Below are 72,089 nucleotides of genomic sequence, written 5' to 3' on the forward strand. Positions count from 1 at the left end.
TGAAATTAACAAAGTGAATTTAGTAGCTTGAGGAACTGATAAAAAATTCTTACTTTAACAGGACTTTCTTTCCAGGGTAGTCAAACCTTTTGAAATGACTTGATTTACCTTTCATATTAACAACAGCAACAACGCTTGGTTTAGGAACATTTTACTCACCCCCTCTTCATAATCTTTCTCTCTCTGTGTGTGTGTGTGTGTATGTGTGTGTGTGTGTGTGTGTGTGTCTGCTTCTGAATGGCAATTTGAAGTGACTGCTCTTTTGCTGAGGGCTTTCACTAATATAGTCAAGAGCCATTAGTGATTTTAGCTTAGATCTTTGTTCTGAAAAAAAGCCTGTCTCTTCCCCCACCTCCCTCAATACCCTGAAGTTCTTCCAGAGCTATTTGATATTGATTTTATTTTCCAGCTTTTGTAGTTGTATATTTAGTATCTTCCTTAAGCAAGGCTATTTCTCCTTCTGATATTGCCTTCAAACTTTGAGGCCTGATCTATTTCCCCAACCTCCTTGGCAAATTACTTCTGATCTTTACTCTGCTTGAACACTGACTGATGCAGTCCCAGGGCTTATCAATCCAATCCAGTAGCTCCAGGTCTGCCTATAAGTTTGTATTTTCAATTCATTTCCTAATCACAGATAATATTTATTTTGTATGTGATCCCAGTAGTAAATTTTATAGGTTTTTTTCATTTTATATCCACTTTAGCTCTGTTTTTGTAGCCAAGGGGAATTATAGGTACAGCTGACCCTTGACCTACATAGATTTGAATTGTGTTGGTGCCCTTATACATGGATTTTTTTCAGTAAATATACAGTCCTCTTTTTTTGGCAGGTTTCACATCCATGGATTCAACCAGCCACAAATCAAAATTTCCATCCCAAATTGGTTGAGTCTGGTGGATGTAAAACCTGAAACCCATGGATAAGGAGGGCCAACTGTGCTGTGCCATTTTATATAAGGAATTGAGCATCTGCAGATTTTGATGTACAGTGGGGCTACTGGAACCGATTCCCCATGGACACTGAGAGATGGCTGTATATGAAAACATCCTGTTATCCTGACCCCCCTTTATTCCACAGTTTGCTGAAATATCTCGAGTATAAATCAATGTGTAAAAATGGTTTAAAACCAGACATCAAATTGATTTTATGCTTATATGGCTGCAGGAATGTATTTTTAATAGACTTTATATTTTAGAGCAGTTTTAGGTTCACAGCACAATTGAGAGGAAAGTACAGAGATTTCCTATAACCCGCCCCACACCTGCATAACCTCCCCCATTATCAAGATCCTCCGGCAGAGGGCACATTTGCTATAATCTTTTTAACTTTTTATTTTATACTGGAGTATAGTTGATTAACAGTGTTGTGTTAGTTTCAGTTGTATAACAATGATTCCGTTATACATGTATCTATTCTTTTTTAAATTCTTTTCCCAATTAGGTTGTTACATAATACTGAGTAGAGTTCCCTGTGCTATATAGTAGGTCCTTGTTGGTTATCCATTTTAAATATAGCAGTGTACACATGTCAATCCCAAACTCCCTAACTATCCCTCCCCCTTACCCTTCCCTGCTGGTAACCATAAGTTCATTCCTTAAGTGTGTGAGTCTGTTTCTGTTTCATACATAAGTTCATTTGCATCTTTTTATTTTTTTAGATTCCATATATAAGCAATATCATATGATATTTCTCTTTCTCCATCTGACTTACTTCACTCAGTATGACAATCTCTAGGTCCATCCATGTTGCTGCAAATGGCATTATTTCATTCTTATTAATGGCTGAGCAATATTCCATTGTATATATGTAGCACATCTTCTTTATCCATCCTTCTGTCGATGGACATTTAGGTTGTTTCCATGTCTTGGCTATTGTAAACATCACTGCAATGAACATTGGGGTGCACGCATATATATTAAAATCAATAAACCCACATTGACACATCATAATTACCCAAAGTTCACAGTTCCCATTATGGTTCACTCTCAGTGTTGTACATTCTATAGGTTTGGATGAATTTATAATGACATGTGTCCACCATCATAGTATCATACAGAGCAGTTTCATTGCCCTAAAAATCTTCTGTGCTCTATTCATCCCTCTCACCCCCTTAAACCTGGCAACTGCTGACCTTTTACAGTCTCTATAGTTTTACCTTTTCCAGAATGTCGTGTGTTTGGAAACACATATTATATAGCCTTTTCAGATTGGCTTCTTTCACTTAGCTAAGAGTTATTAGAAACTGTTTACATTTACTTAGCATATAGTCAATGAGTAATATGAGGATATTACTAACATGCATCTAAGTTTTCTCCATATCTTCTGATGGACTGATCACTCATTTCTTTGTAGTACTGATCAATATTTTATGGCCAAGCTGTACCAGAGTTTATTTATCCATTCATCTACTGAAGTACATCTTGGTTGCTTCTAGGTTTGGGGAATTGTAATAAAGCTGCTATAAATATCCATGTGCAACTTTTTGTGTGAACATAAGTTTTCAAGTCCTTTGGGTAAATACTAAGGAGTGCAATTACTGGATAATATAGTAAAATATGTTTAGTTTGGTGAGAAACCACCAAACTGTCTTCCAAAATAGCTGTACCATTTTGCATTCCTACTAACAATAAATGAGAGTTCCCGCTGCTCCACATCATTACCAGCATTTGGTGATGTCACTGTTTCGGATTTTGGCCATCCTATACACAGTGATATCTCATTGTTCTTTTAATTTGCATTTCCCTGATGACATATGACATGGAACATCTTTTCACATGCTTATTTGCCATCTGTATATCTTTTATTGTGAGGGGTCTGTTAATGAATCCAGCCCATTTTTTAGTTGTATTGTTTGTTTTCTTTGTTTTCTAAGAGTTCTTTTTATATTTTGGAAAATAGTCCTTTTTCAGACCTGTCTTTTGCAAGTATTTTCTCACAGTCTTTGGCTTGCTTTTCTTTCTCTTGACACTTTGGTAAAGTAGAAATTTTAAAATTTAATGAAGTTTAGCGTATCAATTCTTTTTTTATGGATCGTGCCTTTGGTATTGCAGCTAAAAAGTCATCTCCAAATTCAAGGTCATCTAGATTTTCCCCTATTTTATCTTTCAGCAGTTTTATAGTTTTGCATTTTACATTTAAGCCTGTGGTGTAGTTTGAGTTAATTTTTGTGAAGGGTGTTAAGACTTGTGTGTAGATTCTTTCATTTCATTCATTTTGTCCAATTGTTCAGGCACCACCTGAGGACTATTGTTGCTCCATTTTATTGTCTTAGCTCCTTTGTCAAAGATCTGTTGACTTTATGGGGTTCTATTTCTGGCCTCTCTGTTCTATTCCATTGATCTATTTGTCTCTTCTTCTGCCAATATCACACCATTTGATTACTGTAGCTTTATAGTAAGTGTTGAAGTAGCAGAATATCAGTCTTCCAACTCAGTTCTTGTCCTTTATTACTGTGTTGGCTCTTATGGATCTTTTGACCCTCCGTCTAACTTTAGGATACTTTGTTGATATCCACAAATAACTTGCTGAGATTTTATTGGTATGGCATTGAAATCAGTTTGGAAGAAGTAATATCTTGACAGTAGTGAATCTTCCAATCCCTGAATAGGGACAGGAATCTTTTTGAATTTTACTTATTGTTATTATTATTTATTGGAAAGAAATTATAAGCTCAGGTTTATAAGGAACCACGTATTAAATCTTAAATATCTGAGTATATTGCCTTCATGTCTAGTTTCCTTATAATAATATTGTCTAGTATATATTTCTTATACTACTGGCAAAATCATCAACATCCCTGTGAACATTAGCATCACTGACATTACCTCCACTGAACTTCATCTTCAACTTCTCTTTACCTGCAACTAAGCACATCTTTCAAACTTTGATATCAAATCCAGTGATAGCTCTTACTCATACCCTTCTAAACTATATTTTACTTATGAAGTTAGAAACCCTGTGAAAGAACAATCGATGGTGACGATTCCATGTGTGATAAACTACTTTCTGATGATAAATGCTTTTATGCAAAATAATAATTAATAGCTTGGAACTACTAAGGTAATATTTGGTAATTTTCCATTTCCAGCAGTCTAAATGTTTCCATCAGAAAGTTAAGGGATTAAAATATTCAAAAGTACATTTCTCAGGGGGAATCACACCAGGACATAATAATAATTAATAGAATAACCTTAGCAATTTGACAGTTTATAGGGACAGAGTGTACAGGTAAGTCACTGACACTGTAATTCTAAGCAGATTTATAATGGCATAAGAGTGGAAAGTTTTCTAGAGCTGGAATTTTCCTAGTTCTAAAAAAAAAAAAAAAAAAAAAGAAGATTGCCTTGTCTGGAAAAGTTTAAAAAATATACCACATATAATTGACTTTTAGTTTATTAATATATCAAGAAACATTCTAAAAATAGTGCTGTGGGGGTATAATAATTAGTAATGCACAAAATTTGCCTCCTTGTGGCTCACAGTCTAAAATGGTAATAAAAACACAGGTTAACTAATGAAGGCACAATTAGATTAAGTCTGTGATCATCTAATTAGCAAATATAAATAATTTTTATTTCTATTTATTTTGAGGTAGAGCCATTGCAGATATACAAACTTGGATAAATTTAAAAATATAGAAAATAACACTGTTAGCAGATTTGGATCCACCACCAAGTTACGGATATAACACTGGGAGTATAACTCAGGTGTCCTTTAAAGATTTTTTAGTCTCAATTAAAAATAAATAAATAAGACAAAAACAAACAAACAAAAAACCCCAAAACATCATGATCCCAATTTCTAAGTTCATCACAAGTCATTGTTTGTTAATACCTATATCTTAAAATTATCTCTCAAATATTTTTATTTTGTCTATTAAAATCTAATGTAGAGCTTCTGCTTTTGCTCAGAATGTGTAAAACTGAAAAGAATGTTGTTACCTCTCTAACAGTGAGAAAAAGCCAAATAAACAATTCGTAACTTCTCTTGAACTCATCAGAGAACTGAATTTGCAAGCAATGCATAACCTGAATTCCAGAGGGATAAACTCCATCAGAGAAAAACCGGACACACTAACTGTCTTAGCTGAAACAGAGAGTGGGAGCAAGAGGCATCACTCTGGCTGCAATAAGGTAGAAAAACAACAAAACCACCAAAAATTAACTTAAAAATCAGCTAAAAATGTTATAATACCTAGATATACTCTTGTATACTTATACTAGTGGACAGGTACAAGAATACTCACGTCAACACTCTTTGCAACAGTGGAATGCTATTTTACTTGAAAACCAATAGTGTCCATCCACAGGAAAGTGGGAGAATAAACTGTGATATAAGTCATTCATTTCTAAACAACAATTGGAAAACTGTGACCTACTGGTACTTGCATCAAGAATCATGAATCTCAGCCACATAATATTAAGTATAAAGCAAACCATAAAAATGCATACAATATGCATTTTTGTTTTTCTTTCTTCCAGTTTTATTGAGATATAATTGACATACAGCACTGTATAAGTTTCAGGTGTACAGCATAATGATTTTATTTACATCATGAAATGATTATCACAATAACTTTAGTGATCATCATCATCTCATATAAATACAAAATAAAAAAGAAGAAAGAAAAAAGATGTTTTCCTTGTGATGAGAGCTCTTAGGATTTCTTCTGTTAACAACTTTCATATATAACATACAGCTTTGTTATATTACATCACTAGTACTTCTTTATCTTATAACTGGAAGTTTGTACCTTTAGGCAACTAAAGATATATTTTGAGCTTTCATATCACATCCAATTCCCCCTCCCCTTACACCCTACCTCTAGTAACCACAAATCTGATCTCTTTTTCTATGAGTTTGTTTGTTTGTTTTCTGAAACATAATTGACCTACAACACTATGTTAGTTCCTGGCACACAGCATAGTGATTCAACATTTCTATGCATTACAAAAGGATCACTATAATTCTAGTTACCATTGACCATGGTACAGAGATATTACATTATTACTCAATATATTCCCCATGTTTCACCTTCATGACTCAGTTATTTTGTAACTGGAAGTTTGTACCTCTTAATTTCCGTCACTTGTTTCACTTGTTTCACTCATCACCCACTCCCCTCCCTTCTGGTAACTATCTGTTAGTTCTCTGTATCCATTGACTCTATTTCTGTCTTGTTATATTTGTTCATTTGTTTTGTTTTTAGATTCCACATATAAGTGAAATCATATGGTATTCGTCTTTCTCTGTCTGACTTATTTCACCCAGCATAATACCCTCTAGGTTCATCCATGTTGTTACAAATGGCAAGATTTTATTTCCTTATGGCTAATATTATGTGTGTGTGTGTGTGTATACATATATATAACATTTTCTTTATCCATTCATCTATCTATGGGCACTTAGGTTGATTCCATATCATGGCTTTTGTGAATAATGCTGCTATGAACATAGGGATGAGCGTATCTTTTTGAATTACTGTTTTTGTTTTTTTTGTTCTGAAAAAATACCAGAAATGGAATTTCTAGATCTTATGGTAATTTTATTTTTAATTTTTTGAGGAACCCTCTTTCCTTTTTTCCACAGTGGCTGCACCAATTTACATTCTCTACAACATTGCAACAGAGTTCCTTTTTCTCCACATTCTTGCCAACACTTGTTATTTATTGTCTTTTTGGTAATAGCCATCTGACAGTTGTGAGGTGATATCTCATTGTGGTTAACATAATGCCATTTGATAAAGTTCAAAAAACATACAAAACTCATCCATATTTTGTTAAAATGAAAATATTTTTAAATGATAATTCTTTGACAAGGAGAGGGAAGTTAGAAATGCTTATGAATGGGAATATTTAGAATATATGGGCTTTAAGATATTTTGTAAAGATGCTTCTTCTTAGTTACTGGAACAGTACTTAGGTGCTATATAGTTATTTTAATTAATGATTATTAGTTCTTAATTATTAGCAATATTTCACTGATACACTATAAGTAATCATCTTTCATAAATACATTTCATAATAATGTTATTAAATATTATTGAAAACACTAGAAAAGTTAAAATATACAAAAACAACTATAATTACGTGCATGTTTTTAAAACTAAAGTTATGTTTATACAAAGGCCAACAATAGCACTGCTAGATAGAAAGTTTCAGAATGAAGGTAAGTGCTGTTTCACATAGGGTTGCCAGAGAAGGTTTCTTGGATAAGGGGACAATATGAGCTGAGACCTCAACAAGATCAGGGATCAAATTAGATAAATGCAGGTAACTGTGGGAAGAACACTAAAAGTAAAAGGAAAGTCTCTATGTAAAGTGGCTAACTGAAATATATTAATATTAAGTTTGAATTAGCATTTATGGATACATAATTTTCTTCCTGGACAGATCAAGGTGGCAGGGAGTATGGAAGGGAAATTAAAATGATGAAGAAGGGAAACAAAGAGAAATTGTAATGGGCTTTTGTCAATTTGGGGCTATTCAATGGTCCAATATCTTATTATAGACATGATTTAATCAATAGAAACCTTATTCTGCCACTGTCCCAAAGGACATCAGTCTGGCATGCTAATAAAAATTGGAGGTAAAAATTACAGGTATCCTAAGAGATTTGGTAAAACACATGCCCAGAAAATGGGGGAAAAAATAAAGGGGCTTGTCAATTTATTGAACTTCCTGGGCCAGTGGAAGTCTGGGGTATATTGGATTATCCCTTCAATACTAAAAGAAAAGTTGATGTCAAAAAGCATCATACATTTATTTGCCTTTGGACTTTGTAGGAAATATCTACCTCATCTGGCTAGGATTTGATATAATTGCTTGGATAACTGAAGGGCGGACAGCTTTGAAACGAGTCAAGAGCAAAAAGTCTCTAGCTGGTCTACACTGCAATGCAAACAATTCTCACTCTTGGCCCATGCGACTTAACAAAACTATTTATTTAACTTGAATACTTGATGGCAGATTGAATGCTGTGTAGAGCCCTTAAGGAGCCTTGACTGAATTACAGCAGAGTATATTGGGGTTTGAGAGTAAAACTGCCTATGTTTGCCAAAGACTGGGAATGTAGTTGTCAACAGGGATTGAATGCAATGTAGCTTTACCAAAAAAAAAAAAAAGATTATGGGATACTGGCTTGTAAGAAGGATCAGAGTGAAATAGGAAGATAAAGAAGCTTCGCTTTCAATGTTGAATGTATTGTGATTGCTGTTTCATCTTGGGGTGTGAGAGTTGCTGAGAGTATGGAAAAAATACACATACAAATGCAAAAGAGAAAAGTACATTAATATATTGAACAATATACTAATCACTTTTCATTACAGGTTGGCTAAATCAGTGCTATCTGATTTGTGAATAATAACACTGGTTAACTATTTTTACTTTTGGAATTTTTGTGTTTCCAAAATGGCTATTTAAGTAATAGAGTGGAAATTATACATGGGTTAGGAAATCGAGGTCCTAAAGCAAATATGACTGAAAAACTGAACCAAGGTTATGCAAGAGCAGGCAGAAATAAAAATAATAGTACTACTACTAATGATGATGTGATAATGATGTAAATAAGATATCCTTTGTCTCAGTGATGATTCTGGCACCCTGGTGGACTCTACCCTAAGGGGAAGAAAATCATACTTCATTAGAGTTGTCAATCTATTTTGAGCTATGAGTCAATAGATGTTTTCCTACAGGTACACTTTTGGCATTACTTCACCAGTCTAAGTTTAACTTTCAAGATATTCTAACTAAATTTCCACATCATTTGATTTATAACAATTTTTTGCAGGACATTCATTCAAACATGCAGCAACTTTTGTGTTCATACTAGTATGACAGTTAATGTGCTCAGTGCTATTTTTACATTGGTGAACAGAAATGAAACTTGTTCTCATGAAGTACAAGCATGCATAAGGAACATGATATTTGATATTGGCATTACTTTTAAAATTAAGAAGATATAATAAACTTAAATTTTAGACTCACACAAAATAGTAAGCCTATAGTATATTGTCTTTGCATCTGCCTTGTAACTTCCCTATTTTAGATAGACTGCCTGTATAGATGTAAAAGGCAGAAAATATATTTAAAGTAGCCTTAAAAAGTGAAAGAAAGTTGAAATAATTGTCAGTTCATACTCATACCAGATTGACATGTAGTCCCAAATCAAACAAATACGTATATACTTGATTATATATCTGCCAGATATTTATATTGTATGCAAATACATAAAATACTGTCTAGAAGTATAAAAAAACTGATAACATAGGTTAGCCTTGATACTAATCCTTTGAGGATTAGTGGAGTTCAAGAAGTACTTCACTATTATTTCCTTTTTTTTTTTTTTTTTGTGGTACGCGGGCCTCTCGCTGTTGTGTCCTCTCCCGTTGTGGAGCACAGGCTCCAGACGCGCAGGCTCAGCGGCCATGGCTCACGGGCCCAGCCGCTCCGCGGCATGTGGGATCTTCCCAGACTGGGGCACGAACCTGTGTCCCCTGCATCGGCAGGCGGACTCTCAACCACTGTGCCACCAGGGAAGCCCTTATTTCTTTTTTTTTAGTTTTATGATGAGAATGCATTAATGTATTATCTATATATTTGAAACGTTGCTTATTATTCCTGTTATTGAGAGCATGCCTCATATTGCTTGCCAGATATCAAAAGGTTAACCAAAGCTTGCCTACTGAAATGTGGATTCATGACCTTATATCTTATTTCATAAATGACCTAATGTCAGGCAGAGGAATGAGGAACAACATTTGTCTTACAGAATTCTCATCAAGGTGGTATTCAGCCTAAGAACATTAAACTTTTTCATCGTCTTCAAAGGGACTAAATTGCAGATCAATGTAAAACAAGTCCAAATAAAACCTGCTTATCTCAGCTACCACACGGACTGATGTAGTAAAAACCATTAGTGACAGAGTCTTAGACGATTCAACAAAAATCCTATTTAAAAATTGCTCATTTCAATATGCAGTGTTCTGTTTAATAGAATACAATTCTGAGCCAGAAGTTTGGACTTATTTATGTAAATCTGACTTATTCCACATAAATAAGATATGTGGCTTAAGCCAGTTATTGACTCATAAACTTTTGTTGGCTTTCTCTAGATTTATTTAAAATGAAATGAATATTGAATAAAAGTACTAGGAAATGTATCATTTTACTTAAAGGATTACCAGAGTTTAACATAAATTAATGCATTTGAAATTGGCTAAGGTGTTAAAATTGAGGGGTTAAGCATTAAAAAAATACATTTGTGTTAGTGCATGTTCTGTAATCTTTTTTCTTGAAATAAAAATGTGTTAGAAATAGAAAATTGAGGGTTTGAAGATTCAGTATTCCAAGGATTTGATATAAATTGGAATAGCAATAAACATGAACAGTTTAGACCACAGGAAAAATGAAACATTAGAATATTAATGCTGAACAAAGGAAAAATAATTTTTAGAAGACAAACTGTGTGTGTGTGTGTGTGCGCGCACGCGTGTGCGCGTCTGCTATCTACATGCTAACTCATTGCATTTCTCTGATAACCATGAGTTTGAGCAGCTCTTCTATACCCTTGTGCCCTCTGTCCTCTCACTCCAGGCTCATGAGCCTCCTTCCTGTTCCTAATGTGTGATAAACACAACTCAACTACATGGCTATTATACTTTACTCTCTGTCTTGCTTAATTCCTCACTTCCTTTATCTCTCTGCTCAGAGGAAACCTATCAGGTGGTCTTCCCTAACAACTGGTAAAAGAGTAAACCACACACCCAATCTAATCAACACCTGGTACACCCTCCCTCCACCAAAACCACAGTCATCATTATTACTACTACCTTCCCTGCCTTCCCCACCATCCCAGCCTCACCTCCACCATTAATATCATCATAATTGCCTCGCCTCTTTACAGACTGTTTTTCTCATGGTGCTTGTCACCATCTGACATAACATATATTTGTTTCTTTAATTTCTGTTTTCATCCACTAGATTTTAAGTTCTTTAACAGCTGAGGCTTTGATTCATGGCTATATCTCCAGTCTCTTGGATAGATGGTGAAGCTTGGCATTTATAAGGTATCAAATATATATTTGCAGATTGGATAAAAAATGATACAAAATTTATTTTTCCCAGTATAGAAAATCAGGTTTTTAAATAGCAACTTTTATTCAGTTTATATATTTCTCTTTGATAATGTATGATGATATTATAGCATGAATCTATCTAAACTCTCCCTTAATCCCATTTGTATTTTGTCTTTTCCAGAAGTATTAGCATTTTTTATTTTTACATCCTTATTGGAGTATAATTGTTTTACAATGGTGTGTTAGTCTCTGCTTTATAACAAAGTGAATCAGTTATACATATGTTCCCATATCTCTTCCCTCTTGCATCTCCCTCCCTCCCACCCTCCCTATCCCACCCCTCCAGGCGGTCACAAAGCACCAAGCTGATCTCCCTGTGCTATGTGGCTGCTTCCCACTAGCTATCTACCTTACGTTTGGTAGTGTATATATGTCCATGCCACTCTCTCACTTTGTCACAGCTTACCCTTCCCGCTCCCCATATCCTCAAGTCCATTCTCTAGTAGATCTGTATCTTTATTTCTGTCTTACCCCTCGGTTCTTCATGACATTTTTTTTTCTTAAATTCCATATATATGTGTTAGCATACGGTATTTGTCTTTCTCTTTCTGACTTACTTCACTCTGTATGACAGACTCTAGGTCTATCCACCTCACTACAAATAGCTCAATTTCGTTTCTTTTTATGGCTGAGTAGTATTCCACTGTATATATGTGCCACACCTTCTTTATCCATTCATCCAATGATGGACACTTAGGTTGTTTCCATCATCTGGCTATTGTAAATAGAGCTGCAATGAACATTTTGGAACATGACTCTTTTTGAATTATGGTTTTCTCAGGATATATGCCCAGTAGTGGGATTGCTGAGTCATATGGTAGTTCTATTTTTAGTTTTTAAAGGAACCTCCATACTGTTCTCCATAGTGGTTGTACCAATTCACATTCCCACCAGCAGTGCAAGAGTGTTCCGTTTTCTCCACACCCTCTCCAGCATTTATTGTTTGTAAATTTTTTGATGATGGCCATTCTGACTGGTGTGAGATGATATCTCATTGTAGTTTTGATTTGCATTTCTCTAATGATTAACGATGTTGAGCATTCTTTCATGTGTTTGTTGGCAGTCTGTATATCTTCTTTGGAGAAATGTCTATTTAGGTCTTCTGCCCATTTTTGGATTGGGTTGTTTGTTTTTTTGTTATTGAGCTGCATTAGCTATTTATAAATTTTGGAGATTAACCCTTTGTCAGTTGCTTCATTTGCAAATATTTTCTCCCATTCTGAGGGTTGTCTTTTGGTCTTGTTTATGGTTACCTTTGCTGTGCAAAAGCTTTGAAGTTTCATTAGGTCCCATTTGTTTATTTTTGTTTTTATTTTCATTTCTCTAGGAAGTGGGTCAAAAAGGATCTTACTGTGATATATGTTATAGAGTTTTCTGCCTATGTTTTCCTCTAAGAGTTTGATAGTTTCTGGCCTTACATTTAGGTCTTTAATCCATTTTGAGCTTATTTTTGTGTATGGTGTTAGGGAGTGATGTAATCTTATACTTTTACATGTACCTGTCCAGTTTTTCCAGCACCACTTATTGAAGAGGCTGTCCTTTCTCCACTGTGCATTCCTGCCTCCTTTATCAAAGATAAGGTGACCATATGTGCGTGGGTTTATCTCTGGGCTTTCTATCCTGTTCCATTGATCTAACTTTCTGTTTTTGTGCCATTACCATACTGTCTTGATTACTGTAGCTTTGTAGTATAGTCTGAAGTCAGGGAGCCTGATTCCTCCAGCTTCATTTTTCGTTCTCAAGATTGCTTTGGCTATTCGGGGTATTTTGTGTTTCCAAACAAATTGTGAAATTTTTTGTTCTAGTTCTGTGAAAAATGCCAGTGGTAGTTTGATAGGGATTGCATTGAATCTGTAGATTGCTTTGGGTAGTAGAGCCATTTTCACAATGTTGATTCTTCCAATCCCAGAACATGGTATATCTCTCCATCTATTTGTATCATGTTTAATTTCTTTCATCAGTGTCTTATAATTTTCTGCATACAGGTCTTTTGTCTCCTTAGGTAGATTTATTCCTAAATATTTTATTCTTTTGTTGCAATGGTAAATGGGAGTGTTTTCTTGATTTCACTTTCAGATTTTTCATCGTTAGTGTATAGGAATGCCAGAGATTTCTGTGCATTAATTTTGTATCCTGCTACTTTACCAAATTCATTGAGTAGCTCTAGTAGTTTTCTGGTAGCATATTTAGGATTCTCTGTGTATAGTATTATGTCATCTGCAAACAGTGACAGCTTTACTTCTTCTTTTCTGAGCATATTTTTTTTTAATTCTTGAAATTTTATAGTATATCTCAATGAATTGCAGAGCAAATCTCACTTCTTTGGTATTCATTTTCAAAGTTACCTGAGCAATTTTTATGTCTTTATTTTGTCTCCTTAAAAATAAGATTTATTTAGTCAATTTCCTAAAACAGGTGTAATTGCATAGAATTCAGAAGTTTATTAAGGAAACCAGACATCTGAAACACTTTATAATTTTGGTGTTTTATTTTCTATTATGTTTTCTAATTGACAGGACACAGGGAAACTAATCTTAAGTTCAGAAACTTTATCAAAAATATTTAAAATATCTTTAATTTGTTAGATATACCCATCTTTTCTATGTGTTCTAGGTTTGGGGGGGCTGTCACACTTTAAAAAGTTCATACACACTCATAGATTTAAATCACAACAACTACATCTTTTATTTTCTCCTCCTACTATTTTTTTTTTTTTTTTTTTTTGTGGTACACGGGCCTCTCACTGTTGTGGCCTCTCCCATTGAGGAGCACAGGCTTCCGACGTGCAGGCTCAGTGGCCATGGCTCACGGCCCAGCTGCTCCACGGCATGTAGGATCTTCCTGGACCGGGGCATGAACCCGTGTCCCCTGCATTGGCAGGCAGACTCTCAACCACTGTGCCACCAGGGAAGCCCTCCTTCTCCTATTTTTTATGTTTATTTCTTTCTCTCTCTCTCACTAGCCTTCTAATTTACATTTAAATCTGCATCTGTATTTATTCTAGTGCAAGATGTGAGATACAAATCTAAATTTACCTTTTCCCAAATATCCAATCCATTTTAATAATACTCTTTATGGATTCTCATTATTTTTCCACACTATGTAGCTATTAATTTCCTGATCTTTCTGTACGTATGATAGTCACATATAATGAATGGTAGTATTATCACTCAATTCCTAATTTACACTTCTTATGTGTTACTCTTCTTTTATTAATACCTCATATCTAACAACATTGTCTGAATACTAGTTTACATAGTAATGTCTTCATCCCAGTATTAAAGGAAAAGCTCTAATATTTCTTCATTAAACATATTTATTGTACTTTTTTTTCACTGTGTGGCTTCCCTCTTTACTCTCTTAAGGATATCTTTTGTTGAGCAGAAGATTTAAACAACTTAATTTAACAAACTTTATATAACAGCCTTTAAGTAACTGTATAATACCATTGTTTTCAAGAAGTACAAATAATAATTACAAATACTGACTATAAGAAAATAGAGAAAGTCTGAACACATTTCAAGTAACTGGAATGATAGAGAGCATTTTATTTGACCTCAGTGGAATTGGGTGAAAACTCAATATAAAAAAAGATAATTTAAAAATCCCCAAGTATTAGCAAATGAAACAATACACTTCTAAATAACCCATTATTTTTAAATGATATCACAATAGACATTAGGAAATGTTTTAAACTAAGTGGTAATGAATTTGTGGCATATATGAACTTGTGAGCATCAGCTAAATAGTTCTTAGAGGCAAATATATAGAGAGATCTTTTTTTATTCTCACCAGTTGGTTCTAGATGCATGAATGTCATCAAGCTAATTAAATTTCCCATGCTTCAGTTTTTGTCACTTTAAAACAGAAGTAACTCTTTACCTCGTGAACTGGTTATAAACATTATAGAAAAGTCACCTATACAAAAATGTTTTGTAAAGGAAAAGATAAATATAGCAACAACTTAGTCTGATGTAAATAAAACTTGAGATATCCAAACTTTTCATTTATTGTTTTGAAGTGAAAAAATAGGAATAGTAATTGTGTAAATTTAAATTCCTTACTATACTAAGTAAGTCCTATTGAAGCCATTAGATAGTTAAAATGCTTTGTTTATCCCATGAATATTATGAAAAGTGTAGTTCATTAACAAAATGATCTATTAGTTTGAAATCATTATGAGCCCTAAAACAGATTTAGAGTTTTATCTGAATTTTATTTTTACATTCTCACTACTGTACTAACTACATTCTGCCCAAGTAAATATACTGGTGCTTTAAAAGTAGATTGGATGAATCAGTGATGAAAAAATAGTGACCATGGGCCAACATCAAGCTGAAAAAACAAGAACCCATAATCTCCATACGAGATGAAACTATGTGAAAAGAAGAATTCAGTGCGTCCGAGCTAAAGAAGTAAAAACATGATGGGTATAGTTAAACAAACTACAACTTTTTAAACTAACACAGGAAAAATAGGGCAGGGGCATTCGATTTCATTAACAGGAATTTCAGTTTTAAATCAAAGTGAAAAATATAATCATTATAATATAGACATGGTCAGTAGAGTTGACTGTGTGAGAATTTGGCTAGTAATTTCAAAGGTCTTTGACATTTTAACAATATAATAGTATCTATCTTGGACCAGGTTAAAATCATAAAGATATCAAAATTCAAAGAAGGAAGTCAAATGCATTTTTGGGGTAAGGAAGTTCGGGAGTCAATAATTCACATATTTTCTTTTATTCATAAGAAATGAAATTCAGTCTTTTATTTTTCTTCCCATCTAATATTGCAATACGGCAACTTTTGCCAGGCCGGAAAGATAAACATTTGGGTTGCTTTGGGTAAGTCCTTCTCTTTATTTTTCATCTTAAGGGCAGCCATGCTTTCCATTTTTCTGTAGTTCTCAAAATATTTCACTGTGCTTTTCTACATTTCATCTCTAAATTCTGCTTCATTAATTTTTTTTAATTGTCTCTAAAATTCATTTACTTTGTTTATATTCCAAGCAACTTAATGCTTGAATTTATTTGACTTTACATTTTAAATTATAGCTTTAACATTCTCTGACTCTAATCCTGGTTCTTATTTAAAAATGAAAATATTTTTCCCATTTAACTTTTTTCATTTTGATTATGTGATTGATTTTTATTTATATGTAAGTTTTTCTTTTCTATTATTTTTATATTTTATTGCAATTTGCTCCCAATATCTATATATCATCAATGTTTATACCTATATCTATCTATCTATGTGCATATATTAAATGGGTCTTTAGTTTCATTCACATAACTCTTGGAGAAAAGTATTTTGTTTCATCATGAGAACATGGAAATATTTTTAAAATCATATTTTCTATTCTTTATGGGAGAGCTACTCTATGCCAATCCCTATATTTAGATTATGGCCAGTCCTCAAAATTTTAGTTACTATTAAGCCAATCAAACATGTGAAAACTGAAGACCACAGAGAATAAGTAACTTGCCAAAACCAGCTTGTTACTGAGCAAGTGAATCAGAATTGGTACCCACTTATTATGTCAGGTTTTTTGTTTGTTTCACTATATGTAACAGGTTGCCTGTGAATCAGAAAGTTAAAGATCTGACTGTAGCACTTTTGCAGTTTTTCTCTATTGCATCATTTAGAGTTTTGCTCTAGTGATGCTTTTCATTTTTTATTTTCCCTATTATTTAAAATTTCAGTAATCTGATGAATGAATAGTGTTTTATAAGTTGAAGGGGTTTTATACATGTTATGAATTTGTCAAATTAACACTTATTAAGTGGAACACAGGGTGCTAGATAGCAAGCCTCAGTTTAAATATGAGATTTGTTGCCTAGTACCCAACTTCTAGAGTTATTATGAAGTTTAAATAGCTGATAAATATAAAGCACAGTGCTCAGCGCACAGGCAGCAATCAATTAAACAACAGCAATCTTGCAAAGTGCCATTTTACTAAGGCAGTGGGTATACTCTATGTTATTACTTGGATATCAAGACATGCTAGAGTGGAGTTTTTCGTGGGATGGAAAGGTGAAGGGAACGTGTGAAGTATAGAGCAGTAGCTGTGCTAATTTTACTTTTATTTTGCTAGAGATGTGTAATGTGTCTAAACGATGTCCTGCCAACTCAGAAGCCAGGAGTAAAGGCACACAATTTTCTGAATCTTCTTGGTATTTAAAGAATATGATAGAAGAAGTGTCAACTTAGTGAAGTTTCCTTCAGCATATCCAATTAGGGTCATTCACTCCATCCTCAGGGTGAATCTGGCAGACTGATCCGCCTTCCTCCTGCCCCAGGAACTTCTAACTACATACTTTCTGTAAGATTTTTAAAAAACTGATCAGATTACAGTTTCTCAAGAAATTCTTTCCTATTAAATTTCTTCCAACTATATTTCTGTATACTATGTTTCATATATCTAAATTAATTTCCATTTGTTCTCCTGATACAAATCATAAATTCTTTAGAAAGTGGCTTGCGGTTTGATTCAATAAGTCACATAAACTTATTTTATAAAATTATTGAACATTTATTGACTGCCTGGAGAATGTCTTGTAGCCAACTTTAAATAAGTATATTGGCATTTTATTTATGCCATGGAACTGGAATAATCAGAGATTTGGCAAGGGGTGATATACATGTTTGAATAATTGAAACTTTTCTCAGTAATTCAAAGGAGCTAGAAAACAATTTTCTTAGAAAGCAACTTGAAATACTTCTTGACCATCTGTGTAAATAATAAGCCAGTTGAAATAACTTTTTAGCTTTCAGAGACAATAAAGAATTAGGCTCTTCCTTAAATTAATAAAATGTAATAGAAACATCATCTGTCTGTAGCACATAATTAAATTATAATCCAAAGGCATACATAATAAAAGTCTGTTCAAGCAAATGCAATATATATATTTTTTTAAGTGATCACTAAAATGTGACTTTGGAACAAGCAGCAGATCCAATGTCAGATTCTCTAGTATTAGTCTCTCCTAAAGTTTAGTTCTCCTTCATTGGTATGTTCAAAACAATCACTATACTTCCCCAAAAGTAATCTCTGCACATATGAAAGGACAGTTCTGGTGGAAGCTATGAGGCTAGGTTAGTAAGTTAAGATTCTTGATAATTCTGAATATACTTTTAAAGAAATAACTGGTGAAAGTGTTTAGAGAACAGAAAGAGGGAGAAACAAGATGAAGGTCTCAACTGTTTTGTTAATTGAAATAAACAAGAGATAGGGAAAACTTTGTCTCAGAAGCTCTCTATAAACGTGCTAGAGATAGATGGTTTATGCAATTTTTACAATGATTTTCTAAACAATTAGATCATCATAAGCACCATTTGTTCTGCAGAGGGCTCTCTGCTAGAGTAGGTCTAAGCCTTCCCATTTGTTTTTATGGTTGGAGAGTTGAATGAAGGGGTATATTTATAATTGTTCTTCTGTAACATATATAGGGTAACTGAAAAGTTTAGAGGAACATTCTCCAGTAGTGCCTGTTAAAGATATTTGTGAATGCCAGCCTTGGTGATGGTGTGTTGGGCGTGAGAGGGGTGAATGCTTTGTGTAAGCTTGTATGGAAGAAGGCTAGAATTACAAAGATGTCCAGTGTCAAACAACTTTACTTTGCTTTCCTCATTCTCTCATTTGATACAGAATTTAATATCTTAATTTAATTAAACTTTATACTAAGTTTTTAAAGTTTTTGTTCTAAACTTCTACTGGATATATCCACCCCAGAAAGCCACATTGCATATTTCATATGTTTGATGTGAACTAATTGTAAATAAAGTAAAATATTATCAAAACCTTACCTGTAGACAGTAACAAGAGAAATAGTTGTGTTTAAAAATGTCAGTAACAGATCCTTCTACATTACAAAACATAATCATTGCCATCCTTGCCAGCGAGGCACAAGTCACATTAATCTAACCAAGAGGAAGTTATCCAGCTAAATATGTGGATCTCTGTAAAAACCATTTGAAACAATAAAGAGCAATAGAACCTTGCAATTATTTCCATTCAGTTGAATGATATAATATTACACAGTTTCATTTTCAAAGATAGAAATAATCTTAATAAAACAGAAATAAATTCTGTTAGTGTGTGATTCTTCAAAATAAGAATTAGTAGCATCAACATATAGTAAACATATATAGTAAATATGCATGTTGCAGTAGCTTCTAAATACTATCACTCTTCATCACAGGGCTAATTGTATATGATTAAAGGTACAATAATTGTTAATATTGTAATTAGCATTGATTTCAAACACATTGAATTGTATATCAAAGTAATTATAATGTGTTTTGCCTTTTTGACTTCACGTTTGTTACAAGTACTAAAATTGTATTATTAACTAAAATTTCTTTTTATTTAATGCTGTAATCTTATGTTTTATTACATTTGCAGAATGCAGCTGTGAAAGTATATTATTAAAAATATTCTTGAAATTGCTTCACCCTCTCCAAACATACCTCAAACCTTGCCAAAATTACATTTAGGAAAGAGAAAATAAGACACTCTGAAGTAATGAGAGTTTTAAGATGAGAGGTTTAAATGCACAGCCTGAATTTTTTGACAAATAATATTCACACTCAATGCATGAAATTCAAGCACTTTTTGTATATTAACTGTAATCACGAATGTATGCATATGTTGTGTTTGTCTGCTTTTTTTAAAATCAAGAATGTCTTTTTTCCCCTTACATCTCTCCAAATTAGTTTCATTTCTAAAAAAGTATACTAACAGAAGTTGAGCTCTACTGTGATACTTGGTTTGGTTTTTTGTGTGTGGGCACCCCGAGAAGCTGGAGGTCCAGCACAAGAGCTTCTGTAGATGATGCCAAACTATGTCTCAGAGCTTTAAGCCCATGTATATTTTTGTACCCTCTTTCATTCATGATAACATGATCTAATGACATAAATGAAAATCACAAGTTTTAAAAAATTATTACAAAGAGTCCAGAATGAGGTTTAAACAGAATCAGAATTCTGATTCCATTAAGCTATTAAACTGATACCATTGCCCAAAGCTTTGGGATTATTCTATACATAGATATTGTTTCACAAATAAGAGAACTACTTGGATAGTGTAATCATCTGAAACTGTGCTAATTGTAAGAAAAGGGAAACCCATAAATCCATCTGTCATGGAAGGGTTTGTAAGGCCCTGTTGAATATATATTACAGGGAAGGAACTCTGAAATTTAAAGTGACATTCCTCAATCTGTACTCTGTGGGCAAAAAATGTCTTTAATAAAGGGATGGGGTGTAAATTTGTAAATTATATAAGGAAAAAGAATTAGCAGATTATCCATGACCTTGAACTAGATGAAGAATTCTTGAATGAACACAAAAAGCTTTATGTAATAAATATTTATAAGTTTGGACTTTATTAAAAGTAAAAAACTGTTCATCTAAGAACTCCACTTACAGAATAAGAAACAAGATACCTATGGACAGAAGATATTTGCAATACATACATTTGACAAAAAGCGTATCTAATATAAATGTATATGTTTATGAGTCAGGCTTCTGTATCTGCTCCACATTTGCAGGCATGGAGGGCTGACTGTAGTATGCCATTTTATATAAGGATTGTGAGCATCCATGGACTTCGCTATTGACAGGGGTGTTGGTACCCATCCCCTGTAGATACTGAGGGCAACTGTATATGTATGTATATATATATGTATACACATACATGCATACTTGTGTGTATGTGTGTGTGTTCATTACTTGCAATCAGTAACATATTTAGATAATGCTATAGAAAAGTAGGCAAAAAAAATTGTGTAGACACTTTGTAAAAGAAAATAAATATAAGAAAATAATCTAAACATCATTCAACAAGGAATGTTTAAAATCGCACAAGAATGGCTAACATTAAAAAGACAAACAGTAAATATCAAGTGTTGAGGATGGTGGAAAAAAAACAGAACTCATGGTATTGATAAATTGTTACCACTACTTTAGAAAACTGTTTGGCAGTATCTATTAAAGCTAAACATACGTATTATCCATTACCTAGTAGTCTCATTCTGGTGATTATTCTAACAAAAATGCCTTCACATATTCACCAACAGACAAAGTAACATTACTTTGTAATAACTAAAACTGTCAAATGTCCATCATTCTTAAAATGGATAAATGTAGTGTGTGTATAGCAGGTGAAGCCAACAGTTCTCTGATACCAAAACTAAACAAATCAGTACAAAAAAGGGAAATGATAGACCATTATCTCTCATGAAATTAAGTGTAAAAATCCCCAATAAAATATTAGCAAATTGCATCCAGCAATGCATACAAATAATTGCAAACATGGTTAAGTTGGGTTTATTCCAGGTATGTAATATTGGTTCAATATCTAAAAATGAATCGATTATCAGTTTTATGAGGAGCCTCCATACAGTTTTCTATAGTGGCTGTACCAATTTAGAGTCCCACCAACAATTTACAAGGGTTCCCTTTTCTCCACATCCTCAACAACATTTGTTATTTGTAAACTTTTTGATGACAGCCATCTTGACAGGTGTGAGGTGATATCCTGGTTTTGATTTGTATTTCTCTGACAATAATGTTGAGTATTTTTTCAAATGTGTGTTAGCCATCTGTATTCTTCTTTGAAAAACTGTCTATTCAGATCTTCTGCCCAGTTTTTAATTGGATTGTTTGGGTTTTATTGATATTGAGTTGTATGAGATGTTTATATATTTTGAATATTAACTCCTTATTTGTCATATCATTTGAAAATATTTTCTCCCATTCAGCAGGTTGTCTTTTCATTTTGGCTTTTTTTTTTTTTTTTTTTTTTTTTTTTTTGCTGTGCGAGAGCTTTTAAGTTAAATTAGGTCCCATTTATCTACTTTGCTTTTCTTTCTTTTGCCTTAGGAGACATGTCAAAAAAATACTGCTATGATTTGTGTGAAAGAGTGTTCTGCCTATGTTCTCTTCTAGAAGTTTTATGGTTTCAGGTCTTACATTTAGGTCTTTAATCCATTTTGAGCTTATTTTTGTATATGGTGTGAGGTAATACTGTAATCTCATTATTTTACATGTACCTCTCTAGTTTTCCCAGCACCACTTATTGAAGAGATTGTCTTTTCCCCATTGTATATTCTTGCCTCCTTTGTCATAGATTAATTAACCATGAACACATGGGTTTATTTCTGGGCTATCTGTTCTGTTCCATTGATTTATAGATCTTTTTTGTGCCAGTATCATACTGTTTTGATTACTGTAACTTTGTAATATAGTCTGAAGTCAGGGAACATGATGCCTCTAATCATTTTTCTCAAGATTGCTTTGGCAATTGCTTTTGTGGTATCATATCAATATTAGGATTATTTTTTCTAGTTCTGTGAAAATGTCATGGATATTTTGATAGGGGTTGCATTAAATCTGTATATTGCTTTGGGTACTATAGACATTTTAACAATATTAATTTTTGTTACAATATTCATTAATTCTTACAATCCAAGAACACATGATATCTCTCCATTTCTTTGGACCATTTTCAAATTCCTTCATCAATGTTTTACAGTTTTCAAGGTATAGGTCTTTCATTTCCCTGGTTAAGTTATTCCTAGGTATTTTATTCCTTGTTGAAATTGTTTCCTTGATTTCAATTTCTGATACTTCATTATTAGTATATAGAAAAGCAACAGATTTCTGTACACTAATCTTGTATCCTGCAACTTTACTGAATTCATTCATTAGTTCTAATTGATTTTTTGATGCAGACTTTCGAATTTTCTATATATAGTATCAAGTCATCTGCAGAGTGATAGGTTTATTTTTTCCCTTCCAATTTGGATGCCTTTTGTTTCTTTTTGTTGTCTGATTTCTGTGGCTAGAACTTCCAATACTATGTTAAATAGATGTAGCAAGAGTGGGCTTCCTTGTCTTGTTCCTGATTTTAGAGGAAAGGCTTTCAGGTTTTCATCATTGAGTATGTTGTTAGCTGTGGGTTTGTCATAAAAGGCCTTTATCATGTTGAGATATGTTCCCTCTGTACCAACTTTGGTAAGAATTTTTGTCATGAATGAATATTGAATTTGTCAAAAGCCTTTTCTGTGTTTATTGAGATGATCATGTGATTTTTTAAAAATTTCTCCTCTTGTTAATGTGGTGTATCTCATTGATTTGCAAATATTGAACCATGCTTGCATCCCTGGAATAAATCAAACTGGATCATGGTGTATTATTCTTTTTATACATTGTTGAATTTAGTTTGTTAATATTGTGTTGATGATATTTGCAACTATATTCATTAGAGATATCAGTACTTAATTTTTTTGTAGTGTCTTTGTCTGGTTATGGTGTCAGAGTAATGGTGGCCTCATAAAATGAACTTGGGAATGTTCCCTCCTCCTCAATTATTTGGAATAGTTTGAGAAGAATATGTATTAGCTCTTTATATGTTTGCTAGAATTCTCCTGTGAAGCCACCCAGTCCTGGACTTCTGTTTGACAGGAGAATTTTTATTACAAATTCAATCTTAGTACTAGCAATGGTCTGTTCAGATTGTCTATTTCTGCCTGATTCAGTTTTGGAAGGTTGTAAGTTTACAGAAATTTATCCATTTCTTCTATGTTGTTCAATTTATTGGCATGTAACTGTTCAGAGTGTTCTTATGATTTTTTCTGTCTCTGTAGTATCAGTTGTATATATACAATGGATTATTATTCACTAATAGAAAGGAATGAAACTCTGTAATTTGCAATAATGTGGATGGACCTAGAGAGTATTATGCTTAGTGAAATATGTCAGGCAAAGCAAATACTCTATGTTATCACTTATATGTGGAATCTAAAAAAATAAAACAAGTGAATGCATATAGCAAAACAGAAACATACTCACAGATATAGAGAACAAAGTGGTGGTTGGCAGGGGATTAAGAGGCACAAACTACCATGTACAAACTAAATAAGCAACAAGCATATGTTGTACAGCACAGGGAAATATATCCATTATTTTGTAATAAATTTAAATGAGGTACTATGAAGTATACCTGAAACTAATATAGTAAATTAACTATACTTCAATCTAAAATATATGAATCAGTGTAATCTACTATATCAGTTGACTAAGGCAGAAACATCATGTGACCATATTCATTGATATGGAAAATCCAGCACTCATTCTTGATAAAACTATTGCTAAGTTAGTAATAGAGGAGAACTAACCCCAACTTGTTCAGAAGACCTGGGGGGAAAATCCCTAAAAATACTATCATACTTAATGTTGAGAGACTAGGCAATTTTTCTTTAGGATTAATAATAAATGCCTGCTTTCCTCATTTTTATTTTATATATTTTTTATTTTTTTAAACATCTTTATTAGAGTATAATTGCTCTACAATGGTGTGTTAGTTTCTGCTCTATAAAAAAGTGAATCAGTTATACGTATACATATGTTCCCATATCTCTTCCCTCTTGCATCTCCCCCCTTCCCACCCTCCCTATCCCACCACTCTAGGTGGTCAAAAAGCACCGAGCTGATCTGCCTGTGCTATGTGGCTGCTTCCCACTAGCTATCTATTTTACGTTTGGTAGTGTATATATGTCCATACCATTCACATTGTCACAGCTTACCCTTCCCCCTCCCAACATCCTCACGTCCATTCTCTAGTAGGTCTGTGTCTTTATTCCCATCTTGCCCCTAGTTTCTTCAGGACTTTTTATTTTTCTTCTTCTTAGATTCCATATATATGTGTTAGCATACGGTATTTGTTTTTCTCTTTCTGACTTACTTCACTCTGTATGACAGACTCTAGGTTCATCCACCTCACTACAAATAACTCAATTTCGTTTCATTTTATGCCTGAGTAATATTCCATTGTATATATGTGCCACATCTTCTTTATCCATTCATCTGTTGATGGACACCTAGGCTGCTTCCATTGCCTGACTATTGTAAATAGAGCTGCACTGAACATTTTGCTACATGATTCTTTTTGAATTATGGTTTTCTCAGGGTATAGGCCCAGTAGTGGGATTGCTGGGTCATATGGTAGTTCTATTTTTAGTTTTTAAAGGAATCTCCATACTGTTCTCCATAGTGGCTCTATCAATTTACATTCCCACCAACAGTGCAAGAGGGTTCCCTTTTCTCCACACCCACTCCAGCATTTATTGTTTCTAGATTTTTTGATCATGGCCATTCTGACTGCTGTGAGGTGATATCTCACTGTAGTTTTGATTTGCATTTCTCTAATGATTAATGATATTGAGCATTCTTTCATGTGTTTGTTGGCAATCTGTATATCTTCTTTGGAGAAATGTCTATTTAGGTCTTCTGCCCATTTTTGGATTGGGTTGTTTGTTTTTTGATATTGAGCCACATGAGCTGCTTGTAAACTTTGGAGATTAATCCTTTGTCAGTTGCTTCATTTGCAAATATTTTCTCCCATTCTGAGGGTTGTCTTTTGGTCTTGTTTATGGTTACCTTTGCTGTGCAAAAGCTTTGAAGTTTCATTAGGTCCCATTTGTTTATTTTTGTTTTCATTTCCGTTTCTCTAGGAGGTGGGTCAAAAAGGATCTTGCTGTGACTTATGTCATAGAGTGATCTGCCTATGTTTTCCTCTACGAGTTTGATAGTGTCTGGCCTTACATTTCGGTGTTTAATCCAATTTGAGGTGTTTTTTTTTGTATATGGTATTAGGGAGTGTTCTAATTTCGTACTTTTACCTGTAGCTGTCAAGTTTTCCCAGCACCACTTATTGAAGAGGCTGTCTTTTCTCCACTGTATATTCTTGCCTCCTTTATCAAAGATAAGGTGACCATATATGTGTGAATTTATCTCTGTGTTTCTATCCTGTTCCATTGATCTATATTTCTGTTTTTGTGCCAGTACCATACTGTCTTGATTACTGTAGCTTTGTAGTATAGTCTGAAGTCAGGGTGCCTTATTCCTCCAGCTCCGTTTTTCTTTCTCAAGATTGCTTTGGCTATTCGGGGTATTTTCTGTTTCCATAGAAATTGTGATTTTTTTTTTTGTTCTAGTTCTGTGAAAAATGCCAGTGGTAGTTTGATAGGGATGGCTTTGAATCTGTAGATTGCTTTGGGTAGTAGAGTCATTTTTGCAGTGTTGATTCTTCCAATCTGAAAACATCATATATCTCTCCATCTATTTGTATCATCTTTAATTTCTTTCATCAGTGTCTTATAATTTTCTGCATACAGGTCTTTTGTCTCCTTAGGTAGGTTTATTCCTAGGTATTTTATTCTTTTTGGTGCAGTGGTAAATGGGAGTGTTTTCTTAATTTCACTTTCAGATTTTTCATCTTTAGTTTACAGAAATGCTAGAGATTTCTGTGCATTAATTTTGTATCCTGCTACTTTACCAAATTCATTGATTAGCTCTAGTAGTTTTCTGGTTGCATCTTTAGAATTCTCTATTTATAGTATCATGTCCTCTGCAAACAGTGACAGCTTTATTTCTTCTTTTCTAATATGGATTCCTTTTATTTCTCTTTCTTCTCTGATTGCGGTGGCTAAAACTTCCAAAACTATGTTGAATACTAATAGTGAGAGTGGGCAACCTTGTCTTGTTCCTGACCTTAGCGGAAATGGTTTCAGTTTACACCATTGAGGACGATGTTGGCTGTGGGTTTGTCATATATGGCCTTTATTATGTTGAGGAAAGTTCCCTCTATGCCTAACTTCTGCAGGGTTTTTATCATAAATGGGTGTTGAATTTTGTTGAAAGCTCTCTCTGCATCAATTGAGATGATAATATGGTTTTTCTCCCTCAATTTGTTAATATGGTGTATCTCATTGATTGATATGCAGATATTGAAGAATCCTTGAATTCCTGGGATAAACCCCATTTGATCATGCTGTATGGTCCTTTTAATGTGCTGTTGGATTCTGTTTGCTAGTATTTTTTTGAGGATTTTTGCATCTATGTTCGTCAGTGATATTGGCCTGTAGTTTTCTTTCTTTGTGACATCTTTGTCTGGTTTTCATATCAGAGTGATGGTGGCCTCGTAGAATGAGTTTGGGAGTGTTCCTCCCTCTGCTATATTTTGGAAGATTTTCAGAAGTTATAGGTGTTAGCTCTTCTCTAAATGTTTGATAGAATTTGCCTGTGAAGCCATCTGGGCTTGGGCTTTTTTTTGTTGGAAGATTTTAAATCACAGTTTCAGTTTCAGTTCTTGTGACTGGTCTGTTCATATTTTCTATTTCTTCCTGGTTCAGTCTCTGAAGGTTGTGCATTTCTAAGAATTTGTCCATTTCTTCCAGGTTGTCCATTTTATTGGCATATAGTTGCTTGTAGGAATCTCTCATGATCCTTTGTATTTCTGCAGTGTCAGTTGTTACTTCTTTTTCATTTCTAATTCTATTGATTTGAGTCATCTCCCTGTTTTACTTGATGAGTCTGGCTAATGGTTTATCAATTTTTATCTTCACAAAGAACCAGCTTTTAGTTTTATTGATCTTTGCTCTCGTTTCCTTCATTTCTTTTTCATTTATTTCTGATCTGATCTTTATGATTTCTTTCCTTCTGCTTACATTGGGGGTTTTTGTTCTTCTTTCTCTAATTGCTTTACTGTATGGTTAGGTTTGTTTATTTGAGATGTTTCTTGTTTCTTAAGGTAGGATTGTATTGCTATAAACTTCCCTCTTAAAATTGCTTTTGCTGCATCCCATAGGTTTTGGGTCATCATGTTTTCATTGTCATTTGTTTCTAGGTATTTTTTGATTTCCTCTTTGATTCCCTCAGTGATCGCTTGGTTATTAAGTAGTGTATTGTTTAGCTTTCATGTGTTTGTATTTTTTACAGATTTTTTCCTGTAATTGATGTCTAGTCTCATAGCATTGTGGTCAGAAATGATACTTGATATGATTTCAAATTTCTTAAATTTACCAAGGCTTGATTTGTGACCCAAGATATGATCTATCCTTGAGAATGTTCCATGAGAACTTGAGAAGAATGTGTATTCTGATATTTTTGGATTGAATGTCCTACAAATATCAATTAAGTCCATCTTGTTTAATGTATCATTTAAAGCTCATGTTTCCTTTTTTATTTTCATTTTTGATGATCTGTCCATTGGTGATGGTGGGGTGTTAAAGTCCCATACTATGATTGTGTTACTGTCAATTTCTCCTTTTATGGATGTTACTATTTGCCTTATGTATTGAGGTGCTCCTATGTTGGGTGCATAAATATTTACAATTGTTATATGTTCTTCTTGGATCAATCCCTTCATAATTATGTAGTGTCCTTCTTTGTCTCTTGTAATAGTCTTTATTTTAAAGTCTATTTTGTCTGATATGAGAATTGCTACTCCAGCTTTCTTTTGATTTCCATTTGCATGGGATATCGTTTTCCATCCCCTCACTTTCAGTCTGTATGTGTCCCCAGGTCTGAAGTGGGTCTCTTGTAGACAGCATATATATAGGTCCTGTTTTTGTATCCATTCAGCCAGTCTATGTCTTTGGTTGGAGCATTTAATCCATTTACATTTAAGGTAATTATCGATATGTATGTTCCTATTACCATTTTCTTAATTGTTTTGGATTTATTATTGTAGGTCTGTTCCTTCTCTTGTGTTTTCTGCCTAGAAACTTCCTTTAGAATCTGTTGTAAACCTGGTTTGGTGGTGCTGAATTCTCTTAGCTTTTGCTTGTCTGTAAAGGTTTTAATTTCTCCATTAAATCTGAATGAAACCCTTGCTGGGTAGAGTAAACTTGGTTGTAGGTTTTTCTCCTTCATCACTTTAAATATCTCCTGCCAGTCCCTTCTGGCTTGCAGAGTTTCTGCTGAAAGATCAGCTGTTAACCTTATGGGGATTCCCTTGTGTGTTATTTGTTGTTGTTCCCTTGCTGCGTTTAATATGTTTTCTTGGTATTTAATTTTTGATAGTTTGATTAATATATGTCTTGGCGTATTTCTCCTTGGATTTATCCTGTATGGGACTCTCTGTGCTTCCTGGACTTGATTAACTATTTCCTTTCCCATATTAGGGAAGTTTTCAACTATAATCTCTTCAAACATTTTCTCTGTCCCTTTTTTTTTCTCTTCTTCATCTGGGACCCCTATAATTCGAATGTTGATGCATTTAATGTTTTCCAGAGATCTCTGAGACAGTCCTCAGTTCTTTTCATTCTTTTTTGTTTATTCAGCTCTGCAGTATTTATTTCCACTCTTTTATCTTCCAGGTCACTTATCCGTTCTTCTGCCTCAGTTATTCTGCTATTGATCCCCTCTAGAGAATTTTTAATTTCATTTATTGTGTTGTTCATCATTGTTTGTTTGCTCTTTAGTTCTTCTAGGTCCTTGTTAAACGTTTCTTGTATTTTCTCCATTCTATTTCCAAGATTTTGAATCATCTTTACTATCATTACTCTGAATTCTTTTTCAGGTAGACTGCCTATTTCCTCTTCATTTGTTAGGTCTGGTGGGGCTTTGCCTTGCTCCTTCATCTGCTGTGTGATTCTCTGTCTTCTCATTTTGCTTAGCTTACTGTGTTTGGGGTCTCCTTTTTGCAGGCTGCAGGTTCGTAATTCCCATTGTTTTTGGTGTTTGTTCCCAGTGGCCAAGGTTAGTTCAGTGGTTTGTGTAGGCTTCCTGGTTGAGGGGACAAGTGCATGTGTTCTGGTGGATGAGGCTGGGTCTTGTCTTTCTGGTGGGCAAGTCCACATCTGGTGGTGTGTTTTGGGGTGTCTGTTGCCTTATTAAGATTTTAGGCAGCTTTTCTGCTAATGGGTGGGATTGTGTTCCTGTCTTGCGTATTGTTTGTCATAGGGTGTCCAGCACTGTAGCTTGCTGGTCGTTGAGTGATGCTGGGTCTTGGCATTGAGATGGAGTTCTCTGGGAGATTTTCACCATTTCATATTATGTGGAGCTGGAGGTGTCTTGTGGACCAGTGTCCTGAACTTGGCTCTTCCACCTCAGAGGCACAGCCCTGACATCTGGCTGGAGCACCAAGAGCCTGTCACCCATACGATTGAGATTAACATTGAGAAAAAAAAAAAGAGAGAAAGAAGATAAAATAAAGTAAAATAAAATAAAGTTACAAAAACAAAAAATAATTATTAAATTTTTTAAAAAAATAATTAAAAATAAAGAACAAAAGAAAAAAGAAGAGAGCAACCAAACCAAAAACACAAATCCACCAATGATAACAAGTGCTAACAACTATACTAAAAAGAAAAAAACAAAAGCGGATAGACAGAATCCTAGGGCAAATGGTAAAAGCAAAGCTATATAAACAAAATCACACAGAAGCATACACATACACACTCACGAAAACAGAAAAAGGGAAAACTATATATTTATCGTTGCTCCGAAAGTCCACCTCCTCAATTTGTAATGATTCATTTTGTATTCAGTTATTTCACAGATGCAGGGTACATCAAGTTGACTGTGGAGATTTAATCCACTGCTCCTGAGGCTGCTGGGAGAGATTTCTCTTTCTCTTCTTTGTTCACACAGCTCCCAGGGGCTCAGCTTTGGATTTGGACCTGCCTCTGCCTGTAGGTCGCCTGAGGGTGTCTGTTCCTTGCTCAGACAAGACAGCGTTAAAGGAGCAGCTGATTTGGAGGCTCTGGCTCGCTCAGGCCAGGGAGAGGGAGGGGTATGGATACGGGACGAGTCTACGGCAGCAAAGGCGGCATGACGTTGCACCAGCCTGAGGCATGCCATGCGTTCTCCCGGGGAAGTTGATCCTAGATCCCAGGACCCTGGCAGTGGCGGGCTGCACAGGCTCCCCGGAAGCAGGGTGTGGATAGTGACCTGTGCTCATACACAGGCTTCTTGGTTGTGGTAGCAGCAGCCTTAGCGTGTCATGCCTGTCTCGGGGGTCCGTGCTTTTAACCGCGGCTCGCGCCCGTCTCTGGAGCTCCTTTAAGCAGTGTTCTTAATCCCCTCTCCTCGCGCACCAGGAAACAAAGAGGGAAGAAAAAGTCTCTTGCCCCTTCGGCAGGTCCAGACTTTTTCCTGGACTCCCTCTGGGCTAGCTGTGGTGCAATAGCCCCCTTCAGGCTGTGTTCGCACAGCCAACCCCAGTCCTCTCCCTGGGATCTGACCTCTGAAGCCAGAGCCTCAGCTCCCAGTCCCCGCCCACCCTGGCGGATGAGCAGATAAGCCTCTTGGGCTGGTAAGTGCTGCTCGGCACCGATCCTCTGTGCAGGAATCTCTCTGCTTTGCCCCCCGCACCCCTGTTGCTGTGCTCTCCTCCGCAGCTCCGAAGCTTCCCCCCTCCGCCACCCGCAGTCTCCGCCCGTGAAGGGGCTTCCTAGTGTGTGGAAGCCTTTCCTCCTTCACAGCTCCCTCCCACTGGTGCAGGTCCCGTCGCTCTTCTTTTGTCTCTGTTTTATTTTTCTTTTGCCCTACCCCGGTACGTGGAGAGTTTCTTGCCTTTTGGGAAGTCTGAGGTCTTTTGCCAGCATTTAGTAGGTATTCTGTAGGAGTTGTTCCATATGTAGATATATTTCTGATGTATTTGTGGGGAGGAAGGTGATCTCCACGTCTTACTCTTCTGCCATCTTGAAGCTCCTCTCCATTCCTTTGACATTTTAAGGGATTATTTATAGGTATGTATTGGATTGGCCAAACACTGCCTTCGGTTTTTAAGTAAAAATAAAAGACACAGTTTTCATTTTCACCAAGAACTTTATTGAACAAAGTATTCAACTTTTTGTTCCACTTTCTTCTACCGTTTTTCAGGAAACTTCATAATTCCATGTTCCTACAACTTTTTATCTTTTTGAGTAAAGAACTGTTCCAGGTACCTTTTGCAGTCTTCCAGGGAGTTGAAATTTTTTCCATTAAGAGAATTTTGTAAAGATCTAAATAAATGGAAATCTGAAGGTGTAATGTCTGGTGAATATGGCAGATGAATCAGAACTTCCTAGCTAAGCTGTAATGGTTTTTGCCTGGTCATCAAAGAAACATGTTGTCTTGCATTATCCTGATGGAAGATTATGCATTTTCTCTTGACTAAGTCTGGACACTTTTCATAGAGTGCTGCTTTTGGTTGCTCTAATTCAGAACAATACTTGTTGGAATTAATTGTTTGGTTTTCCAGAAGGAGCTCATAATAGAGGACTCTCTTCCAATCCCATCATATACACAACATCACCTTCTCTGGATGAAGAGTGGCCTTTGGTGTGGTTGGTGGTGGTTCATTTCACTGGCCCTACTATCTCTTCCATTCCACATTATTGTATCCACTTTTCATTGCCTATCACAATTTGTCTTAAAAAACAGAACGTTTTCCTTATTTTTAAGTAGAGAATCGCATGTGGAAATATGGTCAAGAAGGTTTTTTTTTTTGCTTAACTTATTTGGAACCCAAACGTCAAGGTGATTAACATAACCAAGCTGGTGCAAATCATTTTCAACACTTGATTTGGATATTTTCAGTATGTTGGCTATCCCCTGCGTGATGTAACATTGATTGTTTTAAATTAATGTCTCAGTTTGGTCACTATCAACTTCAACTGGTCTACCTGGCCATGGAGCATTGTCCAGCAAGAAATCTCCAGCACGAAGCTTCGCAACCCATTTTGGACACATTTGATCAGTCACAGCACCTTCTCCATACACTGCATAAATGTGTTTTGTTTTTTTGTTTTTTTTCAGTTGCGTTTTTACCTTTCTTGAAATAATAAAGCATAATATGCTGAAAATGTTGCTTTTTTTCTTCCATCTTCACTATTAAAATGGCTACACAAAAATTCACCAATTTTGATGTCTTTTTTTAAATGCACACTGATATGACAGCTGTCACATACAATGTAACAAAATTGTTTCAAATAAAGTTAAAGACAACTAAGTGCTACAACAGCCATCTTATGGAAAAAAACGAATGAATCTTTTGGCCAACCCAATACTTATTGCCATTTTCTTACCTTTTTTACTGGTTGCTTTTGTAGTTCCTTTCTGGCGTTTTCTTCTTTCAGTTTCTTCCCTTGTGGTTTGATAATTTTCTTTAGTGGTGTGCTTGTATTCCTTTCTCTTTAGTTTTTGTGTATCTGTAGGTTTTTGATTTGTGCTTACCATGGGGTTCATGCATGTTGACCTATAACTGTGTCAGCTGTTTTAAACAGGTAGTCATTTTGGTTCAACACATTTTTAAAATCTTCATTTTTTACTCCTCTCTTTAACATTTTGTGTTTTTGATGTCATATTTTACATTTTTATGGTGTCCCTTTAATGATTATTGTTATAGTTGATTTTACAATTTTTTTCTTTTAATCTTTTTGCTAGCTAATTTAAGTGGTTGATCCTCAGCCTTTACTATATTTTTGCTTTTACTGGTGGGATTTTTCCTTTCCTATAGCTACTTACTTAGGAAAGCTCTGCTAAAAATATCAATAGCATAGATTTGTTTCAAAATTTCTCTAGGAAAAACTAACATTGAAAAAATTTTAAACTAATAACTAAAATCTGGTGAATCTCACACATATGTTAATAATGTTTATGTAAAAATAAAATAGACCAAGAGTCATAAATAATATTTGTATTTTCATAAATAGTACTTCCCATGCGACTTTCTCTGGATTGAATTGTCTTCCTCCTAAATTCATATGTTGAACCCCAACCCAATATATGACTGTGTTTGGAGACAGGGCTTTTAAAAATAATTAAGGTAAACTGAAACCATAAAGTAGTAGTCTTAATCCTATAGAATTGGTGGACTTAGAAGAACAGGAAGAGAGCAGTGTCTGTCTCCACTCTCACACCAAGGAAAGGCCGTGTGAGCACACAGTGAGAAGGCAGCCATCTACAAGCCAGGAAAAGGGTACCCACCAGAATCTGAACCTATTGGCACCCTGCCCTCCTCAGACTTCCAGCCTCCAAGAGTGTAAGGGAATAACTTACACTGAGCTTACTTAAACTTTCTGTAGTTTGTCACACAGTATATGGTATGTTTTTTATGACAGCCCAAGCTGACATAGTGCTTTTAGTTTTTGTTCTGTCTGGATTTTAATTAAATGAGTCCAAATTTTGAAGCTATATTACCCAATCTGACTCTTCAAAAATTATTTCACAAAATTCTCCTGGAGAAATGGTTTTGTGATTAAATAAATTGGGGCAGGCTGCATAATATAGTCCCCTCTTGGAGACTCACAGTATATGTTCATTTATTACAGACTGCTATAATCTACTGTTTAATGTCATGTAACTCAAATAAATATAGAATTTCTTGAGATTAAGGTTTTAATTTAAATTTCATTTCAGCATGAAGCAAGAAGAAAAAAATCCTCACTCAAAACCTTGAAAAGTAGTATGTGCTTCCAGTGAAAATTTATTGAAGACATGAGGGAAAGGGTTACAGACTCATTACACTGTAACACTTTCTAAAATCTCCTTTAGCAATATAAATCTCCAAGTTCTATACCACATGGAGTTGTCATCTTTCTCTCATTTCCCCCCTCTAAAATTCCTTGAAAAGTCATTATTTCCAAACCCGTTCTGATTTTATTCTCTTCTTCCTTATTTATATCTCATGGTGGTGCGATTACTTATTTATTATTTAGAGCATTCTAAACCTTTTCTGACTTCCACATACATCTTATTCCTTTATCTGCCTACATTAATAAATACAAGAAAAATAATTGCTTATAGGATGATGTTTTGTTGCTTCACATTTGTTTACTCAATATTTCACAAACTTTATGTTATAATTCATCTATCAATAACATAAGGAATGAGTAGTTTATAGGATACAAACTTGGAATATGTGTTATAAACATAGTTTTGTGTTTAAAGGGTTTGAAACTTCAGTTACCCCTCTCACAGATGAGGTGAAGCCAAAAGGGAGAACCACCAGAAATCAGTAGGCTGAAAAATCCCATGGTTCATGCAGAGCTAGAAGTAGCTTATTCTCCCCAGCCATAGATAAGAGTTCCCATATCTTCTAGGTTGTTTTATTGGTGTCTAATTTTTCATAGTAATTTCTTGTGATCCTTTGTATTTCTGTAGTGTCAGTTGTAACTTCTCTTCATTTCTGATTTTATTGATTTGGGTCCTCTTTTTTTCTTTTGTTTCCTGATGACTCTGGCTAAAGGTTTATCAATTGTACTTATCTTTTCAAAGAACCAGATTTTAGTTTTATTGATCTTTTAAACCATTTTTTAGTCGTATTTCATTTCTTTTTTTCTATGGTACAGTTGGCTATGAGTCCAGGGGTCCCAGAATTGTTGTTGAACCACACTGGTGAGCAGGTAAGCACCTGGGTCCTGGTGCTAATAGGCTAGAAGGAGTACTGCAAAATGATGCTCGCTAACACTAATGTCTTCATGGTAGAATGAGCTTCCACAAATGAGTGCTGCCATCATCTATGTCCCCAAGGGGAGTCCCAGTTGCCTCCTACTCTGGCAAGATTAGCAAGTGGGTCTGACCCAGGCTCCATTCAAATTCCTCCCTGTGTGTTGGATCTTGGAGCATGGACCCTTGAATAGTGGAGTCTCTTTTTCCTACAGCCTTCTGGCTCTCCCATATGCAAGCTCCACTCGCCTTTAAAGCCAGACTTTCTGGGGACTTATCCTCCTAGTGCAGGACATCCAGGCTGGGGTGCCCAATGTGGAGAGAACCTCTTCAGTTGTGATTATCCATCTATTTGTATGTTGTCTACCCAGGCGTGTGGTTCTTGACTATACTGCGTCTCTGCCCCTCCTACCCATTTCATTGTGGTTGCTCCTTTAAATCTTTAGTTAAGAAATATCTTTTCTGCTAGTCTTCAGATCATTCTCACTGATAGTTGCTCTGTAAATAGTTGTAATATTGGTGTGCTTATGGAAGGAGAAGAGCTCAGGGTCCTCCTATTCTGACATCTTGTTCACCCTAAGTCTTTTAAATGATATTCACACTTTTTCTTTTCCCCTAGAATATAAGCTCCATGAAAGAAGGAACTGTTTTTTGGTTCAATGATGTGTCTCAGTCATGTAGTCTGGCACGTATTAGATGCTCAATATTGTTTTTGTTTCTTTTTCAATCTGTATTTCTTAAAATTAGTATATACACATTTTTATTCTAAGTAAAATATCAATTTCAGTAATGTGATATCTTATAAATTTAATGTCATAAAATAGAGGCTTGAGATTCAAGATAACTTCTGTGTATATATTTTTAATATGTTTTTAGGTTATACTGTGTATTTTTAAAATTTAAGACTTTATACCTGTTTTAGTAAACATTTTTGATAGGAAAAGATAATATAATATCTTAGAAAAGAATATCATGAAAAGGAAGTTTTAGTTCTCTTAGAAATTTTGACATGAAAAGCAACCTACCCTTGCCCAGAAAGGGAGAAAATCTATTTTAATAATATTTTGTTTGTAATATTAGGTGGCAAAATGGTATTTATTATCAATACATGCTTAATAATTGTCAATTAGTTCAAATATAGAGAAATTGAAATTAAGAAATCAACTATCTGGAACAGTTATTTAAATTGGATTTCTAAAAAGGACATAACAGAAGAATGAATGAATATCTAAACTTTTTGCAAAGCAGGGTAGTTTTAATTTAGAAGACATGATTTTTTTTTTTTTTTTTTTTTTTTTTTTTTAAACATCTTTATTGGGGTATAATTGCTTTACAATCGTGTGTTAGTTTCTGCTTTACAACAAAGTGAATCAGCTATACATATACATATGTTCCCATATGTCTTCCCTCTTGCGTCTCCCTCCCTCCCACTCTCCCCATCCCACCCTTCCAGGCTGTCACAAAGCACCGAGCTAATATCCCTGTGCCTTGCGGCTGCTTCCCCCCAGCTATCTACCTTACTACGTTTGTTAGTGTGTATATGTCCATGACTCTCTCTCGCCCTGTCAAAACTCACCATTCCCCCTCCCCATACCCTCAAGTCCGTTCTCCAGTAGGTCTGCGTCTTTATTCCTATCTTACCCCTAGGTTCTTCATGACATTTTTTTCCCTTAAATTCCATTTATATGTGTTAGCATACGGTATTTGTCTTTTTCTTTCTGACTTACTTCACTCTGTATGACACACTCTAGGTCTATCCATCTCATTACAAATAGCTCAATTTCATTTCTTTTTAAGGCTGAGTAATATTCCATTGTGTATATGTGCCACATCTTCTTTATCCATTCATCCGATGATGGGCGCTTAGGTTGTTTCCATGTCCTGGCTATTGTAAATAGAGCTGCAATGAACATTTTGGTACATGACTCTTTTTGAATTTTGGTTTTCTCAGGGTATATGCCAAGTAGTGGGATTGCTGGGTCATATGGTAATTCTATTTGTAGTTTTATAAGGAACCTCCATACTGTTCTCCACAGTGGCTGAACCAATTCACATTCCCACCAGCAGTGCAAGTGTGTCCCCTTTTCTCCACACCCTCTCCAGCATTTATTGTTTCTAGATTTTTTGATGATGGCCATTCTGACTGGTGTGAGATGATATCTCATTGTAGTTTTGATTTGCATTTCTCTAATGATTAATGATGTTGAGCATTCTTTCATGTGTTTGTTGGCATTCTGTATATCTTCTTTGGAGAAATGTCTATTTAGGTCTTCTGCCCATTTTTGGATGGGGTTGTTTGTTTTTTTGTTATTGAGCTGCATGAGCTGCTTGTAAATTTTGGAGATTAATCCTTTGTCAGTTGCTTCATTTGCAAATGTTTTCTCCCATTCTGAGGGTTGTCTTTTGGTCTTGGTTATGATTTCCTTTGCTGTGCAAAAGCTTTGAAGTTTCATTAGGTCCCATTTGTTTATTTTTGTTTTTATTTCCATTACTCTAGGAGGTGGGTCAGAAAGGATCTTCCTGTGATTTATGTCATAGAGTGTTCTTCCTATGTTTTCTTCTAAGAGTTTGATAGTTTCTGGCCTTACATTTAGGTCTTTAATCCATTTTGAGCTTATTTTTGTGTATGGTGTTAGGGAGTGATCTAATCTCATACTTTTACATGTACCTGTCCAGTTTTCCCAGCACCATTTATTGAAGAGGCTGTCCTTTCTCCACTGTACATTCCTGCCTCCTTTATCAAAGATAAGGTGTCCATATGTGCGTGGGTTTATCTCTGGGCTTTCTATCCTGTTCCACTGATCTATCTTTCTGTTTTTGTGCCAGTACCATACTGTCTTGATTACTGTTGCTTTGTAATATAGTCTGAAGTCAGGGAGCCTTATTCCTCCAGCTCCTTTTTTCGTTCTCAAGATTGCTTTGGCTATTCGGGGTCTTTAGTGTTTCCATACAAATTGCGAAAGTTTTTGTTCTAGTTCTGTGAAAAATGCCAGTGGTAGTTTGATAGGTATTGCATTGAATCTGTAGATTGCTTTGGGTAGTAGAGTCATTTTCACAATGTTGATTCTTCCCATCCAAGAACATGGTATATCTCTCCATCTATTTGTATCATCTTTAATTTCTTTCATCAGTGTCTTATAATTTTCTGCATACAGGTCTTTCGTCTCCTTAGGTAGGTTTATTCCTAGATATTTTATTCTTTTTGTTGCAATGGTAAATGGGAGTGTTTTCTTGATTTCACTTTCAGATTTTTCATCATTAGTATATAGGAATGCCAGAGATTTCTGTGCATTAATTTTGTATCCTGCTACTTTACCAAATTCATTGATTAGCTCTAGTAGTTTTCTGGTAGCATCTTTAGGATTCTCTATGTATAGTATCATGTCATCTGCAAACAGTGACAGCTTTACTTCTTCTTTTCCGATTTGGATTCCTTTTATTTCCTTTTCTTCTCTGATTGCTGTGGCTAAAACTTCCAATACTATGTTGAATAAGAGTGGTGAGAGTGGGCAACCTTGTCTTGTTCCTGATCTTAGTGGAAATGCTTTCAGTTTTTCACCATTGAGGATGATGTTTGATGTGGGCTTGTCATATATGGCTTTTATTATGTTTAGGAAAGTTCCCTCTATGCCTACTTTCTGGAGGGTTTTTATCATAAATGGGTGTTGAATTTTGTCGAAAGCTTTCTCTGCATCTATTGAGATGATCATATGGTTTTTCTCCTTCAATTTGTTAATATGGTTTATCACATTGATAGATTTGCGTATATTGAAGAATCCTTGCATTCCTGGAATAAACCCTACTTGATCATGGTGTATGATCCTTTTAATGTACTGTTGGATTCTGTTTGCTAGTATTTTGTTGAGGATTTTTGCATCTATGTTCATCAGTGATATTGGCCTGTAGTTTTCTTTCTTTGTGACATCCTTGTCTGGTTTTGGTATCAAGGTTATGGTGGCTTCGTAGAAGGAATTAGGGAGTGTTCCTCCCTCTGCTATATTTTGGAAGAGTTTGAGAAGGATAGGTGTTAGCTCTTCTCTAAACGTTTGATAGAATTCACCTGTGAAGCCATCTGGTCCTGGGCTTTTGTTTGTTGGAAGGTTTTTAATCACAGTTTCAATTTCAGTGCTTGTGATTGGTCTGTTCATATTTTCTATTTCTTCCTGATTCAGTCTTGGCAGGTTGTGCATTTCTAAGAATTTGTCCATTTCTTCCAGATTGTCCATTTTATTGGCATAGAGTTGCTTGTAGTAATCTCTCATGATTTTTTTTATTTCTGCAGTGTCAGTTGTTACTTCTCCTTTTTCATTTCTAATTCTATTGATTTGAGTCTTCTCCCTGTTTTTCTTGATGAGTCTGGCTAGTGGTTTATCTATTTTGTTTATCTTCTCAAAGAACCAGCTTTTAGTTTTATTGATCTTTGCTATTGTTTCCTTCATTTCTTTTTCATTTATTTCTGATCTGATTTTTATGATTTCTTTCCTTCTGCTAGCTTTGGGGTTTTTTTGTTCTTCTTTCTCTAATTGCTTGAGGTGCAAGGTTAGGTTGTTTATTCGAGATGTTTCCTGCTTCTTAAGGTGGGCTTGTATTGCTATAAACTTCCCCCTTAGAACTGCTTTTGCTGCATCCCATAGGTTTTGGGTCGTTGTGTCTCCATTGTCATTTGTTTCTAGGTATTTTTTGATTTCCCCTTTGATTTCTTCAGTGATCACTTCATTATTAAGTAGTGTATTGTTTAGCCTCCATGTGTTTGTATTTTTTACAGATCTTTTCCTATAATTGATATCTAGTCTCATGGCGTTGTGGTCGGAAAAGATACTTGATACAATTTCAGTTTTCTTAAATTTACCAAGGCTTGATTTGTGACCCAAGATATGATCTATCCTGGAGAATGTTCCATGAGCACTTGAGAAAAATGTGTATTCTGTTGTTTTTGGATGGAGTGTCCTATAAATATCAATTAAGTCCATCTTGTTTAATGTATCATTTAAAGCTTGTGTTTCCTTATTTATTTTCATTTTGGATGATCTGTCCATGAGTGAAAGTGGGGTGTTAAAGTCCCCTACTATGAATATGTTACTGTTGATCTCCCCTTTTATGGTTGTTAGTATTTGCCTTATGTATTGAGGTGCTCCTATGTTGGGTGCATAAATATTTACAATTGTTATATCTTCTTCTTGGATCGATCCCTTGATCATTATGTAGTGTCCTTCTTTGTCCCTTTTAATAGTCCTTATTTTAAAGTCTATTTTGTCTGATATGAGAATTGCTACTCCAGCTTTCTTTTGGTTTCCATTTGCATGGAATATCTTTTTCCATCCCCTTACTTTCAGTCTGTATGTGTCTCTAGTTCTGAAGTGGGTCTCTTGTAGACAGCATATATAAGGGTCTTGTTTTTGTATCCATTCAGCCAATCTGTGTCTTTTGGTGGGAGCATTTAGTCCATTTACATTTAAGGTAATTATCGATATGTATGTTCCTATTTCCATTTTATATATTGTTTTGGGTTCGCTACTATAGGTCATTTCCTTCTCTTGTGTTTCGTGTCTAGAGAAGTTCCTTTAGCATTTGTTGTAAAGCTAGTTTGGTGGTGCTGAACTCTCTCAGCTTTTGCTTGTCTGTAAAGGTTTTAATTTCTCCATCAAATGTGAATGAGATCCTTGCTGGGTAGAGTAGTCTTGGTTGCAGGCTATTCTCCTTCATCACTTTCAGTATGTCCTACCACTCCCTTCTGGCTTGTAGGGTTTCTGCTGAGAGATCAGCTGTTAACCTTATGGGGATTCCCTTGTGTGTTATTTGTTGTTTTTCCCTTGCTGCTTTTAATATGCTTTCTTTGTATTTAATTTTTGACAGTTTGATTAATATGTGTCTTGGCGTGTTTCTCCTTGTATTTATCCTGTATGGGACCCTCTGTGCTTCCTGGACTTGATTAACTATTTCCTTTCCCATATTAGGGAAGTTTTCAACTATAATCTCTTCAAATATTTTCTCAGTCCCTTTCTTTCTTTCTTCTTCTTCTGGAACCCCTATAATTCGAATGTTGGTGCGTTTCATGTTGTCCCAGAGGTCTCTGAGACTGTCCTCAGTTCTTTTCATTCTTTTTTCTTTATTCTGCTCTGCAGTAGTTATTTCCACTACTTTATCTTCCAGGTCACTTATCCGTTCTTCTGCCTCAGTTATTCTGCTATTGATCCTATCTAGAGTGATTTTAATTTCATTTATTGCATTGTTCATCGTTGCTTGTTTCATCTTTAGTTCTTGTAGGTCCTTGTTAACTGTTTCTTGCATTTTGTCCATTCTACTTCCAAGATTTCGGATCATCCTTACTATCATTATTCTGAATTCTTTTTCAGGTGGATTGCCTATTTCCTCTTCATTTGTTAGGTCTGGTGGGTTTTTATCTTGCTCCTTCATCTATCTGCTGTGTGTTTTTCTGTCTTCTCATTTTGCTTATCTTACTGTGTTTGGGGTCTCCTTTTTGCAGGCTGCACTTTCGTAGTTCCCGTTGTTTTTGATGTCTGTCTCCAGTGGCTAAGGTTGTTTCAGTGGGTTGTGTAGGCTTCCTGGTGGAGGGGACTAGTGCCTGTGTTGTGCTGGATGAGGCTGGATCTTGTCTCTCTAGTGGGCAGGTTCACGTCTGGTGGTGTGTTTTGGGGTGTCTGTGGCCTTATTATGATTTTAGGCAGCCTCTCTGCTAATGGGTGGGGTTGTGTTCCTGTTTTGCTAGTTGTTTGGCATAGGTTGTCCAACACTGTGGCTTGCTGGTCGTTGAGTGAAGCTGGGTGCTGGTGTTAAGATGGAGGTCTCTGGGATATTTCCACCGTTTAATATTATGTGGAGCTGGGAGGTCTCTTGTTGACCAGTGTCCTGAAGTTGGCTCTCCTACCTCAGAGGCAGAGCCCTGACTCCTGGCTGGAGCACCAAGAGCCTTTCACCCACACAGCTCAGAATAAAAGGGAGAAAAAGTAGGGAGAATTAGTAGAAGTATGAGTAAAGAAAGAAGGAAAGGAGGAAAGGAAGGAAGGAAGAAAGAAGCAAAGAAGGAAAGAAAGGAGGGAGGGAGGAAGGAAGGAAGGAGGGAAAGAAGGAAAAAAGACAGAAAGAAAGATGATACAGTAAAAATAAAATAAAGTATAATATAGTTATTGAATTAAAAAATATTTAGAAAAAAAAAAGGGATGGATAGAACCTTAGGACAAATGTTGGAAGCAAAGCTATACAGAGAAAATCTTACACAGAAGCATACACATACACCTTCACAAAAAGAGGTAAAGGGGGAAAAATCATAAATCCTGCTCCCTGAGACCACCTCCTCAATTTGGGGTGATTCGTTGTCTAAAGGAGGGAGGGAAGGAAGGAAAGAAAGAAAGAACGAAGGTAAAGTATAATAAAGTTATCACAATTAAACTTAATTATTAAGACAAAGAATTTTTAAAAAAAAGTCATGGACGGATAGAGCCCTAGGACAAATGGTGGAAGCAAGAGTATACAGACAGGATCTCACACAGAAGCATACACGTACACATTCACAAAAAGAGGAAAAGGGAAAAAAATCATAGATCTCGCTCCTAAATTCCACCTCTTCAATTTGGGATCATTCCTTGTCTATTCAGGTATTCCACAGATGCAGGGTATATCAAGTTGATTGTGGAGCTTTAATCCGCTGCTTCTGTGGCTGCTGGGAGAGATTTCCCTTTCTCTTCTTTGTTCTCACAGCTCACAGGAGCTCAGCTTTGGATTTGGCCCTGCCTCTGCGTGTAGGTCGCTGGAGGGCGTCTGTTTTTTCGCTCAGACAGGACGGGGTTAAAGGAGCCGCTGATTCGGGGCCTCCGGCTCACTCAGGCCGGGGGTTGGGGGATGGGGGTAGGAGGGGCACTACGTGCGGGGCGGGCCTGCAGCTGCAGAGGCAGCGTGACGTTGCGGCAGAGGCCGGCGTGATGTTGCACCAGCCTGAGACCCGCCGTGCGTACTCCCGGGGAAGTTGTCCCTGGATCCCGGGAACCTGGCAGTGGCGGGCTGCACAGGCTCCGCGGAAGAGGGGTGTGGAGAGTGACCTGTGCTCGCACACAGGCCCTTGGTGGCGGCAGCAGCAGCCTTAGCGTCTCCCGCCCGTCTCTGGGGTCCGCGGTTTTAGCCGCGGCTCGCGCCCGTCTCTGGGGTTCGCGCTTTTAGCCGCGGCTCGCGCCCTTCTCTGGAGATCCTTTAAGCAGCGCTCTTAAAGCCCTCTCCTCGCGCACCAGGAAACAAAGAGGGAAGAAAAAGTCTCTTGCCTCTTCGGCCGGTGCAGGCTTTTCCCCGAACTCCCTCCCGGCTAGTCGTGGCGCACCAACCCCTTCAGGCTATGCTCAAGCCGCCAACCCCAGTCCTCTCCCTGCGCTCCGTCCAAAACCGAAACCCGAGCCTCAGCTCGCAGCCCCGCCCGCCCCGGCGGGTGAGCAGACAAGCCTCTCGGGTTGGTGAGTGCCGGTCGGCACCGATCGTCTGTGCAGGAATCTCCCCGCTTTGCCCTCCGCACCCGTCGCTGTGCACTACTCCGCGGTCCCGAAGCTACCCCCTCCGCCTCCCGCAGTCTCCGCTCGCGGAGGGGCTTCCTAGAGTGTGGAAACTTTTCCTCCTTCACAGCTCCCTCCCACTGGTGCAGGTGCCGTCCTTATTCTTTTGTCTCTGTTTTTTCTTTTTTCTTTTGCCCTACCCAGTTACGTGGGGAGTTTCTTGCCTTTTGGGAGGTCTGAGGTCTTCTGCCAGCCTTCAGTAGGAGTTCTGTAGGAGTTGTTCCACGTGTGGATGTATTTCTGGTGTATCCGTGGGGAGGAAGGCGATCTCCGCGTCTTACTCTTCCGCCATCTTCAAGGTCCCCCCTCTCTTTTATGTTTTTGATGTCACATTTTATATCTTTTTATCTTGTATGTCCCTTCACCAATTATTGTGTAGTTATTCTTACTACATTTGTCTTTTAACCTTCATACTTGATTTATAAGTGATTCCCCACCTTTACAACATTAGATAATTCTAAAATTTACTATATATTTAGCTTTGCCAATGAGATGTGTCTCCATATGTTTTCTTGTTACTAATTACCCTTTCTTTTCAGCTTGAAGAAGTCCATTTAACATTTCTTTGAAGGCAAGTCTAGTGGTGATGAACTCCTTTAGTTTTTGCTTCTCTGGAAGAGTCCTTACCTCTCCTTCAATTCTGTATGTCAACTTTGTTAGGTAGAATATTCTTAGCTGGAATCTGCTGATAGTTCTATGGAGGTTCCTTGTATGTAACGAGTTGTTTTTCTCTTCTTGCTTCTAAGATTCTCTCCTTATCTTTGTCTTTTGACACTTAAATTATAGTATGACTTGTCATTGCTCTTTTTGGGTTCATCTTATTTGGAGCTTTTTGAGCTTTGGATGTAGATGTCTTTTCCTTCTCCAGGTTAGGAATGTTTTCAGCCATTATTTCTTCAAATAATTTTTTTGTCCCTTTCTCTCTCTTCTTCTGAGACCCTGATAATGCAAAACTTGATCCATTTGATGTTGCCCCAAAAGTCCCTTAAGCTACCTTCACTTTTTTCATTCTCTCTCTTTTTTTTTTTCTCTTTTTGCTGCTCTGATTAGGTGAGTTTCACTGCTATTTCTTGAAGTTCACTGATCCTTTCTTCTGTTATATCTAGTGTGCAGTTGAACCCATTTGGTGTATTTTTCAGTTCAGTTAATGTATTCTTCAGCTCTACAACTTCAGAAAACCAGAGCATCTGTCAATAGTATAAGTACCTTTTAGAAATGACCAGTGAACTAGAGAGTGGCAGAAGGAGAACACTAACTATCCTCCATTCCTTGAGAGTATCTACTTAGGTCCCTAGATGTGTGCCAGATCAGAAGTTTGGACCTCAGGCTGAAGCTCTTGGACAAGCTAATAGGTCTGTTTCCAAGAAAGATTAGGGTTTTATTCCAGTCTGCTGTCTGTGCAGTGCCCAAGGGTGGTAGCCTGCCACAAGCTGTCTCTCCAATTGTTACAGTCCAATGGGACCCAGAAACATAAACCTCCCTGGTCACCAGTGCTAGGCAATCAAGGGGCATCATTTGGGCCATAGTTACCAAAGCAGGGCACCAGATGTGAATACTAGGGCACCAGATATGCATAAGAGCTCTCTTCCAGAAGATAGTGGGCTCTGGAGCACAGCAGAGAGAGCATGAAGATAGTGCCATACATCCAAGTTCTCTCAAAAGGTTTACTGTAGGCCCTTAGATATGTGTTTAATTACAAGCCTGCCCTTCAGACTGGAGCTGTGAAGATAAACTAATAGAACTCTCACTGAAAAATTGGGGTCCTTAGGCTATTGCCTCTTGCTGTGCCCTAAGGGTGGTAGCTGGTTAAGAATTATTTTGCCATTGGTTCCAGTCCTGTTGAACACTTGAGCATAAACCCTATCAGCCACCAGAACTAGGCTATATAGAGTTGTCTCCTGGGCAGCAACTACAAAAATCAGAGTGCCAGTGAAGGGTACAAACTTTTCTCTGGGACATACTGGTGAGCTAGGTGAGGTAGATGAAGAGCACAAAGATGGTTCCTGCCAGCCTCTGACACTGGAGTATATCCCAGCAGGCTCCTAGATGTGTGTTAAATTAGATGCCTTTAGGTCAATGCTTTAAAATAAGCAAATAAACCTCTTTCACTTAAAGTCTGGGTGCTTTTCAATTACATGCCTCTTCATTGGGCCCTGAGGAAGGTGACTCTGAACACACAAGGCCTTTAAGAGCTGTTTTTTCAGTTCATCATAGCCTTGTGGGTCTCATGGATGCAAGCTTCACTGGTTTTCAAAGCTAGATGTTTTGGGGGCTCATAACTCAGGTGCAGGCTTTAGAAGTTGTGGCACCCAATATGGGAGTCAAACCCTTTGCTCCTCAAGGAGAAGATTCAGGTTTTGAGTTCCCTTCTGATTGTGGATCGCTGTGCTGTGGTGGGTTTTGTGGTGATATTCTGTTTCTACTACCCAGTTTGAGGTGGGTTTTTTCTCATTTGCCCAGTGTGTAGGAGTGGCTCAGCTAGTTTTTAGGTTAAATTGTTCCATATGTAGCTGTAGATTTTGTGTGTCTATGGGAGGAGGTAAGTTCAGGATCTTCATATGTCACCCACTTGGACCAGAACCTAAATTGTACTATTAATGATTATGATATATTATACTTTTGAATATACATTTCTTTTTCTAAATTAATCTCTGTTTAAAGTGATTGGAAGTATGTTAAATTTGTGTTAATATTTGAAGAATTTATATTTTATAGTATTGTCTTTCCATCCAAAACTGTGATATCTTTACTATTTCATTATTTTTTATGTTCATCAATAAAATTTAACAGAATTATGGTAACTGATAATATTGACCCTGAAGGGAGAGTGCTATTTCTGCTCCTCTCGGAAGTAAATTGTGTAACTTAGCAGGCAGATCTGTGTCTCAGTTACCTCATCTGCTGAAACACGGAATATAAGAATGACTAATTCCATATAGATTGTTCTGAGAATTAAAGAGATAGTACATATAATATACTTAAAATGCTATCTGTAATATAAGACCTCAATGGGGTAGTAATCATTGCTTGCATTGTTATTCTGTCTTGATATAAGGGCAATATATTTCTGTTAAGCTTTCCTAAATTTATTTGAGTTTTGGTACTATTACATATAGAATATTTTTTCCCATTTGGATTTATTTTTGCTTATCCCCAGGCTAAAGAAGAATTACTGAATTTGAATGTTTGTGTTGATTCTAACTACTAATTTGTTACATGTTCTGTTAAAGCTAGAACTTATTACTAGAAGTTATGTAGCTAAAAAAAATGCAAATAGCAAAATACGCAGTTGAATATTTTTATTAATGAAAATACAGGAATATTTTATATTTTATTTTCTAAAATCTCTAAAACAATATTGAACAATAATGTCAATGAAGATATCTAATTATTTCCTTTTTATTTAACTAAAATTATTTTAGTGGTTTGGGTTAAAGGATGTTTTATTTTTTATTTTTCTTTTTAATTAAATTTCAGTACTTTGATTCTATTACATTTTAAGTAGAACTCATTTTTATTTGAAATAGTTTTGTATATTTCTACCATCTATAGATATGATTAAAATGTTTCCTTTAATATGTCAATAAAATATATAATTTCTGGTAATTTGACACTGAATTACCATGGCTTTTATGGAAAAACTGTTCATTTAAAATTATATTCAAAAGTAAAGTTTTTTTTCCTATTCTCTTTTAGATATAAATTTAGGCTATCTTACTAAATCAAATCTAGGAGATGTACTTATATTTCTGTGGTACAAAAAAATTTAAATATCATTGAAATTATTAATGACAGTAGATAATATTCACCTGTGAACTTATTTGTTCTTGGGCTCCTCAATGTTAGATTTTGCTTTTTCTCTTTTGTAATCTTTCTTCTGTTGATTGTCTATATAAGTGCTTTCATTTCTCTTGGGTTATTTTTTTTTTCGCGGTACGTGAGCCTCTCACTGTTGTGGCCTCTCCCATTGCGGAGCACAGGCTCTGGACACGCAGGCTCAGCGGCCATGGCTCACGGGCCCAGCCGCTCCGCGGCATGTGGGATCTTCCCAGACTGGGGCACGAACCTGTGTCCCCTGCAAAGGCAGGCGGACTCTCAACCACTGTGCCACCAGGGAAGCCCTCTCTTGGGTTATTTTTATATAATTCGTATTTCTCTAGGAAATAATGTCTTAAATTTTGATTCCCCAGATATAATAGTTTTTCTATAATTACTTTATCATAACTATTTTTGTTTTCTCATTCCTAACTTTGAAAATTACTAACTTATTTTTGTTATTTGATTTGCAAAGTATTTATTATATTACCATTCCTTTCAAATTATCGACTTAAGAAGCCTTCCTTTTTAAGGTTGAATTATATTTCATTTTATGTATGTCATATTTTCTTGATTCATTCATCTATTTTAGACATTTAGGTTGTTTCTACAACTTGGTTGTTGTGAATAATTTTAATAAGTGTAAGAGTGCTAATGATTCCAGAAGTGGAATTTCCAGATCGTATTGTAGTTCTATTTTTAATTTTTTGAGGAAAGTCTATACCTTCCTGTGCAAGGAATCTAATTTTCCTCATTCTAACTAATACTTGGTTCATTTAAAAAAAATTTTATTTTTAAATTTTTATATAATGGCCACCTGCCAGGTATAAGGGTGGTTTTGATTTGCATTTTCCTGATGATTAGTGATGTTAGCTAACAGTTTTCACATACATTTTGGGCACTTGTATGTCTTATTTGGAGAAATATCTATTCAAATCCTTAGCTCACTTATTAATTGTTTGGTTTCTTTTTTTAGGTTTTTTGCTATTGTACAAGTTCCTTATACATTTTGAAGATTAACTGCTAAGCAGATTTATGGTTTAAAAATATTTCAACCATTCTGTAGGATAGCTTTTTACTTTGTTGATTGTTTCATTTGCTTTTTAGTTGTACAGAAGCTTTTTAGTTTGATGCTGTCCCACTTGTCTGTTTTTGCTTTTGTTGCCTATGTTTTGGGTGTCATATAAACAAAATCATTTTCACGACTAAAGTCGTGAGCTTTTCTACTGCGCTTTCTTCTAGTAGTTTTACAGTTTAAGGTTCTTAGTTTAAGTTTTTAATCCATTTTGATTTTATTTGATGATATGGTATAAGATAAGGGCTCAGTTTCATTCTTCTGTATGTGAATATTCAGTTTTCTCAGCACTGTTTGCTGAGGAGGCTATCCTTTATCTACTGTGGATTGCTGGCACCCATACTGAAGATCTGTTGACTGTCTATGTGAGGAATTATATCTGGGATCTTTTTTTTTTCTGTAACATCAATCTGTGTGTCTGTTTTTATGCCACTACCATACTGTTTTGACTACTGTAGTGTTGTAGCATATTTTTTTAACTGCTGAACATTAACTTTATTTTTTTATTTTATATTGGAGTGTAGTTGGTTTACAATGTTGTGTTAGTTTCAGATGTACAGCAAAATCATTCAGTTATACATATACATATATCTATTCTTTGACAAATTCTTTCCCCATTTAGGTTACTACAGAATATTGAGTAGAGTTCTCTGTGTTATACAGTAGGTCGTTGTTGGTTATCTATTTTAAATATAGTAGTGTTGTGGGGGGAGGATGAATTGGGAGATTGGGATTGACATATATACAGTATTAATACTATATATAAAATAGATAACTAATGAGAAACTTCTGTATAGCACAGGGAACTGTACTCAATGCTCTGTGGTGACCTAAATGAGAAAGATATTCAAAAAAGTGGGGGCATATGTATACGTATAGCTGATTCACTTTGCTGTACAGTATAAAATAACACAATACTGTAAAGCAACTATACTCCAATAAAAATTTTTAAAAAATAAATAGTAGTGTTGTAAAATATTTTGAAATCAGGAAGTGTGATGCCTCCAGCTCTGTTCTTTTTTCCAAAGATGAATTTGGTTATTTGTACCTTTTGTGGTTTCATATAAATCTTAGAATTCTTTTTCTATTTCTTTAAAAATATGCCTTGGGAATTTTATAGGAATTGCACTGAATCTGTTGATTGGTTTGGATAATATGGAAATTTAATATATTAATTCTTCCAGTCCATGAATACAAGAGGTTTCTCCATTTGTTTGGGTCTTACATAGTTTCTTTTATCATTGTTTTATTGTTTACTGTATATAAGTATTTTACCTCACTAGTTTACTCCTAAGAATTTTATTCTTTTTAGAGTTATTGTAAATGGCATGTTTTTCTCAATTTCCTTTTAAGATAGTTTATTGCTAGTGTATAGAAAGGTAAATTATTTTTGTGTGTTTATTTAATATCCTGAAGCCTTACTGAATTTGCTTACTAGTTCCAACAATTTTTTTTTCATATAGTCTTTCTATGTATAAAACCATGATATCTGCAAACAGGGGCAATTTCACTTCTTTCACTGTGATTTGGATGCCTCTTATTGCCTTTTCTTGTCTAATTGGTCTGGCTAGGACTTCCAGTACCATGTTGAATAGATATGACAAGAGCAGATACCTTTGCCCTGCTCCTGATTTTAGAGGAAAAGCTTTCAGTTTTGTACCTTTGAGTATGATGTTAGTTCTTGGCTTTTAATATATGTCTTTTATTATATTGAGGTTTTCCTTCTATACCTAGTTCATAGAGAGTTTTTGTCATGAAAGGGTGTTGAATTTTGTCAAATGTTTCTACTGTAGTTATTGAGATGGATCATGTAGTTTTTATCCTTTATTCTGTTAATGTGGTATATCACATTCATTAATTTTTTTTTAATGTTGAATCATTCTTAAATCCAGGGATAAATTCCATTTGGTCACCATGTGTGACACTTTCAAGTTGGACTTGGTTTTCTAGTAACTTTTTGTTGAATTTTCCATCTATATTCATCAGGGATATTGGCCTATAGTATTCCTGTGGTGTCTTTGGCTTTGGTATCAAGATAATGCTGGCATCATATAATGAGTTTGGAAGTTTCTCTCCACTTAAATTTTTTAGAAGAGTTTGAGGATTGGCATTAAAGTTTCTTTAAGTGTTTGGTAGGATTTGTCCACAAAGCCCTCTGATACTGGGCTTCCTTTGGGAGGTTTTTGATTATTGATTTAATCTCTATACTATTTATATGTCTGTTCAGATTTTGATTTAACCCTGAATCAATCTTGGTAGGTTATGTGTTTCTAAGAAGTTAACTGTTTCTTCTGTTATCCCATTTATTGGCATATAATTATTCATAATAGTGTCTTATCATTTTTATTTCTATAGCTTCAGTTGTAATGTTTCCTCTCTGACTTATGATTTTATTTGTTTGCATTACCTCTTTTTCCTTAATCTGGCTAAGATTTGTCAATTTTGTTTAGCTTTCAAGAAAATAACTCTCAGTTTCTTTTATTATTTTTTCTATTTTTCTTTTTTATTTTGTTTTCTCTCTAATTTAAAAATATTTCTTTTTTCTTCTAACTTTGGGCTTAGTTTGTTTTTATTGAGGTGTAAAGTTAGGTTGTTTATTTGAGATCTTCTTTTATAATGAAAGCGTTTATTGCATGAAATGTCCCTCTTAATACCACTTTTGTTTCATACTATAAGTTTTGGTATGTTGTGTTTTTGTTTTCATTTGTGTCAAGTTATTTTATAATTTTTAAAATTTCTTCTTTGACCATTGGTTATTCAAATCGTCTGATTGTGGTCAGAAAAGATCTTTGGTATAATTTCAGTCTTCTCATATTTACCAAGACTTGTTTTATGATGTAAAATGTGATTTATTCTGAAGAAAGTTCCATGTGTGCTTGAGAATAATGTATATTGTGCTGATCTTCAATGGAATGTTCAGTATATGTCTGTTAAATATATTTTGTCTATAGTGATACTCAAGTCATTATTTATTGATTTTCTTTCTGCATGTTCTATCTATTATAAAAATTGACATATTGAAATCTCCTCTGATTGTTATATTGCTATCTATTTCTCCCTTCAGTTCTGTCAATGTTTGTTTTATATACTTAGGTGATCAGATTTGAGCGCATATATATTTATGATATATCTTTCTGGTGGATTGACCTTTTTATTTTTGTAAAAGGCCCTTCATTGTCTCTTGTGACAGTTTTTGAGTTGTTCTATTTTGTCTAATATAAATAGAGCCACTCCTGCTCTCTTTTGGTTTCCATTTGCATGGAATGTCTTTTTCTTCCCTTAATTTTTAGCCTTTTTGTGTTCTTAAATCTAAACCATGTCTTAATCCATTCAGTCATTTTGTCCTTTGATAGAGGAGTTTAATAAAATTACATTTGAAGTATTATCGATAGGAAATAATTCAATATTGTACTGTTATTTTTCTGTTAGTCTTATAGTTCTTTGTTTCTTTTTTCCTGCTTACTGTTTTTCTTACTCTTCTGTAGATTTTCTTTTTATTGATAGGCTTTGAATTTTTTCTCTTATTTTATTCTGTAACTTCTATAGGTATTTGCATGTGTAGGTGTGCTTACCTTGGGCCTTAGATAAAATATTTTATAACAGTCTATTTCAGGCTGATAACAAGAAGTTCAGTCATACACGAAACCTCTACATTTTAACTTCTCCTTCCTAATCCTTATATTATTGTTGTCACAATGTGCACTTACTCACATTTTCCTACAGCTTCGTTGAGATATAACTGGCATATAACATTGTGCAGGTTTAAGGTACACAACCTGTTGCTTTGATATACTTATGTGTTGCAACATGACTACCATGATCATAACAGTAGCTAAGACAATTATGTCACATGATTACCATTTCTTTTTTCTGGTGAGGACATTTAAGGTCTATTCTCTTAGCAACTTTAAGGTATATATACTACACTATTGTTGACTATAATAACTATGCTGTATATTAGATCTCCAGAATTTATTTATCATGTAATTGAAAGTTTGTACCCTTAGACAAATATCTCCCTATCCCCCCACCCTATCTCCTGGTAAATACCATTCTACTGTTTCTATAAGATAAGCTTTATGAGATTCTAGTGATATCATAGAGTATTTGTCTTTCACTCTCTGACTTATTTCACTTAGCATAATGTCCTCAAGTTCCGTTCATGATGTTGCAAATGTTATGTTTTCCTTCTTTCTCATGGCTGAATGAAATTCTATTAGATATATACATCATATCTTCATCCATTCTTCCATTGACGGACAGTTCAGTTGTTTCCATATCTTGGCTATTGTGAATAATGCTGCAATAAACATGAAGGTGCAAATATCATTTTGAGTTAGTGTTCTTATTTTCTTCAGCTAAATACCAACAAGTGAAATTGCATCAAATGGCAGTTCTGTTTTTATTTTTTGAGGAACCTGCATACTAGTTTCCATAGCAGTTGCATCAACTTACATTCCTACCACCAGGGCACAAGGGTTCCCTTTTCTCAACATCTTTACCAACACTTGTTATCCTTTGTCTTATTTATGGTAGCCCTTCTAACAGATTTAAGGTAATATCTCACTGTGGTTTTGATTTGCATTTCCCTGATGATTAGAAATGTCAAGTACATTTTCATGTACCAATTGGACATTTGTATGTCTTCTTTGGAATAATGTTTATTGGGGTACTCTTCCCATTTTAATTAGATTATTATTATTTTTATTATTCTTAATTTTTTCTATTGTGTTTTCAGAGTTCCTTATATATTTTGGCTATAAACCCCTTTCTGATATATGCTTTGCAAATATTTCTCCTATTCCATAGCTTACCTTTTTGTTTTGTTCATTGTTTCTTTTGCTGTGCAGAAGCTTTTCAGTGTTATAGTCCCCGTTATCTATTTTCACTTCTGTTGCTTATGCTTTTAATGTCATACCCCCCAAATCATCACCCAAACCAAATTCAAATAGCTCTCCCCCCATGTGTTCTACTAAGAGTTTTATGGTTTCATGTCTTATATTTAATTCTTTAATCCATTTTGACTTCATTTTTCTGAGGAGAGATGTAAGATAGGGGTCCAGTTTCATTATTTTGCTTCTGATTATTCACTTTGTCCATTTATTGAATAGACTATGCTATTCCCACTGAGTATTCTTGGCTTGCTTGTGAAATAGTCGTTGACTGTATATGTGAGGGTGAACATATGTGAATCTTGTGAACTCTAAATTCTGGTCCATTGGTCTATATATCTATAGACCAGTATCATACTGTTTTGATTATGGTACAATAACTTGTAGTATAGTTTGAAATCAAGAAGTGTGATGCATCCAGGTTGTTTCTTCTTTTTCAGAACTGTTTTGGCTAGAGTTTTTGGTAGTTCTGTACAAATTTTAGCATTGTGTTTTCTATCTGTGAAACATACCACTGGAATTTTGGTAGGAAAAGCACTGAATCTTTTAGATGGCTTTGGGATGTATGGACATTTAAACAAATTAATACTTCCAATCCATGAATGAACACAAGATATCTTTCCATTTGTTTGTGTGTCCTTCAATTCCTTTGATCAAATTCTTGTAATTTTTACTGTACAGAACTTTCACCTCTTTTGTTTAATTTATTCCTAAGTATTTTATTGTTTTTGATTATTGTAGATAGGCTTTTTTTTTTTCTTCTGTACACAGGCCTCTCACTGTTGTGGCCTCTCCCGTTGTGGAGCACAGGCTCCAGGTGCGCAGGCCAGTGGCCATGGCTCATGGGCCCAGCCGCTCTGCGGCATGTGGGATCTTCCCAGACCAGGGCATGAACCCATGTCCCCTGCATCGGCAGGCAGACTCTCAACCACTGCACCACCAGGGAAGCCCTAGATAGGCATTTTTTAATTGCTATTTCAAATATTTTGTTGTTAGTGTACAGAAACACGACTGATTTTTATTTATTGATTTTTTTAGCTTGCAGCTTTACTGAATTTGTTGATTGGTTCTAACAGTTGTCTAGTACAGTCCTTGGGATTTTCTAAACATAAGATCATATCACTTGCAAACAAAGACAGTTTTACTTCTTCCTTTCTGATTTGGCTATTTCTTTTTCTTGCCTTATTAATCTGTCTAGAACTTCTAGAACTATGTTGATTATGAGTAATGAAAATAAGCACCCTTTTCTTCTTCCTGATCGTAGAAGAAAAGTTTTTAACCATTCACAGTAGAGCATGATGTTAGCTGTGGCCTTGACATATATGGCCTTTATTATGGTAAGGTATGCTTCTTTTATCCCCAGTTTCTTAAGCATTTTTGTAATAAGTAATGTTTAATATTGTCAAATATGAGGCAAGATAAGATAAAGGATAGGGAAACATGTGATATGAAATGAAAGTAGTTCAAAATTAACATTTTTTTAGTTAAAAATACGTTTGAAGTGCAGAGAGCTTTGGCTGGTAATAGAAAACATTCCAGAAAAACTTGGACAAAAATGTTTCAGACACAGCTAAAAATATAAATGCTGTAAATGTCATATTAAGTTTTGCTTCAGTTTGATTTTTTTAACTTCTTTCTCAGAAAGAGTCAGATTTCAGAAAAGCTTCCCAATAATTGGTATAGGAAACAATGTGTTTTAGAGCACATTCTACTGAGTTGGAAGGATTTGAATCACAATCCTTATCTCTAGTGTTCAGTAAGATGTGTATTTCTTAGAAATGGTTCTATTTGTCTGTGTACAAAACATGAGATTGCAAGCAAAATTGTGAAATGTCAGTGTTTGCCATAACGTATCTAATCACTTATCTAATAATTTTTTCTTATGTTTGGATATGTCTCATGCCCCTTAGACAGAGCTGGCCAAGTTTCAGATCTACATTTCCCGCCAGTGTCATGATAAGAGTGGCATTTGGTGAAGGAGTTCTAGGGACACCTAAAATGGGTTTCCTGAATTTGAGGGATATGTGAATAGAGAGACTGGATCCTGCTACCTTCTCAATAAATTTGAAACGTTTGCCGTAATCACAAAAATAATATAAAAGGGCTACATTTTCTGCTATCATGAAAATATTTTACAGAAGAAATGGAGAAATGCATGGAATGAGCTAGTTGTACCTCATTGTGTTCAGTCTCTAAACTTCCCCATGGGAATTTCTTTCAATAAGTCCCTGTTGCTTAAATTGTCCTTTATGAAAAAGTTCACATGCTTTTGTACTATATATGTTTTCCCACGGGCAGTCAGGTGCCTGTCCATGTGCTGTAAATAAAGTGGGGAGTGTGTCTCAGGTCACTCAATTTCTCTTCAAGCCTTGGGAAGAAATTCAACTCTACCAGTATTGAAGGTAGACATGTTACTTCCAGAACTTTAATTTGTGTGCAAGTAAATCATGTGATACTTAAAGATGTTATTAAAAGTGAATGATTTCATATTATGATTACTATTCCTATCAGGGAAGCCTTCTAAAAGATACCAGATGTGAATTAAACTCTCCAAGGGAAATCAGTGTTGTTTCTTGGTCTGTCACATAATAAAATGTCAAAGGAAAGATAAGGAAGCAAATTGATTAAGATGATGTATTTGGCATTATGGAACTTTGAGGTTTTATCTGCACAAACAGATTAGATAAAATTGGAGCTTAAAATTCTGTTTTAATTTGGCATGTCTTCCGTATATAGAGGCAGACTGATGTGGATTCTAATATTCAATGGCCTATAAAAAAGATGACACCAAACTTCTGTTTTCTACTTTATCTCCAAAGTCTGATCAATAATTTTCCTTTAGGTGCTTTCTGCCTTTCAAAACAAAATCCCTCAGCCTGGCTTTATGCTATGTTTATGGCTGGTTTTTTTTTAAGTAAAAAAACTTTAGATAAAATGCTACTACCAATTATTTCACCTGATACTCAGTATATCATGAGTAACAGTAAATATTTGTCCTCTGAATATGCTATCATCCCACCTGGGAACAACAAAAATATCTTCAATATTTAAAGTTAAATCAGAATGAATATAATATATGAATTGTACAGATCATCTTAGGTTATCTAACTAAATTTATATTGACATTTTTAAAGGAAAATAATTATTAAAAATATAAGGGGTTTGATTGATTTTTTATGAATTAGAATCTGTCTTCCTGTCAAATATATATGACAAATACATTGTGTACATGCTTACATGTACCTTAAAGCAGAAAAACTTGACTTCAAATATTGATAATTGCTTCTGGGAGTCCATTAGGATAAAAGATTGTACCAAGTATATACAAATCTATTGACACAGATGAAGACTTGTAAGAGAAAAAGTAATCTTTATTCTTCTATGACAGAAGATCTTTATTATACTCAACTTTCCCCAAATTATAATATCTCATTGTAACAGAGAGAAGTTAAATAGACTCAGTATAAATAAGTAGTTTATGAGTAACAATGTGTTGAGTAGAAATTATTCCTATTGACTTTCTTAAATATGTTTTGAAAGAAACATTTGTTCCTTTAGATGCCATTTGAAATCTTTTGTTTTCTTCTTCCCAAATTTAGTATGGGATTTTGATTTATTATAAAACCAATAGGGGAAAAACCTTCTTTTCCCTATTTATATATAGAGTTTGACAATTTTCCCCCACAAAAATAATTGTTTTCAACTCATCTATGTCTTCATCAGAAAAAAAATGTTACAAACATTTTTCTTTGAGAATTTCTAATAATGATCCAAATAAATTAATTGTAACAGCAAAAGAAAGAAAATTATTTATATGCCTGTGGAATAAATTTTATTGAGTGATATATCTTTCTTGAAACACCAACCAAAATATACAGTGTGTCTTTTCTTTTACTCTAGCATGATTTGAAGGTTTTCTGTTAATCATATGCTACTTTGGCCCTGGCTAAATCAAGATATTCTTATCTCTAAAGTATACTCTATATTTGCTATCCATTCATATGACACATACATATACATATATTTCTTTTCTTTTTCATTAGAATGAAGAAAAATTGATATTGAATATGATGGTAGTTTGTTTTCATGAGCAAAGAAAAAGAAAAGACTGAGATGGAGTGAGGAGAAAGTATCTGAAAAATTCCTTAGGTCCAGACTGAGTCACTAAACTTATTCTGATGTATGATGATTGGAACAAGTCCTTTCTTTGTGTGCTAAATTTTTAAGTGCAAAATTATTGTATTAAATATATTAAGCATTTTATGGGTTTTAGAGAAAAACAGAAAATATATAACGTAAATGTGCAAACAGTGGAGAAAAATGAATGGATCATGCAATGCTTTGAGGTTCCAACAACTATGTGATTCCTTAGGGTAAGGAATAAGATAAAAGAAAAGCTTTAGAATTGCCTGTACTTTCATCCAGACATATATTAGTTGAGTAGTCTTATGATGGCTATTTCTTGGGATAACCACTGACTGTTTATTACCATAAAAGAAGGTGGGTTCATTGTAGTAGAAGCAGTTGCCCTTCTTTGAATGACTATTTTAGTTTCCTCCAGCTGCCATAAAGAAGTCCCACAGACTAGGTGCCTTAAACAACAGGAATTTATTTCCTTACAGTTCTGGATGCTTTAAGTCCAAAATCAAGCTGTTGGGAGATTGGTTCTTCCTGAGGCCTCTCTCCTGGCTGTCTTCTCCTGGTGTCTTGTCTTCTCCTTGTACATGTATATCTCTACGTCCTAATTTCCTCTTCTTATAGGGACACCAGTCACATTGGATTAAGCCCCACTCTAATGAACTCATTTTAACTTAATTGAAGCCATATTCTGAGGTACTGGGGGTTAGGAGTTGAACATATGAATTTGGGGGTGAGGTGGTTGGGGAGGGGGCAGCTCAGCCTATAAGAATGATCCTGTGCCTTTTTCATGGGGATGGCATCTGTACTCCAGCTGTGTGTTTCTGACCAGGATCACAAAACTTCATCAGCTGCATTGACCTTGACACATAGTCCATCAATTGTGATGCCTTATCTCCATGATTTAATGTTGAATTAAGCCACTCTACATCATTCCTCAGTTGTTTCCAGCTGGCACTAGGGGGAGTACTTGGATTTCCTTTCCCCCAGTGATGATAACCCTCTAAAATGCAAATACAGTGGTCCCTGTTCTCTGCCAGTGTGGGGAAAAAACATCTTCAATAAGGGAAAATAAAAACAATATGCAGGAAAATAAAAACCTCATGCGGATGCAAGCAGGGATGAGAGGCAGAGAAAGAGAATGCTGATAGCTTTCCAATTCCTAGAGGAGCTCCACCCTTGCTTTCTTGTGTGTTTTGGTTCTGAACTGTGTTTGTTTGCTTGTTTGTTTTGGTTAAGTTACTACATATTATGTAATATCCATTTATCAATGTAAGCATTCAAATTGTGTATACCTGTAGGTCTTAACCTTTTCTTTATTTTTAGTATATTGGAAGGATATATTGTCCTTAATAATAATCTCTCACATTCTCAATGAAAAATACGGGCGACCAGTTATGGCAATTGACACTTCTACAGCTTGGGAGACATGGTTTCCAAATGCTCCTGAATCTTTTAATTTTACCTCCACAGATGGGCTGGGTTCAGTATAAAACATATTTTTTCAAAGTGGATATATTTGGGACAAAAATTATTATGTATCTACCACAGTCATAACACATAAAATATTCAGTTAATCTGGAAACAAATAGGTTGAAGTAATACAGTAATTTACATTATCAGAAAATAAAACCATTCTGTAAAATATGAAATTTCCCTCTCAAATATTATATATATATTATATATTCAGTTAATATATATCTAATGTCAACTTGGAGATTGTTCTTTTTATACTGTGATTTATTAGTGGAGTAAGGAACAGGAAGATTGGATTTATTAAGTGTGCCTAAATCCTGGACCTACCATAAATATCACATTATCCCTTTAATTGAATATATGGTACTAAGAAATACCACATATACGTAGTTCTTAGTTACTTCTTTTCAAAGATGTGGGCCAAGGCTTTTACACTCAGAACACTGACTTTCAAGTATGAGGGTCACAGATAAACTGTTATCCACATACCAGAGCTCAGATAACATTTTTCTCAATTTTTTTCATTGGTTTCTTAAAGTTTCTTTTCAAGAAACTAGATGTGTGTAAGAATCTCCTAGACGTGTTTTTAAAATATGCATTTCATTTTAGTAGGTCTAGAGCAGGGTATGAAATTGAGCATTTCAATAAACAGCCCCAAGTGATACAATGCTGTTCGTTCATGGGCCACATTTGTGTTGTGGGGGCTTAAAGAATTGATGTCCTGCATAATCATCCTCCCAAAAGATATCCTGGTCTAAATTAACTTGCATGGCAGAAAGTTTCTCAAAAACCGTCATATGATAATGGTCACATTTCTGGAAAGTAAATTATCTCCTATGAAAATATGTATTTTTCTTTTCTATAAATTATGTGCTGCACATATTGACAAAGACTCTCCTTGGCCAAACTCTGTACAGGCTCTTCTAAGCCCTCTAGGACTTGGCTTCAGTGTCAGTCCTTGCTGGCCCAGGCCCAGCAGTTAGAGCAAGAATATAGCTAAGTCATTTTAGCAAGATCCTCACTCTAGATAATCTGATCACCCCGGATATCTGATCAAATTCCTCCGTCCCCACCATCCCCCAGCTGATATGTTATCACCATCGCCTGCCTTCGGCAAGAATCCTATTAGTTCTATTTAGCCAGAATCCCCTTTTACTCATGATATTGTTCTTATTAATTTTCTATCCACTGACCCCACTCTGCTCCTTGGCTATAAATTCCAACCTCTCCTTTTTATCTTCAGATTTGAGCTCATCCTCTCTTCCCTATGGCAAATCCCCATTGCAGTAGAACCTTGAAAAAGTTTTCCTAAGTTTTTCCTCATGTCTTTATTAAGCATAGAATAAGTTCTTCTTTAATAACAATACTCATCTACTCATTTAAATTAACTTTAGTAGAGGAAAACCAATTATAAATTGATCAAGATCCATCTATTACGTTTTATTACTTTTCAACTATTAGGATGGTGTTGATTACTGCAGGAAGGATGGGATTAAACATTTTGAAAGCTTATCTACTCTCAAAATGTTCCTGAGGTATGGTTGAAAATTTGACAACAAAGGTGATTCCCAGCTCAAAAACAGAAGTAAAAGACTGAATTATGCTCAATTTTACACAAAGATTCACCTGTCCTGCCAGAAGGTACTGGTAAAGAAAAAATTACCTATTACACTTGCTAAAGATGACAAAATCAACTTTATTTAGGACCATCATGATATATAGGGTCCATGCAATTGGATTTCGTGGTCGGAGAGATTGGGCTCAACTCCAGATACAGCACGTGCAGTGGAAATTTATAGCCAAAGTAGCTATAATTTTTAAAATAATGTTTTAAACTTTAAAAACCTTGGCTGAAATTGCTGGTATGGCTGATATGAAAACTTAAGTGAATAAGAATTTAAAAATATGTTTAAGTGATTTTTAGGCTAAAGAGAAAACTGTAAGTAAGAATGTAATCTATTAAGAAATAATCCAGTAGCATTATTGCAATTCAAAATCTATGGATTATGGGCAAAGCTGACTTTGACCAAAGAAGCAAGTATAGATTGAATCATTTCTAAGGAAAAAAAATAACTGAAAATAAATTGCCTGTGCATAAATATTGAAAAGTTAAGGTACAAACAATAATAAAACTGAATAGGAAGAAATCTTACAAGCTAGAAATTAATAAAATAATTCAATATGCTTTGAAATAATATGTGATCAGCATTTGAAAACTGTTACTAGTTTGAATTTTTTTTGGCTGCAAGTAACAAAGATGACCTAACAGTGACTTAAACAATTAGTAATTCTTCACACAGAACTGAAAATTTGGAAATAGATTGTTGTAGATTTTGTTAAACTTTTCAAATATGCTATCAAGGACACAACCTCTTGCTAGCTCATGTCAAAGTGGTGTTCAAGCAGGAACAAAGAGGAAGGAGGCCTTTCTCAGTCTCCTCCTCCTCCTTCTGCTCCTATTTCTTCTTCTCTTCCTTCTTTGACACAAGCACCTCTTACCCAGACAGGTCCCCTTTTGTCTCTCTACCTGTATCTCTAGTTGGGTAGGAAACAAAAAGTGGCCAATAAATGTTTCATTTTAAGATCAATGTGTTACGGGTTTTTTTTTTTTCCGTACATAAGAAGGTCATAGGGAAGTAGCCTAGTGTTAGTAAGATGCTCCATGGTGTCAGAATACCAGCTACTTTCATCTTGGTGCTACACCAGATATTATTAAATCATGTAACTATGTAAAGTGATAGATGTTGACTAAGCGTGTTGTGGTAATCATTTCACAAGTTACACATAAATCATTATGTTGTACACTTTGTACTAATACAGTGTTGTAGTCAGTTATATTTCAATAAACTGGAAAAAATAAAAAGAAATGAAGAATAGACAAAAGGGGAGATTTACTCATAAAATTCAAGTGTAGAAACAAATCATATTAGAACATATACCTAGCTCCTACAATCCTTTTTTCTTTTTTTTCTTTCTGCAATGGATCACAAGACAATAGTTTGTTCTCCCTTCCACAATACATGTTCAGTAATGTCCTTGCTTTCAGTCATCATTCAATGAATTGATATGGCTTCCTCACTCGGTTTACCTAAGCCCTCATTCTGAGGGGAATGAGTTCTTAATGATCCTTCTTGCATTGCATTTCTGTAATCTTCCTTTAAACTTTACCACTGAATATGGCAGAGGGGCCTCTAGATTCAAATATATAGGTACAGATGTAGGTAGATACAAAAATATATAGATGGATATCATGAGTTCTTGATAGAGGCATATTAACATTTTGAGCTGGGTAATAATTTGTTGCCCTATGCACTGTGGGATGCTTAGCAACATTCTTGGCCTTTCCAATGGGGTGTAACAACCTCCCCTCCCACCCCCTCATTTGTGACATCTGTGAATATCTCCAGAGATTTCCAAATGTCCTCTGGTGACAAATCTCCCAAACTGAAAAATATAGATATATGGATATAGATATAGATATATAGATTCTTCATTGAAGCTATGATTTTCTAAATACCTATTACACTTTTAATCAAATATTTCATACCCATGCAATTTCCACTTAGTATACCCATTTCTTAGAAGTATATTAAAATTTGCCACTCAATTGCTCCCTCTTTTTTGGTCTATTTTTGCTTTACATTTTAGAGATTTTGTTAGACATATATACATATGATTGCTCTATCTTTAGGAATTTTTTTTCATTTGAGTGAATGATACTCTTTTTATCTCTTATAATCTTTCCCTTTTCTTATATATGTGTGTGTGTGCGCATATATATATAATAAAATATACATTTAAAAATGTTTATGATTTCTATACCAACTCTTTTTTGTTGTTTATGTAGTATACCTGAACATTTATGACAAAGGTTACAACTCTATAGATAGAGAGGGAAAGAGAAAATAAATGGATAGAAATCTACATTTCCATATGTAAATTCATTTATTCACTTTTTTGGCTTTCTCAGGTTGATATCTGTTTGCCTTACATCACTCAACAGAAACAAAGACAACGCCTTTTGGCCCAGCAGCAAAAACAAAGGAAATTCCTTTTCTGGGGATGAATTTAAGAAAGTGAGCAAATATGTTGTAAGTACTTCATACTTTCCTTTTTCAACATAATATTTTCTACATATTAATTTGAGAATATAATTGAAAATGATAAGCTTATATTTCAGTAATATCTCAGAATAGAGTTGGAAACAGAATATGCCAACATAGAAAAAATGTAAAAGCGCATAAAAAAAATCCTTTCCCCCATACAACAATAGAGCTAGATGATTGTTGACAGCATTGCAAGGTGAACTATGGATTGGTACCAAGGGGACCATAAATACTTGATGTGAGTCCTTGATTTACTTGTTCAAGGGCATAAAGCTTTACATAGGTAAGTTGGTGTTCAGTTATCTGTTGTTATATAACGAAACTACCCCTGGACTTAATAGCTTAAACAACCATTTTATTTATCTTTGATGTTGTGAGTCAGAAATTTAGAGAGGGCTTGTCTGGGAGCTTGTTTTCTGATCCACATGGTATCTGCTAGAGCAGCTAGGAGTGGAGGATTTGATTACAAGTTGGCTTCTTCCCCTTTTTCCAGGATCAGACACAACTAGGTAGAAAAATTAAAAGTTTAAATAAACTTGACTTTGTGAACAGTGATGACCAGTCATAAATAAATACCTGCACATATAACTATACACATTTGAAATAATAATAAATTATTAATATATTTTATCTCAGGAATATAATAAAGGTTATCACAAAAATCTTAATTTTATTTATTTATTGAAGTATAGTTGATTTACAATGTTATGTTAGTTTCAAGTGTACAGCAAAGTGATTCAGTTATACATACATACATACCTATTTTTTTCAGATTCTTTTCCATTATAGGTTATTACAAATATTGAGTATAGCTCCTTATGTTATATAGTAGGACCTTGTTGATTATCTATTTTATATATAGTAGTGTGTATATGTTAATCCCAAACTCCTCATTTATCCCTCTCCCCTTTTCCTCTTTGGTAACCATAAGGTTTCTTTTTTTACACCTGTGAGTTTCTTTCTGTTTTGTAAATAAGTTCATTTGTTTCATTTTTTTAAGATTTCACATATAAGCAATATCATATGATATTTGTCTTTCTCTGTCTGGCTTAATTCACTTAGTATGATAATCTCTAGGTCCATCCATGTTGCTGCAAGTGACATTATTTTATTCTTTTGTTATGGCTGACTAATATTCCATTGTATACATGTATCACATCTTCTTTATCTATTCATGTGAAGATGGACATTTAACTTGCTTCCATGACAATCTTTAGATATTTGTTTAAATAGTTCACAGTAGAAGAGTAAGGAGGGGAAAATTCATATGATCATCTTGATAGATGCTTAAGAAAAATTTGATAACATTTCTGAATTTTTTAAAATATTAGTAATTTAAGAATAGATATTTCCTTGATATAGGACATCCAACGGAAAACCACATCAAATGATGTAAAGCAAAATTTATATATAAACTTTAGAATTATTAACAAGGATGCCCAACATCACTACTGTGATTTATCGCTGCTAGAAGCTTTAACAAGTTCCTCCAAATTCCTCCGTCCATTCTCTGCTTCAGTCATATGAACTACAGGATTTTGACTGTTCAAGTTCTTTCAAAACTCCATGTGATTATTTGGAATTACGTTTTTTTGCTTTTTCTGACTGGTGACTTCCAAATCCTCTTTGATCATCTTAGCTCAGGTTCATCTCTTCTGTAAAATTTCCTTGACTCCCTCAGAGTTAGTAAACTCATTCTCTTTGACCTTTTTTTGTATTGCTTTTGAAATTGAATTGTAATTGTTTTAGTGTCAGTTTGTTGTTCCCACCAGAATAAGTGCTCTTTGAAGTAAAAAACAAAACATTAATCATTGTATATCTGGAAAGTAACACAGTGATTGGTGAATTGTAGGACTTAAATGTAGGCTTTTAAAACCATAAATAAATCCATAAATTTTACATTTTGCTTTTAAGGGAACCTGATGATTTTCTACTCAAAATCTTGATATATTCCTCTCTAAAATTACATGGAATACTTGTTCTTTATATACATCAATTATGATTCTGACAGTTTGGATGTAATATAAGGTTATACATTGTCTCCTTGAGGTAATGGGACAATTGTCATTCTTCTGGAAGTCAGTAATTATTTCTGTTAAATCATCTATTATCTCATATATAGTAGCCTCCCTTATCCATAGGGGATACAAGCCCTACAGTGGATGCCTGAAACCACAGACAGTTCAAACCCTACATATGCTATGTTTTTTCCTATATTAATGGTCACATAGGGTATACAGCATGAATACAGGCTGGACAAAGGGATGCTTCACATTCTGTGTGGGACACAGCTGGAAAGTGCAAGATTTCACCATGCTACTCAGAATGTTATGCAATTGAAAACTTATGAATTGTTTATTTCTTGAATTTTCATTTAATATTTTTGAACCGCAGTTGACAGGTAACTGAAACAAAACCATAGATAAGGGAGAACTACTGTATCAGTTAATGTATGTTAGCATAGCAAGATGGTGTTGAATAAACCCATTTAAAAAGACAATAAAATGCTCTTCAAGAGCAGTACATCTAGAAAATACTGTGTATTTAGAAAGGTATTTGGCACAGGATTGCTTGCAAAATTGGATTGACAGATATCTTAGATAAAATAGGTAGATAGATAGAACTGCATAATGTATAAATAGAATAATGGTTTATACAATGTACTATACCTTGTATATATAGTATATTTGTACTCTACACTTTGTTTAATGCTATATACTGTATATACTCTGTGCATAGTTTATACAATGCACATATGCTGTGATGTACCTATATATATATACATACACCCTATATATACACACATATATATATACACACACTTATTATTCGAACAGAATTAATTTATTGCAAGTCCTAGTATGATTTTACATTAGGCCCTTCTTGGTTTCTTCAAATTATGATACGCAGTAGTTAACAATGTCATGTAAATAGTTTAGGAAGGTCTCAAGGTCCATAATCCCATATGTTGAAAGTGAGGAAGCAAACAGATAAAATTGAAAATATGGCTATGTAGGCTTTGAGATGAAACTGTAAATTAAGGGTTAGACAGGAAAAGAATTCATGAGAATGGCTTGAACCGATGCTCAATTTTGGCCCATGTGAGATTAATTGATCTCATTGCTGCCCCCTGGGGTAAGCCACTGCCTCACATTGTGACATCTTTTTGCAACACCTCTGTAATTGCAGCCTACTCCAAACAAGCTTAAAATGATATGCTAGTCTTTTGATCATGATGCAAGACTTTAAATACTTATATAGCATCAGTGCCTTGGACATTAATGCATTAATCTTGAAGCCTCAAAGCCAAAGACAACCTTCATAAACTTAAAACTTGCCTCAAATTTTCACCAAAGTTCACATCAGTTAAATGGTCTTCTCATTGTATATACACAACGTTATATCAATAACTGTCATTTTTTTCTTTCATCTCACTTTCTGAACAAAAATATCTTCTTTTCATCATTCATGTGGAATATGTGGATAGGGACAATTGCTTTTAGAAGTAAAGCAGAAAAAGTTATGACTATGTTAGTCCCCTGTAACTCAGAACTTTGCCAGATCATCCTTGAAAATCTGACAGATTAGATTCTACCTTTTTCCTTACTGTGAACACTATAGAAAGAAAAGCCAATTAGAAGCCATGGAATAAAAAGCCATTTTAGCAGTTTATGTCTGCTTAGAAAGCAGAAGCAGAAAGTTTGATATAAACAAAGTACAGTGTAGCTATCCCTTGCAACATGATCCAGCTTGAATCTTATTTTTTTTTAACATATTTATTGGAGTATAATTGCTTTACAGTGGTGTGTTAGTTTCTGCTTTACAACAAAGTGAATCAGTTATACATATACATATGTTCCCATATCTCTTCCCTCTTGCATCTCCCTCCCTCCCACCCTCCCTACCCCACCCCTCTAGGTGGTCACAAACCACCGAGCTGATCTCCCTGTGCTATGCGGCTGCTTCCCACTAGCTATCTATTTTACGTTTGGTAGTGTATATATGTCCATGCCACTCTCACACTTTGTCACAGCTTACCCTTCCCCCTCCCCATATCCTCAAGTCCATTCTCCAGCAGGTCTGCATCCTTATTCCCGTCTTACCCCTAGGTTCTTCATGACATTTTTTTTTCTTAGATTCCATATATAGGTGTTAGCATATGGTACTTGTTTTCCTCTTTCTGACTTACTTCACTCTGTATGACAGACTCTATGTCCATCCACCTCACTACAAATAACTCAGTTTCGTTTCTTTTTATGGCTGAGTAATATTACATTGTATATATGTGCCACACCTTCTTTATCCATTTATCTGTTGATGGACACTTAGGTTGCTTCCATGTCCTGGCTATTGTAAATAGAGCTGCAATGAACATTTTGGTACATGACTCTTTTTGAATTATGGTTTTCTCAAGGTATATGCCCAGTAGTGGGATTGCTGGGTCGTATGGTAGTTCTATTTGGAGTTTTTTAAGGAACCTCCATGCTGTTCTCCATAGTGGCTGTATCAATTTACATTCCCACCAACAGTACAAGAAGGTTCCCTTTTCTCCACACCCTCTCAAGCATTTATTGTTTCTAGATTTTTTGATGATGGCCATTCTGACTGCTGTGAGATGATATCTCATTGTAGTTTTGATTTGCATTTCTCTGATGATTAGTGATGTTGAGCATTCTTTCATATGTTTGTTGGCAATCTGTATATCTTCTTTGGAAAAATCTTCTATTTAGGTCTTCTATTTAGGTCTTCTGCCCATTTTTGGATTGGGTTGTTTGTTTTTTTGTTATTGAGCTGCATGAGCTGCTTGTAAATTTTGGAGATTAATCCTTTGTCAGTTGCTTCATTTGCAAATATTTTCTCCCATTCTGAGGGTTGTCTTTTGGTCTTGTTTATGGTTTCCTTTGCTGTGCCAAAGCTTTGAAGTTTCATTAGGTCCCATTTGTTTATTTTTATTTCCATTTCTCTAGGAGGTGGGTCAAAAAGGATCTTGCTGTGACTTATGTCATAGGGTGATCTGCCTATGTTTTCCTCTAAGAGTTTGATAGTGTCTGGCCTTACATTTAGGTCTTTAATCCATTTTGAGTTTATTATTGTGTATGGTGTTAAGGAGTATTCTAATCTCATACTTTTACATGTACCTGTCCAGTTTTCCCAGCACCACTTATTGAAGAGGCTGTCTTTTCTCCACTGTATATTCTTGCCTCCTTTATCAAAGATAAGGTGACCATACGTCACCTTAATATACATTGGTAACTTTGGAACCAGTACTTAGGCATTCTGACTCCCCAGCTCAAGCCATAAACGTCTGTGTCAAATGTGAAGAAAAGTACTCCTCTATTAGTGACTTGGTCTTATCTTTCTCCAAAGGACCAATTATTTTGAATTTACTTCTTGGTTGAAAAACACAAACCAGGCCAGAATAAGAGATTGACGATGCAAAACATCTTTGAGGTAAAAAGTCAAGTTTCGAAAATTTTGAAATGATTCCTCTGTTGTCTTTAACTAATCTTTTCTCTCTGAAATTTTTAATTTCATTTGTTGTGTTGTTCATCATTTTTTGTTTGCTCTTTAGTTCTTCTAGGTCCTTGTTAAACATTTCTGTTATTTTCCCCATTCTATTTCCAAGATTTTGGATCATCTTTACTATCATTACTCTGAATATTTTTTCAGGTAGACTGCCTATTTCCTCTTCATTTGTTAGGTCTGGTGGGTTTTTACCTTGCTCCTTCATCTGCTGTGTGTTTCTCTGTCTTCTCATTTTGCTTAATTTACTGTGTTTGGGGTCTCCTTTTCACAGGCTGCAGGGTCCTAGTTCCCATCGTGTTGGGCATCTGCCCCCAGTGGCTAAGGTTGGTTCAGTGGGTTGTGTAGGCTTCCTGGTGGAGGTGACTAGTGCCTGTGTTCTGGTGGATGCGGCTGGATCTTGTCTTTCTGGTGGGCAGAACCATGTCCAGTGGTGTGTTTTGTCATGTCTGTGACCTTATTATTATTTTAGGCAGCCGCTATGCTAATGGGTGGGGTTATGTTCCTGTTTGCTAATTGTTTGGCATAGGGTGTCGAGCACTGTAGCTTGCTGATTGTTGGGTGGAGCTGGGTCTTATCCTTGAGATGGAGATCTCTGGGAGAGCCTTCTCCATTTGATATTACCTGAAGCCCAGAGGTCTCTGGTGGATCAGTGTCATGAACTCAGCTCTCCCACCTCAGAGGCACAGGCCTGGCACCCAGCTGGAGCACCAAGACCCTGTCAGCCACATGGTTTTGAAGAAAAGGGAGAAAGGAAGGAAGGAAGGAAGGAAGGAAGGAAGAAAGGAAGGAAGGAAGGAAGGAAGGAAGAAAAGGAAGGAAGGAAGAAAGGAAGGAAGGAAGAAAAGGAAGGAAGGAAGGAAGAAAAGGAAGGAAGGAAAGAAAGAGAGGGAGGGATGGAGGGAGGGAGGGAGGAAGGGAGGGAGGGAGGAAGGAAGAAAGAAAACGTTATTCAAATTAAAAATTAAAAAGTAATATAAAAAAGAAAAAAAGAAGAAAGCAACAAAACACAAATACACCAATGATAACAAGTGCTAGAAACTATACTAATAATAATAATAAATGAACAGACAGAACCATAGGACAAATGGTAAAAGCAAAGCTATAGAGACAAAAATCACACAAAGAAACATTCACATACACACTCACAAAAGGGAAAAAGTGCCAAAATATATATATCTTTGCTCCCAACATCCACTGCCTCAATTTTGGGATGATTCGTTGTCTATTCAGGTATTCCACAGATGCAGGGTACATCAGGTTGATCGCGGAGATTTAATCCGCTGCTCCTGAGGCTGCTCTGAGAGATTTCACTTTCTCTACTTTCTTTGCACAGCTGCGGGTGTTCAGCTTTGGATTTGGCCCTGCCTCTGCTTGTAGGTCGCCTGAGGTCATATGTGCTTGCTCAGACGGGATGGGGTTAAAGGATCAGCTGATTAGGTGGCTCTGGCTCCCTCAGGCGGAGGGAGGGAGGGGTATGGAATGCATAGCAAGCCTGTGGCGGCACAGGCGGGGGTGATGTTGCAACAGCCTGAGGCGTGTCCTGTGTTCTCCCGGGGAAGTTGTCCCTGGATCACGGGATCCTGGCAGTGGCGGGCTGCACAGGCTCCCGGGAGGGTAGGTGTGGAGAGTGACCTGTGCTTGCACACAGGTTTCTTGGTGGCTGCAGCAGTAGCCTTAGCTTTTCATGCCTGTGTCTGGTGTCTGTGCTTATAGCCATGGCTTGTGCCCATCTCTGGAGCTCATTTGGGCGGTGTTCTGAATCTCCTCGCCTTGCGCATCCTGAAACAAGTGTCTCTTGCCTCTTAGGCAGGTCCAGATTTTTCCTGGACTCCCTCCCAGCTAGCTGTGCCACACTAGCCCCCTTCAGGCTGTGTTCACGCAGCCAACCCCAGTCCTCTCCCTGGGATCTGACCTCTAAAGCCCAAGCCTCAGCTCCCAGCCCCCACCTGCCCCAGCGGGTGAGCAGAAAAGCCTCTGGGGCTGGTGGGGGCTGGCGGGTGCTGGTCAACACCGATCCTCTGTGCGGGAATCTCTCCACTTTGCCCTCTGCACCCCTGTTGCTGTGCTCTCCTCCGTGTCTCCAAAGCTTCCCCCACCCACCCCCAGTCCCTGCCAGTTAAGGGGCTCCCTAGTGTGTGGAAACTTTTCCTCCTTCACAGCTCCCTCCCAGTGGTGCAGGTCCCATCCCTATTCTTCTGTCTCTGTTTTTTCTTTTTTCTTTTGCTCTACCCATGTATGTGGGGAGTTTCTTGCCTTTTGGGAAGTCTGAGGTCTTCTGCCAGCATTCAGTAGATGTTCTGTAGGAGTTGATCCACATGTAGATGTATTTCTGATGTATTTGCGGGAGGAAATTGATCTCTACATCTTACTCTTCCACCATATTCCACATGCCCTGCAAGAGATTTCTGTGCATTAATTTTGTATCCTGCAACTTTACCAAATTCATTGATTAGCTTTAGTAGTTTTCTGGTTCCATCGTTAGGATTATCTATGTGTAGTATCATGTCATCTGCAAATAGTGACAGTTTTACTTCTTGTCTTCCAATTTGTATTCCTCTTATTTCTTTTTCTTCTCTGATTGCCATGGCTAAGACTTACAAAATCTATGTTGAATAATAGTGGTGAGAGTGGACATCCTTGTCTTGTTCCTGATCTTACAGGAAATGCTTTCAGTTTTTCACCATTGAAATAATGTTTGCTGTGGGTTTGTTGTATATGGCCTTTATTATGGTGAGTTATGTTCCCTCTGTGCCCACTTTCTTGAGAGTTTTTATCATAAATCTGTTTTGGATTTTGTCCAAAGCTTTTTCTGCATCTATTGAGATGAGCATATGGTTTTTTATTCTTCAATTTGTTAATATGGTGTATCACATTGATTGAGTTGTGTATATTGAAGAATCCTTGCACCCCTAGGATAAATCCCACTTGATCATGGCGTTTGATCCTTTTAATGTGTTGTTGGATTCTGTTTACTAGTATTTTGTTGAGGATTTTAGCATCTATGTTCATCAGTGATTTTAGTCTGTAATTTGCTTTTTTTGTAGTATCTTTGTCTGGGTTTGGTATCAGGGTGATGGTGGCCTTGTAGAATGAGTTTGGGACTTCCTTCCTCTGCAGTTTTTTGGAAGAGCTTGAGAAGTATAGGTG

Source organism: Phocoena phocoena, chromosome 3, assembly GCF_963924675.1.
Source record: "Phocoena phocoena chromosome 3, mPhoPho1.1, whole genome shotgun sequence".
In the NCBI taxonomy this organism is placed as follows: Eukaryota; Metazoa; Chordata; class Mammalia; order Artiodactyla; family Phocoenidae; genus Phocoena; species Phocoena phocoena.